General features: G+C 39.6%; 4 protein-coding genes and 1 long non-coding RNA gene across 5 annotated transcripts; 1 reads left to right on the top strand and 4 right to left on the bottom strand.

The window, feature by feature from the left end:
• Nucleotides 1-6,183: 6,183 nt before the first annotated feature.
• LOC132301684 (uncharacterized) lies at nucleotides 6,184-7,198 on the top strand. The gene is made up of 3 exons (XM_059798921.1): nucleotides 6,184-6,495; nucleotides 6,579-6,848; nucleotides 6,935-7,198. The coding sequence occupies exons 1-3, from the start codon at nucleotides 6,184-6,186 to the stop codon at nucleotides 7,196-7,198; spliced, it is 846 nt and encodes a 281-aa protein (XP_059654904.1).
• Nucleotides 7,199-41,254: 34,056 nt separating this feature from the next.
• On the bottom strand, nucleotides 41,255-44,378 carry LOC132300676 (uncharacterized). Its single transcript, XM_059797862.1, has 2 exons — nucleotides 42,356-44,378; nucleotides 41,255-42,253 (listed from the first exon to the last, which is right to left on the bottom strand). The coding sequence occupies exons 1-2, from the start codon at nucleotides 43,688-43,690 to the stop codon at nucleotides 41,438-41,440; spliced, it is 2,151 nt and encodes a 716-aa protein (XP_059653845.1). The 5' UTR covers nucleotides 43,691-44,378; the 3' UTR covers nucleotides 41,255-41,437.
• A 1,772-nt stretch (nucleotides 44,379-46,150) lies between these two features.
• Nucleotides 46,151-50,348, bottom strand: LOC132301683 (wall-associated receptor kinase-like 10). Its single transcript, XM_059798920.1, has 3 exons — nucleotides 49,508-50,348; nucleotides 47,815-47,982; nucleotides 46,151-47,238 (listed from the first exon to the last, which is right to left on the bottom strand). Exons 1-3 carry the CDS (start codon nucleotides 50,346-50,348, stop codon nucleotides 46,151-46,153), a joined length of 2,097 nt encoding a protein of 698 aa, XP_059654903.1.
• Nucleotides 50,349-55,672: 5,324 nt separating this feature from the next.
• On the bottom strand, nucleotides 55,673-56,757 carry LOC132298817 (uncharacterized). The gene is made up of 2 exons (XR_009479966.1): nucleotides 56,685-56,757; nucleotides 55,673-55,866 (listed from the first exon to the last, which is right to left on the bottom strand). It is a non-coding gene; the product is annotated as an uncharacterized LOC132298817 (long non-coding RNA).
• Nucleotides 56,758-64,232: 7,475 nt separating this feature from the next.
• LOC132301682 (uncharacterized) lies at nucleotides 64,233-64,778 on the bottom strand. The gene has a single exon (XM_059798919.1). It carries the CDS (start codon nucleotides 64,776-64,778, stop codon nucleotides 64,233-64,235), a length of 546 nt encoding a protein of 181 aa, XP_059654902.1.
• Nucleotides 64,779-72,089: the final 7,311 nt, after the last annotated feature.

The raw sequence follows: 72,089 nt of genomic DNA, 5'->3' as shown, positions 1-72,089 counted from the left end.
TTGGGCCTGACAATTGACATGGGCCCAAACTTGACATCCACAAAGCAGACCGGGTGTAGTGGATTAACTAAAAAAGGCCTTCAAAGAGGATTTAGGCCCATAACCATTTAACCTTGAGGATAGGCCCAGCGGCGGAAGTTAGTTAAGAATGCTCTAGAATAATGCAAATTGTCTATAAATTGAAAGGAGAAAAGAGGAATGAAGGATCGAAATTTTTGAAGTGTAATGAAACTCTGTCAATTTAGAGAGAGAAAATTCATGCATCTTCATACAGCAATGCATGATTGAAGCAATGAATGTTTACGGGGGAAATAATTACAAATTACCACATATGGGGAAAAATCAATTGGAGAGAGAGGGAAATCTTCCTTCTCAATTGTGCTCTGAACTTGATGTTGTTGAAAGAGCTCTCATTCATCTTCAACAGGGATGATACTTTTGTAAGCAAAGTGAGATGTTTTTATTTTTATTTTTATTTTTATTTTTTTTTTGTCCCTTTGATATGTTTATTATTTGAACTTTAATTTGACACAGCAATAAGTTTAAAATTAATTTGTTTTGATAGGTTTATATGTAGACAGTGAAGATCACTGCATGAAATCAGTTGAAAGCAAGGGAAATGGTGCTCTGTTCTCCAACTTTATTTTTGTACAGTATATGAATATTTTAGTGTTAATGAAGCTAAGATAGGTGTGGTTGTACTTTGAATTGATGTTAGTTTGATTCAGGTACAGAGAAGGCCTATCATTGGGTTTTTGTTTTTTTGGTTGTTCTAAGTTAATTTTGTTTTTTGCTAAACTGATGCTTTTCTCCATGCCATGGGTTTCATGGTGAATGAAAGCTTCTTTTGCAATTGTACATATGTAATGACAATGAATAACAATATATATTTTGTTCTTTTGTAATTGGATTTCTCTCTTAAATTATTTCATTTTATACGGTAACATTTAACCATTGGAGTATCAAACAAAGAAGAAAATGAACTCTGCTCTGTTTTTCATATTAACAGCTAAAATTTCCATATACTGAGTATGCATCTTTCTGTACTTAAAAAAAATAAAAATAAAAATCCTGGTGTTGACAGCAAAAGGTTTAGGCCAGAGTCTTTAATGAAGCCGGAGGATGGTCACCATGTTAATAAGTCCATCAATGTTAATGAAACAAGCAATGTTGAACCTATTGATTCAGATGCTAGGAAGGTAGATATTGTTAGCCATATGCCGAATCACAGTCCATTTATTTTGATGATAACAAATTGTGAAGTTTTATACTAATGCCTTAAATTAAGTTTTTATGCAAGGAATAATTCTAGAGCAGGACAAGCGCAAGGACAAGTTATGGCATGACTGATCACCATACTCAAAGGAACAAAAACCTCTAAATATCACAAGGAGCTCATGATCAATACATGCAGAGGGGTAGATAGGATGGTGAGGGGTTTAGGACAATCTGTCAAAGTATTGATGAATAAGCTTAAGTCATTCTATCATACATACACATATATATTCACTTACACATACACATACACATACTATCCTGCTTATCAAAGTCAAAACAGAGAAAAGAAAAATTGAAATGCAGAGTAATAGAACTTCACGTCAACATGTACAAAGGAGATGTCAACCGAATCACTCCAGTAGCCAAAATCAAGAAGCAGAGCTTTTTATGTCGACTAGATAAACAAGGTGTCAACCAGTTTTCACAAAGTGTCAACCAGTTTGAGAAAGTGTCAACCGAACCACTTAAAAACGTCGACCGGTTTAAGGCTAGATGTCGACTGGTTTTCAAGAAGATGTCGACCGGATTCAGAAGGTGTCAACCGATGGAAGCGCTGCACTTCATGTCGACTGAAAACATAAGGGGTCGACCGGTTTTGGGACGGAGGGCTATGTATTAATGTGATACTTTGAGATAAATAGGATTAAAAAAATAAGGGGGGTAAAGTTGTCTTTTTTTATATTTTTAACAAAACTTTTATGGAAAAATAGAAATGCACTTAAATGATAGTTACTTTCGAAAGATATTTGAGAGTGATATTTGACCAAATCTGAGGGGGTGTCAGTGAAATTAACCCATTAAATTATTACTGTATATTAGTATTGTTTTTTAGGCTGATATTATAATAATATATTTTTAATGAAATTAAATTGCACGTGTACCTTATTTTCTTTAATTTAATGGTTGAAAATAAAATCAATTTTGTCTTTGTAGAAATACAAGCTGTGATGTTCGGCAAACCTAAACTAAGTCAGAATTGTGATTAATTGTGGCTAAATTAATAATAATAATTAATAAACTTTCATTGTAAAGTGTGAATTTGGGCGATCAAAGTATATAAAACAAAATTATTGAAATTATCAAAATTCTTCTAGAATGTTTTATTACAAATGGGAAAAATATGAGAGATGAATCAGATGATGTTACCGGTATAAAAAGCTCATGAAATTAGGGGTAGAATCCTCATCATGGATGATAAAAATAGTATTTGATATCCAAGAACCGATGGCTAAAACGAAGTTTATTAAGTATATATACACGTGCTCCTAAGTAAACTCGAACCCTTAATTTTTTACTACGACATCATGAATGATATAAAAAGTATTTGATATAAAATAACCGATTGCTCGGATGAAGTTCAATAAGAAATACACCTATATGCTTTGACGTAAACATAAACTCCCAATCTTATATTTTGAAAGGCGAGAAACTACTACTAGACTATTATTTTTGATAAAGTTCAAGAAATAAGTACACAATCTGGTGTTTAAAGTCTCCATTGAGTATAATTTCTCACCAGAGTTTCTATAAATTATAAGAAAATCATTTCCCAATTTGTGAAAGGCTTGGAATGGATATCCCATTAGTTGGTGTGAGTTCGGCTTTCAATCATAATGCATTTCAAGGTGTTTGTTCGGTGATTCTAAAGAAAGTCCAGAATGGTCACAATACATTTATTGGTGTCAACAAATCTCAAAAACAACACTCGAGACCTGAAAACAAAAACAATTTTGAATCCTATTAGTTGACAACCATTGGACCAATCCATAGTTCATCAAACAAGGAAGACGAAACCTATAGTTCACAATCCCTGTTCCAACAACATTAGACAGATTATCTGGCTATTCTCAAATCTATGGTTGATACACTTCTGTTCACACTTCGGTGTTATCCACTGTCCATCACATATTTGACATCCAATATTGGAGACATGGAAGATGTTTGTTTGGAAAGCAATGTTGATTATTTGTGTTATTTTTTTCAATAGGAAAGATGTTTTATACAGTATCCTAGAAATTTGGTTACTATTTACATTTGGATAAAAAAATAGGATAGATTTATAGTCTGAATTTAAAAAATACTAATAATAATAAATAAATAAATTGTACGTAAGTTACATCCAATGGTCCTCACATAAATGGTAAGAAGTTATATCTAATTAATGAGACTGCAAAGGCCAAGAAAGAAAAAGGCTATATTACTTCCTTTCTAAAATAAATGTTTTTTGTTTTTTTAAATCCAATTTTTTTAAGAGAATAAATTTAAGTATTTTAGAACAATAAAAAATATAAAGGTGAATATTTATTTTGAAAGGGTAGGAGTATTACGAAGACTTTGGATGTTGGTCCGTCAAGGGATGAACTTACAACTGACTTTTTTAATTGAATGTGGTGAAAGAAACCACCAAACAATTGTTGTTTGGGGCCATCCCCATTTAGAGCGCAAACGGGTTGGTCGAAAAGTAAGAGATTGGATATTGATGTGAATAACATCTTTTACTTTAGAGTTATTTGGGGACAAATAAATTTTCGCCCCTTGATTTATGTTGTTAAATAATATGTGCTCAAAACCACCGGCGCAGGTTATCACTTACCAACGTTTATGCAAAAGAAGCGGACTCACTAATATCACATCTACAATCTACGTGTCTCATAACCATTTAATTTTACGAACCCACATGACCATTGACTGGGACAGTACATTGGGCTTCAATTTTGACTTAAAATCTCTCCAATAAAGATAAGTCCGAATATTCATTTAATAATAAAATATATTTCTGGTCACATGTCATTCTCATGTTATCAATTTTTTTTTGATAAATATTCAAATATCTTTTTTTAAAGATAATTTTTTTTTTTTTTTTTTTTTTTTTTTTTTTTTTTTTTTTATGTTTTCAAGTTTATTATGCCGTTTAGGAGGTCGACATTTATAAATTAGATTAGAATTAATTTCACTTACACCCCTTAAGTTTGATCAAATATTACCTTCAAATATTTTTCGAAAATAACTATCATTTACATTATAAACTTTTGTTTCATTTTTTACTTACACTCCTACAGTTATGACATAATATAAAATGATCAAAATACCCATTGACTTTGTCAAAACAATTCTTTAACCTAAGAATTAGATAAAAAGATTAAAATATTACTAAAACTATATATGCATACATATGTATATATACCCATTTTGTTTATATATATAAACCCATTTTGTGTGAACAAACTAATAGCAGACCATTCACGAAGAACCTAATTCTTCCTCCGTAGTCACTCAAAATATTAATTACTAGAGGATAAGATATGGAAGACTTTTAATCATTTGAACTATTTGAGTTCAGTTCCTTATTATTAAGATGGCAATTACCAAGCTATTGGAAGGAGGATTCATCATAATATAGAAAAGGACATCAAATATCAAACCAGTCCAGTGGGGTAAATAAATTCTAAAACAGAGGACCATGGTGATCCAGCTTGATTATTACAATGCCATCTTTACTCTTTAGGTCTACTTAAAGCATAAATATCTCAATTGTTGAAAACAATTCTCTTTGAAATGGAAAAAACCAATCAATATTGTTGATAGTAAAGTTCTGTGAACTAAAAAATAAAATAAAATCATTAGTCACAGCCTTCCTATATCATTACTGCCTGTTTGGTGAATATGCATTATCTTTGTGGTTTGGTCATACAAAATATTACAATCATTGTGTTTCAAAATGAAAGATAAAATGACCAACTACAGTGATTGACTGATCAAATGTGACAAGTTGTAGTAGTCTAATAGCATTGCTCAAATTCCACTTTCTTAGGAGACTGTTTGTTTATCATTTGGTTAACAAATCATATAGTTCTCATGTGAATATAACCTCGTTCGCAACGATTCAATCCACAAGGGCCAGAACATGGACTCCATTGAGGAAACTTTTCGTAGTTCTATTTGGAGTTGTTAATTCAATTCAGCCTAGGCTTACCACTCATCGCTCATTCATGCAGGCCAGCCCGATAGGCACCTCGACGCGCTGAAATACGACGCTTGCAACGTCAAAGCTCCACCCAACGCCGTCGACGGTGATGGTGGCTTCCTCCACGTCAGTGCTCCACCAAATTCCAAATTTCCAAGCCCATCAAAGGCGACAAGACCTCAGACGTCGCCGTCGACTCCAACCACAACCTCTGGTTCTGCATCTTCACTCCCTCCAAACCACCACTGTCCACAAGACCATGAATATCCACCACCACCCATCACCGACGACCACCGCCAATTTATTAATTACGCTGCAGTGTCTTGCCCTTAGCCGTAATTGCATAGAGATGTGGCCGCCTGGATCTATACCTGTCATTATAATATATATACTCCCTCAGTCCCGCAAAGAGTGTCGGCTTAAGGGGAATACAACTTTATAAGAGTTATTTTTTATGATTTTTTTTTTTATTTATTTTATTTATTTTTATAGTAGTATGAGATGAATTTTCAAATATGCCCTTGTAGTAATTTACCAGTACTGTACAAAAATTCGTCTTCACCCAGACCACTTAATGTAGTAAATTTTCATCAGAGTTTCTTAAATGTTGGCGCCAACATGCAATACAGAGTACTCCGTGTTTTAAACTAAATTCATCAAATGTGCGCTTATTTACAAATTCAAATTGAATAGATTAGATTGTTTTTCTTTAACACAATCCAACTAAATCTCATGCTTATCATTCCTCGGTTCTCTTTCTTTACTCTTTGCACTACTTAGGTTTCAAATTTAAGATGGAAATGTTATCAAGTTCAAATTTTGTTTAGCCCGACGCCAGAAAAAATTTAACTAATGAAGAACGCCAAGCAATTTTTGCAGTTCTGTTGAAGAAAAGTGAAAATGGAAAATTAAAAAAGGGCTCAATAAGTGCCACGGCAAAAATGTTTTCTGTTTGCGTAAGAACAGTTCAACGAATTTGGCTGCAAGCAATGACAAGTTTCTCAAATGGGGTTGTAGTTGATGTATCCAACAAGAAGCCGAAGAGAGTTGGTCGCAAGCGGGTACAAATTGATTGCAGTAAAGTCTCAGAAATTCCTCTTCGGCAACAAACAAACATTCGATCTTTATCGTTTGCTATGCAAGTTGCTAAATCAACACTCCATAGAAGAATCAAAGAGGGTTTTATTAGACCGCATTCAAATGCATTGACGCCGTATTTATTAGAAGAAAACAAAAGGCAAGGCTTATATACTGTTTGTCAATGCTTGAGCCATCTAGTCTTCACAATATGCCAATTTTCTGCAATATGTTTAACCATGTCCACATTGATGAAAAGTGGTTTTATATGTCTAAAGAATTAGAGAAATATTATCTTCTTCCGGAAGAAGCTGAACCCGTACGCACTTGTAAGAGCAAGCGATTCATTACAAAGGTCATGTTTTTAGCAGCTGTTGCTAGGCCACGATTTGATACATCTCGTAATGAAATGTTCTTGGGAAAGATTGGAATTTATCCATTTACATGCAAGGCTCATGCCAAACAAAGTAGCAAAAATCATGTGGCCGGTACGTTAAAGACGAAACCAATGTGGTCGGTGACTAAAGAGGTAATTCAGTCATGTTTAATTGAGAAAGTTTTACCAAATATTAATGGCCTTGTTGTAGTACAAAGGAAACAATTTTTATTCAACAGGATAATGCAAAACCACATGTAAATCCCTTGGATACGAAATTCTTAGAAGATGCAGCCAAAGATGGGTTTGATATACGCTTATCATTTCAACCTCCAAATAGTCCGGATTTGAATGTGCTTGATCTTGGGTTTTTTAGAGCGATCCAGTCACTTCAGTACCAACAAGCTCCCAAAACAGTCGATGAGCTGGTTGATGCTGTAGAAAAAGCTTTCAATGAATTACCAACGGAAGCTCTCAATCATATTTTCAGAACATTACAGTGAGGATGCCAAAGACGGCTCGGGCCAGATCCAGCTCGCATAACAAAGTTTGGGCCTAACAATTGACATGGGCCCAAACTTGACGTCCACAAAGTAGACCGAGTGTTGTGGATTGACTAAAAAAGGACTTCAAAGAGGATTCAAACCCATAACCATTTAACCTTGAGGATAGGCCCAGCGGCGGAAGTTAGTTAAGAATGCTCTAGAATAATGCAAATTGTCTATAAATAGAAAGGAGAAAGGAGGAATGGAGGATTGAAATTTTTGAAGTGTAATGAAACTCTGTCAATTTAGAGAGAGAAAATTCGTGCATCTTTAATGGCGCCGTCTGTGGGAAATGAAGAATATTGATGAGTGTTAGATTCAGCTTGATTCGATCTAGAATAGTTCATTAGGACGAAGCTAGATCGCTAAAGGCAGAGTCGTGATCGGTGAAATCACAGTTTGTGTTACCGAATCTCGATTCCGTTTGATTTGGAAAGCTCGATAGGTCACTTGCACAGCTCTGGTTTGCGTTTGTTCTGATGAGTTGTGTGGTTGAGATCAATAGAGATTACTGAGTTTGTTGAATTTGTCATTGGAGCAATCCAGATCCGGTCAATTACAGTCAGAATTCAACTGAGCTTGAGTCTGCATCTAGTGCGTTTGTATTAGCAAAGCTCCAATCTAACAGATAATTTTGCTTCGATCTGGCATGATGATTGGAGGAGAGAGCTCGAATCTATTGGATAATGGCCAGCAGTCGAAGCTCGATGAGTTGATGAATATGATTGATGCGTTACAAAAAGAGAACGCCGAACTACGAGCTGGGATGGAGCGTCGTGAGGCTCCTGCAGTTCCAAGGCCATTTCCGATAGTTGAAGCAGTTGCGCCGTCCAATGCTGCTCATCATGACGATCTAGAAGGGGAACGTCGCATGGATCCTCACCGCAACGAGATGGTGCAAGTTGATCTACTTCTTAACCTCCGACAGATGGAGGATAGGGAGGGATCTGTCCACCACGATCCGCACCGCGAGCGAGTCACGCGAGAAGGAGCCGCAGCGTTTGATCCAAATCATGGAGGATTGCGAGGTGATGAAGTAATAGAGGTCGATCAATACAGAACCTTGTCGCCATGGCAGAGAGGATTTGTGGAGGAGAGGTCGTTCGATCCGCCCTACCGTCCTTCAATGTTGACCTATGGTTATAAGAGTTCCGACGAGAGGTCGGCGGATCCGAGGGTTCCATCATGATTTTTAAGGGAGAATGAGGCGCTTCGTTCGTCTACAAGAACAGTTGCCTCTCCATTTACTAACAAGATCCTGAACGCTCCGAATCCGAGGAAGTTCTCTATGCCTGTGTTCATTCTTTTTGATGGAACAACCGATCCAATTGATCACATTTACCATATTCAGTTGAAAATGGCTTTGAACATGAACAACGATCTACTGATGTGCAAGTGCTTTCCAACGAGCTTAGCTGGCCCAGCCCTCAATTGGTTCAAGAACTTGGCTCAAGGTTCAATTGCTAGCTTTCAAAAGTTGTGTGATAAGTTCATAAGTCAGTATTATGGAAATAAACATCCGACAAAAGATGTGTTAAGTTTGTTTACAATGAAGCAACATGAGGATGAGCGGCTCCAGGCCTTTCTCACCAGGTTTAACCTCATTAAAAGTATGGTTATGGAATGTCATCCATCAACAGCCGTTCAAGTGTTCAAGCTAGCAATGACCTGAGGGACTCCGTTCCATACAAGTCTGGTGGTAAACACACCAAAGATGATGGACGAGCTGAACGAGAGAGCTGATGGTTTCATTCGTCTGGAAGAAGAGGAAGAAGTTAACGCTAGGAAGACATCTATCACCTCCATAGAGGAGAAGTCCAAAGCCAAGATTCGGCAAAAACAACCCCCACCACAGCGTCAGATCTCCTAGAAGGTAGAGAAAAGGCCCAGAAAGGATGAACTGATTACCCCACTCAAAGTTACATTGGTGAGGCTCTACCAAGAAAACAAAGATAAGTTTCGTCCTCCTTTACCAATCAGACAACCTCTCGAGCGGAGGGATCAAGCTAAACATTGTGCTTTTCATAGTGATTTTGGTCATCAAACTAACGAATGCAGGACTTTGAGGAGGCAAGTGGAAATGTTGATCGCCAGAGGCGAGTTTGCAGGGTATGTTCAAGGGCCGGCGCAAGAGCAAAATCGTCCAGCTGAGCAGGTCAAGAGAAACCAAAAACCAAACCACCATAACGCTCAGCCCTTATGAATTATCAACGCAATCCATGGCTGACCCGAGTAGACCACAGAATTCGAGGAATTGCTCCTAACACGCCTCCACCAAGCGTAAATGAAGAGGCGAGTAAGCAGTGTCAACACCCTGTACCAACAAAGTTCGGCCGTGCAGATAAGGTTCGATAAGATAGACCTGATGCAAGTTCAGATTCCGCATGAGGATCCCTTGGTTGTCAGTTTGACAGTAGCAGAATGCTTAGTATGAAGAGTGCTCGTCGATTCGGGTAGCAGTGCGAATATCATGCCTAGTGTAATACCCCTAAAATTAAAAAGGATAAAACTGGAATTTAAATTTCTTTCTATGTGCATTTTTGTCTATTGATTTTGTAATTGTTGTATTTTGTTTGTTTTATTTTAAATTGTATTTTAAATGCCTTATTTGGTTAATTATTTAATTGTCTTATTTTCTTTATTTGAATTATGGTTTGTTTAGTTATCTGAGTAATTGTATTGTTTGTTTTATTTTAAATTGTATTTTAAATGCCTTATTTGGTTAATTATTTAATTGTCTTCAATAAGTGCTTAAGTAGAAGTTGAATTAACAGTTTTCAGTTAGGGTTTCTTGGAGCCGTCATACAAGTATTTAACGTGTATGTGACTTAAGTTTATGGGCCGACTCTAGTTTAATTAGGGTTCTGCCTTAGCTCTAGTTTAATTAGGGTTTTCTAAAGGCCTATATATATACGTGTATGAGTTTCACTAAGGGTTTTGGAAGAACCCTATTCACGACACAGTAAAAATCGAACGTAACAGAGAGAGAGTTGAGAGAACAGAGGCAATGGTAAGAGCTACCAAGGACAAGAACAGAGAGGGTTAAAGGAGGGTTGTGGTGGATTAGATCACACCCATAGGAGGCTTGAAGGAAGTTAGTAGTTGCCGGAAACTTAGAGACGACGCAGGGATTTCATAACTGAAATCACAGGCAAGTTCTTCTCTTTCTCCTTCTCTTTGGCTCGTGTTCTGTGCACCTAGATAATCTCTAGGGTTTAATCAATCAATAACTGGAAGTTATATGTTTAATATATGTTATATGAATGATCTGTTTGTCGTAAATTCAAATCTGTTTACAGTTCATGTATTAACCGCTCCCAGTTTTGTTCTTAAAAGCATATTAAGTTCTGTTGTAATGTTTGTTACTGTACTTGCTTCCATCTTTTATAAACGAACCATGGGGATATTAATGGGGTGATAGAAGACCTTAGGTTCAGTATTATTGAGGAACAAAGGGGTTGGAATGGAGCTGTGGTTGCAAAATAGTTTCAGTGTTGTCCCTAAAGCATGTCTAGTTCGGTAGCAAATTTGATCTATGTAATTGATTTAAATGGTTAAAATCAAACCTTTGGGATGCTAGTGGATATTAATAAGACCCTTAGGATCAGTTTTTGAAACCAACTGAAGGGCAGAAACATGCCGGAGAAGAAGCAGAAAGTCAGAACGGAGCAGAACGGGGACAGAGGCTCTCAAAGGAGGTGAGAGCCGGCTCCATGGATGTGGGAGATGGCTCCCATACTCATTGAGCCGGCTCTACATTCTTAGAGTTGGCTCCAGGCTCAAAAAAGAGCCTGCTCTTGGAATTTAGAGCAGGCTCTTTCAAATAGTAGTTTTCTGAATTTTTTTTTCTACGAACTGTTTGGATACTGTTGGAGCATGGGAACGTTTCTGTTGACTCTGGGGTTTTATAGAGGGATTAGAGGGTTGGCTTTGAGAGTTATTAAGTCCTTAAATTGAGTAAGGTTGACCTCTAAGTGAATGAAATTAACAATACGCTAATTTAACAATTGTGCGTACGGTTAACGGCTGGAAGGAGATTTGTTGTCTAATTTTAATTTGACAACTTAGGGTGCTATATGATGATTCTAAATGAAGATTAAAAGCACAGTGAAGTCTTTTAGATTAATAAATTGGGCTTGGGGCATAGGGCATGCCTCTGTGCTAAAAGATAAGATAGAATACAAGTATACAACTTAGTACGCTATTACCGGATGGAAGGAATTAAATTACTTAAATTAATGTAGTGATTTATTGGACTATAATATGATTATAGAATTTATTTTAATGCTTGATAGAGTCATTGATATATTAGATTTGATCTATGTATGCTCTGGATGGTAGTTGCCGAATTATTAATTGTTTCCTGCAACTTTATGGTTTAACTCTTGGATTTAAATTGTTGAAATACTAAATACTCTTCTACAATTATTTAGGAGGGTTTTGGATTGTAAATTGCTAAACTGTTAATTATGTGTTGTAATTTACATGGTTTGGATGTTAATTGTGGACTCTTATATATTATTCTACAATTAATTAGATTATTGGTTTGAACTGTACATGTTGTAGTATCACATACACTATTCTGCAGTTATTTGGATATTTGGTTTTGGACTGTAAATTACTTGCTGATTATTTATATGTTGTAATTTACATGGATATGGAGGATTGTATGCACCAGTATGGGACAGTGACATACTAGGTATGGTTTAGCTCAAAACGTTAATTCATACCTTATGGATTTTAATTGGTGAACAGTTTTATCTGTTTAATCAATTATATGGATTTTGTGGATTGTATGCACCGGTATGGGACGGTGGCATACTAGGGACAGACTGATTCAAAATAACTCAGTCCTACCTATTTTGGATTAAGGGTTCAAATTATAAAAATATAATTCTCCTTATATTTAAGTTTGTGCAGCTGAATAAGCTGAACAACTTATTAGATTTCCTATGGATGGATATGAATGGATTTTAAATATATGTTTATGGTACCACGAGAGGAGCTTGAGTCTCAGACTCGATGGTTAGGGTGCGTATATGCAGTGGATGCGTAGCTGGCTATAGTAGATTGAGGTGTACCCTGTTAGGTCTAGGTACTCATGCCCACCTTTGGGTGCGTTTTCGCATGTTGCCTTCTATTCAGGTTGAGACCCCTACTATAGTCCAGTGAATGTCCCTTAGTGTGGATATATCTATATATATGGACTAGATAACTATTGTTGAGATATCTAGGGTGTATCTGCGTATCGAGTCACTGTTTGGATTGTAGTTAGAGTACAATTTGCATGTGGGCCTGACCCACTCTTATTTTTACAGGTGTTCATTAGTTCCAGACTTAGAGCTGGATCGTGCTGAGCAGATACAGTTATTCACTCCACCGATGACCAGGATTTTATTTCATATTTTAGACTTGGGATTCATTTCCAATCTTTTGAGTTCAGTGAGATATTTTAGGGGTCCACTAGATGGATTCCCGAGTTGTAATAGGAATGGAGAAGTAGGATGTATCAGAATCATTCTTTGTTAATTAAATTTTATTATGAGATTTTTGGATTATTATTCTAGTTTCTTTTCAGCAATTTATTTATTTATTTATATATATTTTTTTCTTATTTGTATTCTGTGTTCGATTATTGCTAATTGATTTGATATCCTCGGGTTATCGGGCGTGGGCCTGGCCAACCCGCATCCGGAAATTCGGGGGTATTACACCTAGAGTCACTTTTGATCGGCTTGAAATTAAGCCAAAGGAGCTCAAGTCTACTAGAAATCCGTTGTTGGGGTTTGATGGCAAACGAGTTGAACCGATCGGCACAGTTGAATTGGTGGTCCGAGCAGCTGAGAGGGACTTAGTCGAAAGTTTTGTGGTGGTGGAGATCTATCCCTTCTATAATTTGTTGATGGGGAGAGGATGGATCCATAGGGTACAAGGAGTCCCCTCAACCCTACACCAAGTGATGAGATGCCTATGCCCAGATGGGAACAAGGTGATTGATATCCATGGGGATCAGGTTGCAGCAAAAGAATGCTACTCAGTAACTCTGAAAGCCACAGGGAAGGGAAATGCTCCCATCCGATCTGTTACTGCGCAATAGCAATTACAGGAACCTCCCCTCGGCATGAGTAGGGAGGAGGAGCCCACGATGCTGACCGAAGTGCCTTTGGACGAAGTTCAAATTGATCATTTGAGGCCAGACCGAACCACAAAAGTAGGATCGCGACTCTCAGATGAGGAAAAACGTCAGTTAATTAATCTCTCTTCTCAAAATGCAGATGTGTTCGCTTGGAGCCATTCGGACATGCCAGGGATTGACCTTTCTGTTTCTTGTCATTCCCTTAATGTTGATCCGAACGTCAGGCCTGTAAGGCAGAAGCAGAGGAGGTTTGCCAGAATGCAACCAGATCATTGCTGAGGAGGTAAACCGACTGTTGAAAGCTGGGTTCATTTAAGAAGTACAATACCCGAGCTGGTTGTCAAATGTGGTTGTAGTGCAGAAGAATAATGGAAAATGGAGAGTTTGTATTGACTTCACCAATCTGAATAAGGCCTGCCTGAAGGATAGCTTTCCACTTCCGAAGATTGATCAAATGGTAGGCGCTACAACAGGGTATGAGCGGTTAACTTTTCTTGATGCTTATTCAGGCTATAATCAAATTCCTATGGATCCGAACGATGAAGAAAAGACTTCTTTTATCACTGAACGAGGGATCTATTGTTACAAGGTCATGCCATTTGGATTAAAAAATGCTGGAGCTACGTACCAAAGGTTGGTTAGCAAAATTTTTAAGGATCAAATGGGTAAAACAGTGGAGGCTTACATCGACGATATGGTGATAAAGAGCAAGCAGAAGGGACATCATTTGAAACATTTGCAAGAAGTGTTCAATGTATTAAGAAGGTATGGAATGAGATTAAATCCGACAAAGTGCTCGTTCGGCGTGGGATCAGGGCAGTTCCTTGGCCACGTAGTCAATAACAGAGGGATTGAGGTTAGCCCAACCCAAGCGGAAGCTCTACTTAAAAATGCAGAACCATACACTATTAAGGAAGTTCAGGCTCTTACCGGGCGCATAGGGGCATTGAGTCGGTTTATTTCCAAGTTATCTGATCAGTGTAAACCATTCTTTGATACAATTAGAGGTCACAGAAAGCAGTCCTGGGGGAATGAACAGAGGCAAGCACTGACCAATCTGAAAGAATATATGCGGAACTCACCAGTCTTGAATGCCCCAGAACTAGGTGAAAAACTTTTCTTATCCCTCGGAGTTTATAGCGTTGTAACCAGCGGAGTTCTGATCTGGTGTGCTGAGGGTAAGCAGTTCCCAGTCTTTTATGTAAGCAAAACATTGGCCGAGCCAGAGAGAAGATATTCAAAGGTCGAACGAGTGATATTGTCCTTGGTGAATGCAAAAAGAAAGCTCAGGCACTACTTTGAATCCCATCCAATAGTCGTTCTGATCACATTTCCCATAAGGGTGATCCTGCATAAGCCCGATTTGTTCGGACGAATGACAAAGTGGGCGATAGAGTTAAGCTCTTTTAATATCACGTATGAACCTCGAACGGCCATCAAAGGGCAAGCGGTGGCTGATTTCTTACTGGAGTGTGATGTGGAAGAGCTAGATGCATGTTTGGAAGAATCCTCATGGAAGCTCTTCGTTGATGGCTCCTCAAATCAAATGGGGGTAGGAATCGGGGTCAAACTGCAAACACCAGAGGGCATTATGCTGAGCCAAGCAATCAAACTTGAGTTTAGGGCAACCAACAATGAAGCAGAGTATGAATCGCTATTGGCTGGATTAAGTTTGGCTAAGGAACTAAAAGTCAAAAACTTAGTCGCTTTCAGTGACTCGTAGCTGATCATTCGACAAGTGACTGGGGAGTATGGTACCAAAGATGAAACTATGGAAGCATACTGTTCAGTTGTTATGCACGAGGCCAGCAATTTCGATCAAATCAAGTTCATTCAAGTGCCGCGGGAGCACAATGAAAATGCCGACCGTTTGGCCTACAGTGCATCGAGCTCGGGTGAGACATTGGAAAGGGTGATTCCAGTTGGTGTGTTGTGCCAGCCATCTATTTCGGAGGAGTCGTCAAGCTCGGACCCATGGTAGGTGAACGTCATACCATATGAGCCAAGCTGGATAGATCCAATTATGGCATATATCCGAGATGGTGTTTTGCCCGAACGAAGGGATGAGGCAAGGAGGATCAGATCGAATGCTGCGAAATATGCCGTGGTACACTATCAGTTGTACAGGATGTCTTATTTAGGACCTTATCTAAAATGTGTAACCCCTGCAGAAGCTCAGCAAATATTGCAGACCATTCATGAAGGTGTGTATGGCAATCATTCAGGGGGGAGATCCCTAGCACACAAAGCAATGACACAAGGGTACTTTTGGCCGAACATGTCATGGGACGCAGAGGAATTTTCGAGAAGATGCGATAAATGCCAACGATACGGACCCTTGATCCACTAACCACCAGAAGACTTGCTCGTAATGGCCAAACCATGGCCTTTCGCGCAATGGGTAATGGATGTGGTTGGCCCGTTACCTACTGCCAGGTCACAAAATAAGCACATTCTGCTTGCAACAGATTACTTCACCAAATGGGTAGAGGCAGAATCATACCCTAGTGTCACTCAAACTCTAATGAGACATTTCATTTGGAATAATATCATTTGTCGGTTTGGTGTACTGAGGTCGATTGTCATGGACAATGGGACTAATCTCGATAGCAAGCAGATGAGAGAGTTGCTAGAAGAATATGGAATCAATCAGAAGTTAGCAGCGGTTAGCCATCCACAGGCGAAAGGTCAGGCTGAGATCACAAATAGAATGATCTTCGCTTGCATAAAGAAGAAGCTTGAAGATGAGAAAGGGAAGTGGTTGGATGAACTCACAAACGTTTTGTGGGCATACAGAACGACACCGAGGCGACCAACCGGGGAAAGCCCGTTCGCTATGGCATATGGTACCAAGGCAGTAATACCGGTGGAGCATCAAGTTCCCATTGTTCGAAGCCTAGCATGGAATCAGGAGCAGAATGATCATATGTTGAGGTTTAACCTCAATTTGCTTGAGAAAAAGAGGAATGCTACGGCAGTAAGGTTTACGTCATATCAGCAAACACTTATGAGTAGCCATAACAGGAAGGTGAGGCATAGGGATTTTGTACTTGGTGATTTAGTTCTGAAAAGAAAAGTTGGAATTATCAAGAAAATGATGTCACCTTGGGAAGGACCGTATAGAATTGCGGAAGTTATAGGAAATGGGGCATATGTGTTGGAAACTATGGCTGGAAGGCTGGTAAATAAGCCTTGGAATGCCACATCTTTGAAAAGGTATTATCAATAAAAATAAATTTTTGTTTGAGCAATATTTACTTTCGAGTTTATAATTGTAAATTGACAAAACCTCAGGAAATTGGTAGAAGTATTGCCTTCATGAACAAAGGCACTTATGCAAAGTGAGTGGCAGCGGGCACTACGAGCTGAACGCCAAACACTTACCAAAAAATAAGAAGCCAAATGGTAAGTGGCATTCTAGCTGAGCGCCAGGCACTTATGCAAAGTGAGTGGCAGCTGGCACTATGAGCCAAACGCCAAATACTTGCCAAAAAACAAGAAGCTACGTGGCAAATTGATCGGTTGGTCAATTAACATCAACCTTCGCAATAGCACGAATCATTGTAAAATAGGGCTATTGGTCGGGTAAGTCGAACCACAGGGACTGCGCTAGTCTAATACAACCTAAATGTCTAGAATCATTCTTAGAATGATGAAGGGTGTATAGAGGTTTTGTTGGATGTCACTTAAGCTAGGAAATTAAAAGTGCATAAAACAATAAATTGCAAGAATTCAAGGGAGTGAAGTACAAGTAAAGAAGGCTAGGGAAATGAATCCACCTCAATCCCTATACACATCCTAGGTTAAGATTAATTTAAGGGGAAAACAACATATATGATAGTCATGATACATAACAATACTAGGTTGCTATAATATCCTTAAGAAGTTCATTTAAATAGAAAGGCAAGAATAAACCATCAAAGGTTCACATGATCAACTACCTAAACTAAAATGTAGCTTAGAACATGCTTACTAAGCCAAGGATTATCAAGCCCTAATTTAAATGGTGAATGCACATAAAGCTAAGAATCAAGTATAGCCCATCAAAGGGAAACCCTAAGCCATGAACTATCTAGGTTCTCCAACTCCATGCCATTAAAACCATTCCATGATTTAACTTCCATTGTCACCATGGAAGTGCAAGCAATATGATTAGGAAAAGCAACCATCCAAGACAAGATGAATAACTCACAATAATCATTTAAAACATTCAACATTCATTACAATAAAAATGAGGCTCTTGACCATGGAAAGACTATCAAAAATACATTGTAATCCCCAAAAATAAACTATACTAACACATGCTTACAAGGGAGGGGTTTCATCACCTCCCTAGATGAGGTTTAGTTGCCCATTGGTGAGCTAGAAGAAGGAAGAAGCATCATCCTCATCTCCATTTTCGAGCTCCTACTGTAGCACTCAAGAACACCCTTCTCCTTGCTCTCTTCTCTCCCCTCTCTCTTGCTAAAGATGAAGCTTAATGATATATGTGGCCTTTGGGTAGCCTTTTATGCTCCAACAATACCCTCTCTCCTCCAAAGAACACCTCCAACCACTTCATAAAGAAGGAAGATGGCATTGAGGAAACCAATGTGCAAGTGGGCTGAAATGAGCCATTTCCGAAGGGCATTCTGCCTGATTTTCGAGCACACGCTTGGTGATCTCGAGCACTCTAACTTAGTGCAATGTGCAACATGCTCCTCTTGCTTAGCGCTAACCTATTTTGGGAAAACTGCTATAACTTTGTGCCCCGAACTCGGAATGACGATCTGTTTGAAGATTTGGAGAGCTGATTCAGTGCTTTAAAAACTTCATGTTTTGATGAAGACCCAATTCTCAAGTCTGGTTGGTCAAAAATGGGGAGAAAGGCAGTACATCAGTGCTGCTAGGCAGTTCTGCGCACCTCTGTTGTGAAGATCATAACTCTCTGCTCCGAACTCCGAATGATGAACCACTTGAAGATTTGGAAAGCTGATTCAGAGCTATAAATCTTTCATGTTATGAGGGAAGTCCAGTTCTCGAGTTTGGAAGGTCAAAATGGCAAGCAAAGTCCAGGCTCTACTGCTGCCAGAATTCAGCATTGGCACCTTTTGTTGCTCAAGATTCCACAAGGCCTTATTCTTGTTCCATTTTGGCCAATGAACCTGAAAATGCATAAAAACATGCAAATGGAGTTAATCTACATAAAATAATTAATAACTGGACTTTGTTAATGTAATTTAGGGCGCTTGAATATACAATATTCGGCGCTTATCACACCCCCAAACTTACATTTTGCTAGTCCCTTAGCAAAACTACAATGAAAAACATAAAGAAAAGACAACCATGGGCATGCTACTACAAAAATATCATCCATGGTAAAATGAGATAGAAACATAGCTCAAATACAACTTGAAACAGACAAAAACTGGAGATGGGGTCATTGGGAAAACTACCTTGCATATATGAAGCATTGATACAAAAAATGGGAAAAACCATTTCAACATGCATGCATCAACATCATAGTCCATATAAATAATTCAATTGTCATCTCTTAAATGGAAATAACTCAAACTCCAGTGAAAGTGAATTGGATTCTCACATGCGGCTTTTACTTTCTTGTCCAATTCCAAGGCACAAGTTTTCAAATCAATGAATTCCCTTTTACATGAAGTCCCTAAGGCATGATTTTATTTTCAAGACAACTTTTGTTGCTTGTTAACAATTTATTTCAACACATAAGCGAAACATAGAATGGTTGTGCAATGCTGAAGTCCATTAAGCTTTCTAACCAACTTATGTAGCAAGCGTTAGGCCAACAACTCCCAAACCAGATGGCTTTAGGGTGCTAAGTGTAGAGACACTCCATAGGGCTTAATAGCTCAAGTTGGAAAGGCTACGAACTCCAACGAACCATGTTTATTACTAGTTTAATTTTTTTTGAATGACCGTGCAATGTTTAAGTCCCTTAAGCTTTCTAACCAACCCTTGTAGCAAGCGTTAGGCCAACAACTCCCAAACCAGATGGCTTTAGGGTGCTAAGTGTAGAGACACTCCTAGGGCTTAATAGCTCGAGTTGGAAAGGCTACGAACGTCAACTGGTCATTTTTTCTTTCTTTCTCAAATTTTTTTTTTTTTTTTTTTTTTTTTTTTTTAGATTCATGCCAAAAGTATTCATCCATTAGGTTCATCAAATCAGATTAACTAGGGCAAGGTAAAGGTCAATCAAGTTGCATGCCTCACAGTTAAGTTTCCAATGTGCATCTGTGCATTGTGAAGCTTAGAAGAGTGTAAATCCAGCAAGAATCTAATTGAAACATTTATACAGACTAGTTTGAATCTACATGATCCTTTCAACTCAAATTTTTCTTTATTTTCAAAAATTTCAATTGCTTCTATACACAAGGTATTAGACATATGTTTCATCTCCGACAAGTGTCAAGTTATACTATCATTGCTTAGCAAAAATTATGGAACCAAAAATATGCCAAGAATGCTTTGATGCACCCCCAAACTTAAACGACACAGTGTCCTCAATGTGGGACATGGATGCAAGTTAGAGACAAAAATGACAAAGAGCATAAAAGGAACAACAATACCCAGGGGGAGGGAATGGCATTTTGAGACAAAAACCCCCAAACTTGAACTGGACTGCGCAACCTGGAAAGCAACATGAAGAACCAAAAGAAACAACCACAAACAGCATTAATAGCACAAGCATAAAGACAGAAAATGAATGTATCGAAAGTTAACAGAACATAAAGAATTTGCATTGCAAAAAGAGTGTACATGATGACAAAAAGAGCGGTACAGGGAACATGTCGACCAGAGCAACCTATACATAGCAAATTCTTACAGTTGAAAAGGAAAACAAAATATACAAGAGAAATAGTTACAGATGAAACAAAAAGAGAAGGTCCACACTCGCAACAAGCTACTGGCCAGAAGGTAAACGGGCGAGGATGGAATGGAGGAGAGAGTGAGTCTTACGCCGTTCAGCGGAAGCCAAACGACGGTCCTCAGCAGCGACACGGCGGTCTTCAGCAGCAAGACGACGATCTTCTTCAGCACGTGAAGAAGACTCACACAGAGCCTGAGTGCACGCGGTCAAAGAATGCTCAAAACGATCTAGTCGCTCATGAATACCGGCAATGGAAGCCCGGATGAAAACCTGGTCCTGGGGAGAGTCGACCGAAGGTTCTACCCTCGCAGTGGCTGCGGCGGTGGAAACTGCCTCAGAAGGAGGAGGAGGTGGAGCGTGGATGAACAGGGGGGCAGGAGGCGGAGGGGCACTAGAATGGCTCAGAACATTGATCCACCGGCGCTGGGTAAAAATTTTAATTTTGTCGCCTTTTGGTTCATGGGGAGGAACAACGAAACCCTTGTGCTGAAGGAGCCGAGTGATGAAAAACGGCAAAGGCAATTTCCGATTTTCAACTCGCGGAGCCCGTGCATTATGAGCATCATGCCAAAACTTCATAAAGGTGGACCAAATGAGGTCGGGGATGGAGAACCATTGGCCTTGGTCCATGGCATATAAGGCTTGCAGAAAGAGGCCCCGACGCTCGGTGCTATGCACCAAAGGGCAAACATTGTGCTTGAAGACAGTGTCAATGAACCATAGGCGTTCCGGAAGATTGGTTTTGCGGATAAAAGACCGGGGCCGAGTAGGATCATCAATAGTGCAAATGGCAGCGGCAATCTGCGCCACAGTTAATGTATCCGGCTCCTCATATAAAGGGAGATTCTCACGATTGACAATGTCATCGGGGTACTCAATGGGGCAACCAGAAACCTGAATGATGTCGGTCATAGTGAAAGCATAGGCGGTGCCATCAATGGATGTAGTGAGAGAAATGGGTGGCTCTTCAGGGCACTGGAGATTCTAGTAGAAGAGGCGCACTACACGGGGGTAGGCAACCCTGGCAAGGGGTGCGCAAATGTGTTGCAGACGCCGGTTAGTCAATTCGGCTACAGCCCACGAAGTTGTGGGTAGAATGTCAAAGGCATCCGTGAGCGGAAATGAGAGTTCGTAGTTGAGTTGTTTGCGTTCCCAAGGATCACGTGGTCGCTCACGAGTGACAGCACGGGCACCTGAAGAGGGTCGAGGAGGGCGAGAAGGACCGGCACGAGACATTTAGAGAGGTGGACTTGGTTGAGGAATTTCAGCGAACACCTGGCGTGCACCACAAAAAGGAGAAGATGAAAGTGAGTGGGATGGAGGAGCAAACCCAAAAAATTTGGCAAGATAACAAGCTCTAGCATAGAGCAACATCAACAACAAGCAACCCAAGCATCAACAAAATCACCGACATGCAATCCCATCCTCCTTATGATGAAATAAAGACAAGGAAAGGAGAATAATAGGAAGCTCAAATACCTTGGGACAGAATATGAAATGGGAACTGCAGATATGTAGGGGTGGTGGCAATGTGGGTGGGCTGGGGGTGGATGAGAGTTGGATTGGGTGTTTTGGGTAGAGAGAGAAAGTGGTTGCATGCATGTGGTGCATGGATGGGTTGGTTGGAGGGTGCCGAGAGAAAGGTGGTGGGATGGGGTGAGGGTGTGGTAGTTTTGTGGGTTAAGAGGGAGATGGAGTGGGGAGGTTGGTTGGTTGGTTTGGGGAAGGTGAGGAGCCGAGAGAGAGAGAGGTGGTTGTGAGGTGGAAGAGGGGTTGGTGGTGTAAAAGAAAGAAAGGGAGGGAGCTGCGAGGGAGAGAAGGGGTTTTAAAAGAGAGAGAAGAGAGCTTGGTTCGAGCACTCGAAGTCCCACTTCGAGTGCTCGAAATTTTGGCAGAGAGTTGGGTTTGGCATAGGGTGTGGGCATGAGGAGTTCGAGCACTCGAAGCTTGGTCTTCGAGTGCTCGAAATTTGAGCAGTGGGTTGCAGGGAAGGGTGAGGGTTGCTGAGAGAAGCTGGGTGTGAGTTGGTTGAGGTGCATGGCATGGTGAGGGTTGATGGAGGTGGAGGGGGGGGTGAGGTTGGTTGTGAGGGTTGGTAGGAGGGTGGTGGGCTGGGTGGTGAGGGAGGTGGGTTTGGCATGCATGCATGGGCGTGCATGCATGTAAGCAGGGTGGTGATGGTGTTGCATGGAAGTTGGTTATGGTTGGTGTATGGAAGAGAGAGAAACCGAGAGTTGGGGTTGCATGGTTTGGGTTGGGTGGTTTGTTGTTGAGGTTGCCGAGAGATAGGAAGGTTGGATTGAGAGGGTTGGTAGGAGGGTGATGAGATGGGTGGTGAGGGAGTTGGGTTTGGCATGCATGCAGGAGGGTTGATGGAGGTGGAGGGGTGATGAGGTGAGAGGTGTGGCATGCATGCATGGGCGTGCATGCATGCATGCAGGGTGGTGATGTGTTGCATGGCCGAGAGGGTGGATGGTGTTAGAGAGGGTGATGGAGGTTGAGAGGTTTGCTGAGTGGTGAGAGAGAGAGGTGGAGTGGTGAGGGTCTTCGAGCACTCGCAAGGGGGAGGGCGAGTGCTCTGCATGGAGACAGCAGGCTCGGGTGGGTTGTATGGGGAGTTCGAGCACTCGGAAGAGGAAGCTCGAGTGCTCGAAATGAGAGCAGTGAGTTGGCCAAGCAAATGGTGAAGCTTCGAGCACTCGAAGCTTGGGCTACGAGTGCTCGATTCTGAGGCAGTAGCATGCAGCTGCGGAAGTTGGGCTAAAAAGTTTAGAGCACTCCAACTGGGAGCTAGAATGCTCTAAATGAAGGCAGCAGGCTCGTGATTTTTGGTGCTTGAACCTTGAATGGAGCTTGAATGCTGTTGCATGGCCATGCATGAGCTTGCATGGATGGTTCAAGGAAAGAGATTATTAAAATATGGAAGCATAAAGAATTTGAGCAGTGGGCTTGGATAGGAAGGAATGCATGCATCAGAGAAATGCATGCAACAATGCATGAAATATAGAAATGCATGCAAGCAAGGAACTTTGCGGAGCATGATAAAATTTTTGAGAAGCATGAAATTCCTATGCATGCAATGTTGATGGATTCAAGCCAATGTATGGGAAAAATTAAAGCGGTGCAACATCCTCGCAGTCAAACGGTGCAACAATCTCTCTCCCTTTTTTTTTTTTTTTTTTTTTTTTTTGCAACATCACCCAAAGCATGGGTGGATGTAAGAAAATTTTCAAACCTTGGCAACATCACCAAATGCATGAATGAAATTTCTGGAGAAATTTTTTTTAAAACTTGCAAATTCATTCCATTCCAATGCATGGGAAATTTTGAAGGTTTTGTTTTGAAACCTTGCAATTTGTCAATTGTTTAAACATCTCAAATGCATGAAGAATTTTGAGAAAAATTTCAAACTTTTTAGTACAAATGAGAAAATATGCACATGAGTCGCATTTGAAAAATCTAATGAAATTGCTAGAAAGCGATGGAGAATTCCGGGAATGAAAATGAGAGTTGAGAAGGTCTAAAAAAAATCAAATTTTGGGCTTTTCTAAACCGTTTCCCAGAAAATTTTTTTTTTTTTTTTTGTAAGGCACGAGCAATTTCAAAGAGAAGGAAGCTTGGAACATCAAAAAAATTTATTCCCTTGCTTTGCTAAATTTAATGTCGATAGCTAGACCAAGCTAGAGCAGGCACTACTCCTCATAAATGGGATCCGTCAAGGGGACTTCCTCAACTTTTCGGGTTAGAATTGTGCTGTCAATGCAAGGCTTAAGCCTTTGGCCATTTACCTTGAAGAGTGATCCACTTGCAGGATTATGAAGTTCGATTGCTCCATGAGGAAAGACGGTAGTGACAATGTATGGACCATCCCATCTTGACCGGAGTTTACCGGGAAAGAGTTTCAAGCGGGAATTGAAAAGCCAGACCTTTTGTCCCGGGGCAAAAGACTTTTTGACGATGTGTTTGTCATGAAAAGCTTTAGTCTTTGCCTTGTAAATTTTTGCATTTTCATACGCGTCATTACGCAATTCCTCAAGTTCATTTAATTGCAACGCACGATTAGAGCCGGCTTGTTTGAGATCAAAATTGAACCTTTTTACGGCCCAATAAGCACGATGCTCTAATTCTACCGGGAGATGACATGCTTTGCCAAAGACAAGTCGATATGGTGACATGCCAATGGGTGTCTTATAAGCTGTCCGGTAAGCCCAAAGTGCATCGTTTAGCCGTAATGACCAATCTTTGCGGTCCGGTCTAACCGTTTTTTCTAAAATGTGCTTAATCTCCCGGTTAGAAATCTCTACTTGACCACTCGTTTGAGGGTGGTAAGGTGTAGCAACCTTATGAATGACTGAATACTTAGCAAGGACGGATTTGAGATAACGATTTCGGAAATGAGATCCGCCATCACTAATGATTGCTCGGGGTGTACCAAAACGACTAAAGATGTGAGATTGAATGAAATGGATCATGACTTTATGATCATCGGTTTTGGTAGCCGCGGCTTCAACCCATTTAGACACATAATCCACCGCTACAAGGATGTACTCATAGCCATAAGAAGATGGAAATGGTCCCATGAAGTCAATCCCCCACACATCAAAAATTTCAACAATTAAAATGTTGGTGAGGGGCATCATGTCTCTTCGGGACATGGATCCAAGTTTTTGACATCGTTCACACGATTTGCAAAAATTGTATGCATCCCGGAACAAGGTAGGCCAAAAGAATCCGCTTTGAAGGATTTTGTTAGCGGTCTTTTTGGCACTGAAATGGCCTCCACAAGCAAGAGTATGGCAAAAATTTAAATTGCTCGTGGCCTAGGTTTCAGGAATACATCGCCGGATGATTTGGTCCGGGCAATACTTGAATAATTCCGGATCTTCCCAAAAGAAATGCTTGACTTGGGAGAAAAACCGGTCCCTCTCTTGTTTGGACCACTGAGCTGGAATTTTGCCAACCGCAAGATAATTGACAATATCCGCAAACCACAGAAGAGTAGAATGTGAAACTTGAAGAAGTTGCTCATCCGGAAAGGAATCACGGATGGCTGCAAATTCTGAAGATTTCTCAATAAGCAAGCGAGAGAGATGATCGGCGACAACATTGTCGGTCCCTTTTTTGTCCCGGATGTCAATGTCAAACTCTTGAAGTAAGAGGATCCATCGAATTAAGCGGGGTTTTGTCTCTTTTTTCGCTAACAAATGCCTAAGAGCAGCATGATCTGAAAAGACGATGACCTTGGAGCCAAGAAGATAGGAGCAAAATTTATCCAAGGCGTACACCATAGCTAGCAATTCTTTTTCAGTGGTGGTGTAGTTCAATTGGGCATCGCAGAGAGTTTTGCTAGCATAATAAATGACATGCGGAAGTTTATCCACACGTTGGCCCAACACCGCCCCTAATGCATAGTCGGATGCATCACACATGATCTCAAAGGGAAGAGACCAATTAGGGGGTTTCATGATCGGGGCAGAGGAGAGGAGAATGCGAAGTTTGATGAAAGCTTCCATGCAAGCGTCATCAAAATTGAACGGAACATCCTTGGCTAAGAGATTACACAAGGGCCGTGAGATTTTGCTAAAATCTTTGATGAAGCGACGATAGAATCCGGCATGGCCAAGAAAAGAACGGATTTGACGGACGGAATTCGGAGGAGGAAGATTAGAGATTAACTCAACTTTTGCCTTGTCTACCTCGATTCCCCGCTTAGAAATGACATGTCCTAAAACAATGCCTTCTTGGACCATAAAGTGGCTTTTCTCCCAACTTAGAATGAGATTCGTCTCTTTGCATCTTTGGAGCACAAGAGATAAATTTTTGAGACACGAGTCAAAGGAGGAGCCAAATACGGAAAAGTCATCCATGAAAACTTCCAAGAACCTTTCAACCATATCGGAGAATATGGACATCATGCACCTTTGGAACGTTGCCGGTGCATTGCATAGACCAAAAGGCATGCGTCGATAGGCAAAAGTACCAAAGGGACATGTGAATGTTATTTTCTCTTGATCTTGGGGGGCGATGGCCACTTGGTTATAGCCGGAATAACCATCAAGAAAACAATAGAAGCTTTGGCCGGCTAACCTTTCTAGGATTTGATCAATAAATGGGAGTGGGAAATGATCCTTCCTAGTTGATGAGTTGAGTTTACGATAGTCAATGCACACACGCCACCCGGTGGTGGTTCGTTGTGGCACGAGCTCGCCCACTGAATTTTCAACAACGGTGAGCCCGGATTTCTTGGGGACAACTTGTGTGGGGCTCACCCACTTGCTATCAGAGATAGGATGGATGATTCCCGCATCTAGCAATTTGATCACCTCTTTCATGACCACTTCCTTCATGTTTGGATTTAACCGGCGCTGGACCTCTCTAGTAGGCTTTGCGTCATCCTCCATATGAATGCGGTGCATACAAATGGAGGGGTCAATTCCTTTCAAATCTGCCACTGTCCAACCAATAGCTTCTTTATGCTCTTGGAGCACCGCTAAAAGGTTGGTCTCTTGGTCTTTTTGAAGGTCCGAGGCAATAATGACCGGAAGGGTTTGCTTTGGACCAAGGAACACATACTTGAGATGGGCCGGGAGCGGCTTAAGCTCAAGTTGTGGCGGAGATAACAATGATGGGACCGGAGGAGTGGTGGAAAGTTGGGGAAGTGGTTCTCTTGGAATTTTCCAAGGAGGTACATCCATGATAGCATTAATATCAAGCAAGGAATTGACTTCTTGAATGGCTTGATCAACATCAAAGTTTGGGAAGTCAAAATGAGACATGCAAGTTTCAAGGGGATCTTTGCTTAGGATGAAGGGGAGAGATTCTTCGACCACTTCATCAATGACATCCACAAGAAAACAATCATCCTCATTGGAGGGATGTTGAGTTGCATGAAAGATGTGGAGTTTGACTTGCATGTTGCCAAAAGCAATGTCCATCACCCCGGTTCGGCAATTAATTGATGCATTAGCCGTAGCTAAAAATGGCCTACCAAGGATCACGGGAATGTGCTTTTTTGGGTCATGGACTGGTTCCGTATCAAGAACCACAAAATCTACCGGGAAGTAGAATTTGTCCACTTTAATGATGACGTCCTCAAGAATACCTCGTGGATGCTTGACCGATCTATTGGCAAGTTGCAAAACCACGGAAGTCGGCTTAAGATCGCCCAAACCAAGTTGTAGGTAAACCGAGTATGGAATTAAATTCACACTAGCTCCTAAGTCAAGGAGGGCCCTCTCGATTTTGCTGTTTAATTACATTGCGACTTTGTTTTCCATACATCAACATATATATAACTAAGGTAAGAACATTGGTGCAATACATCACTTTAAACAAAAAATATAATTAAATCAAGTTTAGTAAAAAAACAAAAAAGTTAAAATCAGTACCAAGGATCTTCATAACATTACTTGATAACATCACAGTCCACAAAATAAGTCCAGCACAAACAATTTTTCATGTGCCTTTTTAAATGGGTGCGAATCCTCTAAAGTGAAATAATGAATAGAGCGACATCTATTTTTTTGTTTTTTTTCTTCCAAATATTAAAAAAAACATACACTTAGCTATAAATTATTTAACATATCTTTGAAAATTTTTGGGCAAAGTTTACTGTTAATTGTCACACTCACCACCTTCATCGTCACCGTCAAAAGAAAAAATTTGGCAAAATTTTTTATTAATTGCCACACTCAACACCTTCACCATCTAATTAAGGTATTCACATAGTGCTGAAAAACTAATAGTCACTCATAAATCTAAGTCAATTCAACATAATGATGTTATATATACATACTTATATACTAATATATATTCAGTACCTTAGTCTCAAAGCATTCTTGTATATATACATATATATATATATATATTGAGTTATTATATTTCTTTCTAATCAATATATATTCAGTACCTTAGTCTCAATATTTTCTTATTTTATTTCTTTCTAATCAAATTTTTGTATTAATCAAATCAATAACTTCAATAAAAAATATATGGAAACAACATAATTTATCATTACAAAAAGAAATTTTTTAAAATAATAACAGAATACATGAAATTTATAATAATTTGATCTCATTGTCATTCAGGGTTTTGAAAATATACCTAAATTTGAAGAAGCAAGGTCCATGATGGCTTACAGTTCGTCCCTTCTGCTTCAGTTTTGAACTTCCTACAGTGTTTTTCACACTCTCACTCTGTCTCGATTGAGAATTAACCTTTCTACGCTTTAAATGACCTCCACCTTCAATGTCATCGCTACTACTTGATGATTGAGATGGAGAACTGGCAGAAAGAGAGTATGAAGCATCATCACAATTACTTTCACTATCTACAGCAATTCTTTTTCCATCGCGTTTAGATGCCATATCTTTTTTTTTTTTGTTCATCTTCTTTGGCTTTTGTTGCAATTTTTCCCTTTTTTTCAGCGCGCCTGGCCACATGCTTAATCCTTCCCATTTGATGTTCCTAGATTATGAGTTCATAATGAGATGTTGCACTTATAAAAACAGAGATCATAATAAGGCTTTAAGTAAATTTAGAAGCATAAAAGTTAAAAGTTACAAGCTTAAAAGATCATATTATTTATATTTTATTTAAAGTTAAAAGTTAAATTTTATCATATAAAAAAAGCATCCAAAAAAACACAGTCACATGTTAATTTAAAGAGGATTTTGAAAGGGATTATGAGGTATTTAGTTGTCAACAATTTTCACTTTTATGTAATTGAATTTTTAACACAATCACGAACCTACTCCAAAATTGGAGAATGAATATTGTGTGGTTATAGACTAAATAATGAATTGGCAGACTTCACAAAATTTCGCATTCATCAATTTTTATTTAGTGCAATAAAAGAAGAAGAAGAAAAAGAAGAAGCATATTGAAGGGATTAGATGCCTAATGACTAAATAATGAAAGTCTGCAAGCTACTCTCTTGGCAGACTTCACAAAATTTCGCATTCATCAATTTTTATTTTGTGCAATGTAAATAAAAAAATGGAATTTCAATGTATTAGTAAATAAGAAATTATTGCAATTATTACAAAAAGCATACAGACTTTACAAACATATATATAATTTTACCTTTTGCAGTCCATATTGGATTATTTTAGTTCACAAAGTGATGTAGTGTAGAACTTATAAATAGTTTAGTTATTTTACACATAAATAGTAATTACTTGAGTTATATGTTAGTTTTTAGCGATTTCTGGTTCTATGACTTTAACATGGAGATCTCCACATTACTTAAGTAAGTTTATGCAATGCACATGTAAACTTAACTGCATAAAGTATGACGCTTGGAACAACTGTGGTCTTGATATGTAAGCAAGGAGAATACTTGGTTGTAGGCTATGTCACATTATTCTAACATAGGAGAGAGATTGGTCTTAATTTACAGCAAGTTTCAAAGTGATTTAGGGTACTTGAGAAACCAAGTACACTGATATTCTGTGATTGAATCTAATAAGGAGCTTTATTGACATACTAGAAACAATGAGCCCCCCAAGCTACTGGTGGAATGACCTAACAGACAGAATAAAATTAAAATTTGGAACTTGATGTGGAAAAGTAACACAAAAAAAACCAATACATGATACATAAACTGATCAGAATCATATTTTCCAAGTAAATTCTTAGTTCTCCTGATTAACTCGACTTGTTAAAGCTACTCAATTATGAACTACTCTTTTCTTTGTCACCAACTCATGACCTTGTCAGGGGCAATCCATCACTCATCCTATAGGTTTTCTCAACCACCACATTTACTTAGATTTTTCTGACACTTTAAATGGTGAACTTTTCATCACCATTATAAATTTAATCAATTTTGCCTCAGTAGTAAAAATATTAAAACTGAATTCAACAAGCAAGTTGTAAAGATTTAATTCTAACATAGGAGAGAGATTGGTCTTCATTTACAGCAAGTTTCAAAGTGATTTAGGGTACTTGAGAAACCAAGTACACTGATATTCTGTGATTGAATCTAATAAGGAGCTTTATTAACATACTAGAAACAATGAGCCCCCCAAGCTACTGGTGGAATGACCTAACAGACAGAATAAAATGTAAATTTGGAACTTGATGTGGAAGAGTAACACAAAAAAAACCAATACATGATACATAAACTGATCTGAATCATATTTTCCAAGTAAATTCTTAGTTCTCCTGATTAACTTGACTTGTTAAAGCTACTCAATTATGAACTACTCTTTTCTTTGTCACCAACTCATGACCTTGTCAGGGGCAATCCATCACTCATCCTAAAGGTTTTCTCAACCACCACATTTACTTAGATTTTTCTGACACTTTAAATGGTGAACTTTTCATCACCATTATAAATTTAATCAATTTTGCCTCACTAGTAAAAAAATTAAAACTGAATTCAACAAGCAAGTTGTAAAGATTTAATTAAATTTACAAATGCAGATAAAATTTAGACAATAAATCATATCAATGGTAATCACAACTGTGACCTTCTTATTCGTGAAAAATAGCAGCATCTAAGAGCATAAAAAAAAGAGTAAATTTGACTTAACTAAACAGAAACAAGGCCGGCGAAGATAGCGAAGCAAACCGTGGCCGGAATTTGACGGCAAGCAAACCAAGGCCGGCGAAGATAGCGAAGCAAACCGTGGCCAGAGAAGAACCCAGAATCAAGGTGCCGGAATTTGACGAACTAAGGCCAGCGAAGATAGCGAAGAAAACCGTGGCCAGAGAAGAACCTAGAATCACGGTGCCGGAATTTGACGGCAAGCAAACCAAGGCCAGCGAAGATCGCGACCAACAAACGCTGAATTTTGACTCTCCTTTCTTTGATCGAAACCCAAAGAATTTAGAGTTCTTTGCCGCCGTTTTCTTTTCTTTGCAGGGGTTCGTCTTTTCTCAGATTGTCAATAGGGTTAGCTTTTTGAGTATTTGTTTTTTCTTTTTATGTAATAAATTACCATATAAGTTAACGGAAGGCAGATTTAACGGAATAATGCATTTTGCACCATTTTCGTGGAGCCCACAGACATATTACAAACTGAAGCATACGTGGCTAAACTAAGGCCTTTCATCAGCTCACAGCAGGGGACTGTAGGGTAACTCACAGCAGGGGATTTGAGCCCGAAGATTTTACATTCACTAGAATGGTTATTGAAGATTATTGAAGAAAATCTTACAATTATCCAAGATTTCAAATACGCTAGAATGCTTAACCAATGTCAATTTCAAGTAAAAAAAAATCATAATTTACACTAACGGATGACAAATGAAAGAATTAAAAAATGTTAAATTTAGGTGTGATATTAGTTTTGCAAATGTGTGAAATTAGTTTAGTAGAACTGTGTAAATAGCTTATTTTGATGGTGAAGGTAATCAGTGTCCCTACTTATTAAACTTCATAATGTATTTTTTCTCATAGATGTCACATAATAACCTGTGAAATGTGTAATTGCCGCATACATGAGAAGAAAAAATATTTGGATAACAAATTGGTACCTAATGAAGCCAACTCAGTTAAAAAAAACAATTATGTAAGATTTTACATTCACTAGAGAAGATTATAGAAAAAAATCCTACAATTATCCAACATTTCAAATATGCTAGAATGCTTAACCAATGTCAATTTCAAGTAGAAAAATATCATAATTTACACTAACAGATGACAAATGAAAGAATTAAAAAATGTTAAATTTAGGTGTCAAATTAGTTTTACAGAGGTGTGAAATTAGTTTTACAGAACTGTGTCAATAGCTTATTTTGATGGTGAAGGTGATCAGAGTTCCTATTTGTTAAACTTCGCAATTTTTTTTCTCATAAATATCAAATATTAACCTCTGAAATGTCTAATAAATCACCTAGAGCAGGCTCCAATATTTATTGGAGCCTGCTCTAGGTGATTTAAAGCCTTCTCTAAATAGAGCAGGCTCAATTACAAAGTGGAGCAGGCTCTACTTTGTAGTAGAGCTGGCTTTACTTGGTAGTGGAGGCGGCTCCACTTTGGGTGGAGCCGGCTCCTTTATGCATTTTTTCATTTTTTCGTTTCCAGCCCGATTTGGTTGCCGCATGCATTTAATACCAATTTTTTTGATAACACATTCATACCTACTGAAGCCAATTCAGTTCTAAAAATCAATTATGTAAGATTTTACATTCATTACAATGACAGATCGATGACAAATGAAAGAATCATAAATTTTCTAAATCTACATTGTTCCGTTCAAAACAAAAATTTCACTATAAATGAACAATATATTAAATGCACAATATTAATAAGATAGCGAAGCAAACTGTGGCCAGAATTTGATGGCAAGCAAACTGTGGCCAGAATTTGATGGCAAGCAAACCGTGGCCAGAGAAGAACCCAGAATCAAGGCGCCGGAATTTGACGAACTAAGGCCGGCGAAGATAGCGAAGCAAACCGTGGCCAGAGAAGAACCTAGAATCACGGCGCCGGAATTTGACGGTAAGCAAACCAAGGCCAGCGAAGATCGCGACCAACAAACGCTGAATTTTAACTCTCCTTTCTTTGATCGAAACCCAAAGAATTTAGGGTTCTTTGCCGCCGTTTTCTTTTCCTTGCAGGGGTTTGTCTTTTCTTAGATTGTCAATAGGGTTAGCTTTTTGAGTATTTGTTTTTTCTTTTTATGTAATAAATTACCATATAAGTTAATGGAAGGCAGATTTAACGGAATAATGCGTTTTGCACCATTTTCGTGGAATCCACAGACATATTACAAACTGAAGCATACGTGGCCAAACTAAGGCCTTTCATCAGCTCACAGCAGGGGACTGTAGGGTAACTCACAGCAGGGGATTTGAGCCCCCTGATACATATAGGTTAGAAATAGCTTAGTTAATTGCAGTATATATATAGTTATTGTTCGGCAGAACTGGGTATTGCAAGGAAAGCCACAGAACAGAGAGCGGCGAAGAGAGAAAGAGAGAAAGAGGAAGGGAAAAAAAAAAAGAAAAACAGAGAGGAAGGAGGAGAGTGGTGAGGCCGGCTGTTGTGGGCGTTATTAGGAGTGCAAAGGCAGATAACGGCGACCCGAAAGCCGCCGGCGTCAAAGGGAAATTGGAGGAGAAAAGAGTTTCGATCCGAAATTCATAAAAAGACAAGTCTTTATTCTACTCATTCTGGTTGATTGCGCGTTCGATTCATCTGTAGAATGACTTTAGGGAGTTAATAATAGATTAAATTAAATATTTTCTGTTGAAACGGATTGAATAATAATAATAATAATAAAGTTATGTATATATAGATATTCATAAATTGAGTGGATGTTTATTGATTTTAACCACATCTTTTATTGTGTCAATTGCAACTTAGATATTGTCCTTAGGAACCAATTTGATTGAAGAAGCCAATTGGATTGATATTAATTTTGGGTTGCAAAATTCATGTAGCAGCGGAAGCGGGTTCGGCGAATTAAAGGCTTTCATGGTGTTATATATCTATAGCATGTGTATATGGGTTTTGCAAATCTGTAAAGATAATATAGAATTTGTAAATGTATGGCATTGTATGGTTTATATATATAACATAAAAGTGGGTTCTTGGGGTCTTTTGCAAATGGCAGTAACATCATAGGGGTGGGTTGGTTGGTGTTGGTCAAATCAAATGCTCTCATAGTTTCTATATATATATTTTGGCTGGGTGATGTTTTATTTAGAGCATGTGCATATTTTCGTTTATCTATTATGTTAAATTAGAAGCTATATAAGGTCTGTTAGTGTGATTTTATATAAGCTATATAAGGTGTATTAGAAGCTATATAAGGTCTGTTAGTGTGATTTTATATAAGTTATATAAGGTGTGTTAGTATTATTTTTTATAAGCTACACAAGGTCTGTGAGTATTGTTTTACTTGAGTAATACATGGGCTGTGAGTACTGTGTTATAAAAATAACATATGGGTATTTAATTAACATGCAACGATTTAATTTAGAACAGTCATAGCTTGGACTTAGATTCACTTTTACGTGGACTATTATAGCTTATGGGTTTAGTAATTGAGGAGGCCCTGGATGACATGGGCCAGGTCCGACTCGCAAAACACAACCTTCAGTCCGAACAGCTGGGTCAGCCCATAAAAAGACACTGCCATATGGGCCGAGCGGGAGTAAGCCCATCAAGAGTGACCAGGGCTTACTGAGGAATAGGCCCAGGTCCAGCAATTAGTAAATATCTTGTAAATATCTTGTAAATATCTATAAATAGGAGTTGGAATGAAGAGGAGGGGGATCTTGATTCGGGTTGAGGTGTAAGAATTCTAGAGAGAGAAAGAATAGAAGGAGTTTCTTGCATCTTCAATTGGCGCCGTCTGTGGGAAACGCATAAAAGTTTGGTTGATCAATGAGGAGGATCGAATGGATTCAAACCAATTCGGTTGATCGAGACTCGATCTTGCGGATTTGAATCCAGATCTGAGCGATTGTGACCTACTCTGGAGGAATTACGATTCTTGAAGCTTTGGCAGGAGTGACTTCAGATCTACGCAACCGCGAGTTGCTCGATTGTGACAGGACCTGACGGATTTAGAGTCCAGGCAATTCAGATCTTGTAAACAGTGAGCATAATTCGGAGAATTAGAAGCCAGATCTAAAAATTCCTACTCACGAAGCTTAGATCTACTCGCGAGCTTGAGATTAATGCCTTTACTCCGTTCGGGAATAATGATAGGTGAAAGCTCCAATCCGATGGAGGCTGTCCAGCAAACAAAGCTTGAAGAGTTGATGAATTTGATTGAAGCTCTCAGAAAAGAAAATGCAGAATTGAAAGCTGGATTGCAGCATCGGCAAATACCCGCAGTCTCGCATCCGCTTCCGGTCGGAGAAGGAGGTGTTCCATCTAGTATCGCGCATCAAGGCGATCAGAACGAGAACAATCAGTCAGCTCACCACCGTGATGAAAGGATGATGGACAATTCGCCGCCAAATGTTCGTCGAGTTGAAGATCACGAAGGCTCGACTCACGTTGATCCGCAGCGGGAAAGGTTTGACCGAGAGGAAGTGATGGAGGTAGATCGCCGTCGAGTAGCGTCGCCTTGGCAGAGAGAGTTCATAGAGGAACGGTCGTTCGATCCGTCTTACCGGCCCTCCATGGTTACTGTCACTCATCGCGGTTCGGAGGGCAGAACCGTAACTCACAGAGCTACCGCCGGACTCCAGAGAGAGAATGAAGCTCTCCGATCCGCAGCTCGGACGGTGGATTCACCATTCGCCGACGAGATCTTGAATGCGCCGCATCCAAGGAAGTTTGCTATGCCAGTCTTTATTCTGTTTGACGGAACAACCGATCCGATCGATCATGTGTATCATATCCAGTTGAAAATGGCCCTGAACACGGAAAACGACTCTTTAATGTGCAAATGCTTCCCTACAAGTTTGGCCGGACCGGCGCTCAGCTGGTTCAAAAACTTGCCTAGGGGCTCCATTGGCAGTTTCAGGGACCTGTGCGATCGGTTCATAAGCCAGTACTATGGGAACAAACGCCCGCCGAAGGACATCTCGAGCCTGTTCACGATGCGGCAACACAAGGATGAACGGCTCCAGGCCTTTCTTACCAGGTTTAATCTCACTAAGAGTATGGTAATCGAATGCCATCCTACTACGGCAGTTCAAGCCTTCAAGTTAGCCATGACACGCGGAACTCCGTTTCACACCAGTCTGGTAGTGAATACGCCAGCTACCATGGACGAACTCAATGAGAGAGCCGATGGCTTTGTGCGCCTCGAAGAAGAGGAGGCAGCTAATGCTCGGACAACGTCGCTTGTGTCGACCGAGGAAAAGTCCAAGGCAAAGATCAGGCAGAAGCAGGCTCAGCCGCAACGTCAGACCACTTGGAAGGCCGAAAAAAGGTCCAGGGAGGAAGAGTTGATTACTCCGCTGAAGGTCACTCTGGCGAGGTTATATCAGGAGAACAAGGACAAGTTTCATCCACCACTGCCAATTAGACAACCCCTCGAACAGAGGGATCAAACTAAACATTGTGCTTTTCATTCTGATTTCGGACATCAGACTAACGAATGCAGGAACCTGAGGAGGCAAGTGGAGATGTTGATAGCTAGAGGGGAGTTTGCGAGTTATGTTCAAGGCTCGGCGATGGAGCAGAATCGACCAGTGGAACAAATAAAAAGGAGTCATAAACAAAGCTCCCACAATTCGCAACCAGTTCGTATAATCAATGCTATCCATGGTCGACCCGAGCCTAGTGAAGAGCCAGATGAGCTGCTACGGGTGCGCCTGCGGCAGGCACAGATGAAGAAAAGGGTCGGCAATGTGACCACTCTACACCAACAGAGCCCGTCAATGCAGATAAAGTTCGACTGGACAGACCTGCAGCGTGTCCAACTGCCTCATGACGACCCGTTGGTAGTCAGTTTGACAGTGGCAGAGTGCTTGGTGCGCAGAGTTCTGATCGATCCTGGGAGCAGTGCGAATGTTATGCCAAGGGACACATTTGACAGGCTCGACATTAAACCAGAGAGGCTCAAGCCCACCGGAAATCCCTTGTTAGGGTTCGATGGGAAGAGGGTGGAACCCGTCGGGATGGTGGAAGTAGAAGTTCAAGCTGCAGAGCGAGCTCTTATGGAAACTTTTGTGGTTGTGGAAATTCACCCCTCGTATAATCTCCTGATGGGAAGAGGATGGATTCACAGAGTCCGAGGTGTACCCTCAACTCTGCATCAGGTCATGAGGTGCCTCGGGCCCGATGGAGATAAAGTGATAGACATTCGGGGGGATCAGGTCGCAGCCAAAGAGTGTTATTCCGTCACACTAAAGCATGCAGGGAAGGGAAAGGCGCCCGTCCGGTCGACAAGCCCCAGATAGCAATTACAGGAACCTCCACTCGAGCAGAATAGGGTGGAGGAGTCAGCCGACTTGACCGAGGAGCCCCTTCTGGATGTGCAGATCGATCAGTCCAGGCCAGAACGAACTACCAGAGTGGGTATAAGATTGACCAGAGAAGAGCAGCAAGAGCTAGTGGATTTCTTATCCCACAATGTCGACGTATTTGCATGGAGTCATCTCGACATGCCTGGAATTAGTCCTTCCGTCTCCTGTCATTCCCTGAATGTCAATCCTAATTTCAAACCAGTGAAACAGAAGCAGCGAAGATTTGCTCCAGAACGTAATCAGATCATAACGGAAGAAGTTGATAGGCTGCTTGATGCGGGATTTATCAGAGAGGTGCACTACCCTGAGTGGTTGTCCAACGTCGTTGTGGTGCAGAAGAAAAATGGGAAATGGCGCGTATGCATTGATTTCACCAATTTAAACAAAGCCTGCCCGAAGGACAGTTTCCCGTTGCCTAAGATTGATCAAATGGTGGATGCCACCACGGGGTATGAGCGTTTAACCTTTCTGGACGCATATTCAGGTTATAATCAGATTCCTATGGACCCCGCAGATGAAGAAAAAACTTCTTTTGTCACCGAGCGAGGAACGTACTGCTACAAGGTTATGCCTTTTGGATTAAAGAATGCGGGAGCAACTTATCAACGACTTGTCAGCAAAGTTTTTAAGAATCAAATGGGTAAGATTGTCGAAGCCTATATTGATGACATGGTGGTGAAAAGTAGGAAAAAGGATGATCATCTGAAGCATCTGCAAGAGGTATTTGATGTACTAAAGCGATATGGGATGAGGCTCAATCCGACCAAGTGCTCGTTCGGTGTGAGTTCCGGGCAGTTTCTGGGACACGTGGTCAACCGCAGGGGCATCGAAGTTAGCCCCGCTCAAGCAGAGGCTTTGATTAAGAATGCCGAGCCAAAGACGATCAGAGAGGTGCAAGCCCTAACAGGACGAATAGCTGCATTAAGTCGATTTATTTCAAAGTTGTCAGACCACTGCAAACCATTCTTTGACACGATTCGGAGCCATGGAAGGCAGGTCTGGGGGGATGAGCAACGACAGGCATTGACTCATTTGAAGCAATATATGCAGAATCCGCCAGTCCTGTCAGCCCCAGAACCGGAAGAAAAGTTATTTCTATATCTTGGAGTATCTGGTGTCGCGACGAGTGCCGTTCTGATTCGTTGCAAGGAAGGGGTGCAATACCCAGTATTTTATGTAAGCAAGACACTGATGGAGGCAGAAAAAAGATACTCAAAGGCCGAACGGGTGGTACTTGCACTTGTAAATGCAAAAAGAAAGTTAAGGCATTATTTTGAATCCCACCCCATAGCTGTTCTAACAACTTTCCCAATCAGAACGCTCATGCACAAGCCAGAGCTCTCGGGCAGAATGACAAAGTGGGCCATAGAGTTGAGTTCATTTGACATAACGTACGAGCCGAGAACAGCTATTAAAGGGCAAGCGGTGGCCGATTTCCTACTAGAATGTGATGCCGAAGATACGGAAGAGGACCTTAGAAGCGGCTCTTGGAAACTTTTTGTGGATGGCTCCTCTAACCCGACGGGGGCTGGGATTGGGATCAAACTGCAAACCCCAGAAGGTACTTCCTTGAGCCAAGCACTCAGACTTGAGTTCCGAGCCACCAATAATGAAGCGGAATACGAGGCGTTGCTAAATGGATTAAAGTTGGCCAAAGAGCTACAGATCAAAAGTTTGACAGTGTATAGTGACTCGCAGCTGATTGTTCGGCAGGTAAATGGTGAGTACGCAACCAAGGATGACATGATGGGGGCATACCGTTCTGCCGTTCTGCGTAGAGCCAAGGACTTTGCAAAGATTGAATTCATACAGTTGCCGAGGGAACAGAATGCAGATGCAGACCGTTTAGCATGCAGTGCTTCAAGTTGTGGTGAAACATTGGCGAGGGTGATTCCAGTGGGAATAGTGACCCAGCCGTCCATTTTCGAAGAACCGATGGTCTCGGACCCTTGGCAAGTCAACGTCATACCGTATGAACCGAGTTGGATTGACCCAATCATTACCTATATTCGAGATGGCGTTTTGCCTATGCAAAGGGATGAAGCTAGGAAACTCAAAAAGAATGCTGCCAAGTACGCCATCGTGCGGAACCAGCTGTACAGAAGGTCCTATTCTGGCCCATACTTGAAATGTGTCACCCCCGCGGAATCGCAGCAGGTATTGCGAGCTATTCATGAGGGTGTGTGTGGCAATCATTCTGGGGGAAGATCGTTAGCGCATAAAGCAATGACACAAGGGTATTTTTGGCCAAACATGTCAAGAGATGCGGAGGAGTTCTCTCGAAGGTGCGATAAGTGCCAACGATATGGACCAATGATCCACCAACCACCTGAAGAATTGCACGTAATGGCCTCGCCGTGGCCTTTCGCGCAATGGGGGATGGATGTGGTCGGTCCTCTGCCAACTGCAAGAGCTCAGAACAAGTATGTGTTACTGGCCACGGATTATTTCACTAAATGGGTGGAGGCAGAACCGTATCCTAGCGTGACTCAGACTCAGGTGAGACGATTTATCTGGAACAACATTATCTGCCGCTTCGGTGTTCCCAGAACAATAGTCATGGACAATGGCACAAACCTCGACAGCAGGCAAGTAAGAAAGCTGCTGGAGGAGTATGGAATCAACCAGAAGTTGGCTGCAGTAAGTCATCCTCAGGCTAACGGACAAGCAGAAATCACAAACAGAACCATTTTCGCCTGCATTAAGAAGAAGCTGGAAGATCATAAGGGGAAGTGGTTGGATGAACTCCCGAACGTTCTATGGGCTTACAGAACCACCCCAAGGCGGCCGACTGGGGAGAGCCCGTTCGCGATGGCGTATGGTACCGAAGCAGTTATACCGGTTGAGCATTTAGTCCCCACTATCAGAAGCTTAGCATGGAGTCGAGATCAGAACGACAAGATGTTAAGATTGAACCTCGACATGATAGACGAAAGGAGGGACGCAGCGGCTATAAGGCTAGCATCGTATCAGCAAGTGCTGGCGAATAGTCACAATAAGAGAGTAAGACACAGGGATTTTGCCCCGGGCGATCTGGTTCTGAAAAGAAAGGTGGGGATGGTCAAAAAAATGATGCCACCCTGGGAAGGCCCGTACAGAATTGCAGAAGTCATTGGCAAAGGGGCATATACGTTGGAAACCATGGCGGGAAAGTTGGTCAACAAGCCCTGGAACGCCACGTCTCTGAAGAGGTACTATCAATAGAAGCTAAGTTCTGGTTTTAATTGGATGTTATTTGTTGTTAATCAAATACATATGAATGAGCAAGTTACCGGAGTTTACAAAAAAAGAAGAGAAGAATTTTCTTTTCCAATGGTCTACTATAAAAATTGAAAGCCAAGTGGCAAGTGGCATTCTAGCCGAGCGCCAGGCACTTAAGCAAGATAAGTGGCAGCTGGCACTATAAGCCGAACGCCAGACACTTGCTAAAAATTGAAAGCCAAGTGGCAAGTGGCATTCTAGCCGAGCGCCAGGCACTTAAGCAAGATAAGTGGCAGCTGGCACTATAAGCCGAACGCCAGACACTTGCTAAAAATTGAAAGCCAAGTGGCAAGTGGCATTCTAGCCGAGCGCCAGGCACTTAAGCAAGATAAGTGGCAGCTGGCACTATAAGCCGAACGCCAGACACTTGCTAAAAATTGAAAGCCAAGTGGCAAGTGGCATTCTAGCCGAGCGCCAGGCACTTAAGCAAGATAAGTGGCAGCTGGCACTATAAGCCGAACGCCAGACACTTGCTAAAAATTGAAAGCCAAGTGGCAAGTGGCATTCTAGCCGAGCGCCAGGCACTTAAGCAAGATAAGTGGCAGCTGGCACTATAAGCCGAACGCCAGACACTTGCTAAAAATTGAAAGCCAAGTGGCAAGTGGCATTCTAGCCGAGCGCCAGGCACTTAAGCAAGATAAGTGGCAGCTGGCACTATAAGCCGAACGCCAGACACTTGCTAAAAATTGAAAGCCAAGTGGCAAGTGGCATTCTAGCCGAGCGCCAGGCACTTAAGCAAGATAAGTGGCAGCTGGCACTATAAGCCGAACGCCAGACACTTGCTAAAAATTTAAAGCCAAGTGGCAAGTGGCATTCTAGCCGAGCGCCAGGCACTTGCCGTACAAACACACAGCAAAACTAATATAAGAAGAAAAAGAGAGAAAAGATATATATGTACTGAAGATAAGTTGAACAGAGCACAACACATAGAGAAAAAGAGTTCGGCCATTTCATTAATATTGAACATTTAGTTTACAAAAGAGAGGTGTCCATCATTACAAGAAGATATGAACTGGAAGAATTCGAAGGAGCCCTAGCTAGACGCCTCAGTACCAACAGCATCCTGGTCCTGCCGACTCGCCTCCTCGGCCCCATCAGCCGCCTCACCTTCATGAGGTGGGGAATCCAGGTGAATAACTGAGTCGTTCGGCTGGGGTTCAGCGTCAGCAGTGGCTACAGAGGGAGCCACGGTCGACGATTGGGGAGCGGTCAGTGGCAGAGTGGCAGGAGGAGCTGTGATGATCCTTGAGGATGCGATGTCCTGGCACTCATCAAATATACGCTCCGCTTCGGTGGGTTCTGGGTCGACATAAACCCCCAGAGGCTCGATCCCCAGATCCTTGTCTACCTCATCCGGAGTGGAGCTGGTCTGTCCCTCATCCGGAACCCGGTCGGCGAAGCCTTCCCGGAATCCTTGAGCATACCGAAGAGCACCGACCCTGGAGAACCGAGCATGAAGGGCCAGCATCCCACCACCCACTCTGCTGATAACGTCGATCAGAGCGGTACGCTCGTCCAGAGCTCTTTTTTCAAAAGCCATCCGAGCAGACTGTTCATCAGCTAGAAGACGTTGGAGTTCTGCCTTCTCTTCTCTGAGTGATTCCTGCTCAGTCTGCCAGACGCTCTTCTCGAGCTGGAGGGCGTCCTTCTCATCCTGAAGGGAATCATTCTCCTTTTTCAGGACATCTCTCTCTTGCTCGGCTTTGTCAAGCCGAACCAGCGCCTCGGTATTCTTCATGGCAAGGAGGTCGTTCTCTTTATTAGCCACCTCCAGGCTGTCAGAATACTTTCGGGCCCTGGCGTTCCCCATTTCCACCTGCTTCTGCATGGCCATCATCCCAAACAATGTCTGCATAGGTACACAATAAGAACGGTTAAACCAATAGTCAGAACGGGAGAAGGCAAGACCAAGTAATATAAGAGAATTCATGAGTTAGAAAATAAAAGTCACCTCCATAGCAGATTGGGGAAAGCGACTGAACACGTCCTTCTGGGAAAGGCCCTTTGCCGCCTCAATGTCCTTCGGAGTCCACATGCTCCTGTAGTAGGCCATAGCGGTCTGGCCATCCTTCAGCATGGTCTCGTTCGGTTTCACGAACGTCCCATCCGTTCGAGTGTACCGAGGGGCCCATGGCGGCAAGCTGGGGATAGAAGGGGGGCCTGAAGCAGAAGCAGAGCCACCAGCTGCAGGAGGCCCAGAGTGAGAAGGAGCTCTGATCGCTCGGTGCAAGAGAGTACCCGGCCCAGAGACTCGGGTCCTTCTAATAAGAGGCTCCTCCTCAGGGTCGATTTCACTGTCAGGATGAGGCCTTTTGCCTCGCTCTTTGTCCCGACCGCCCCCCGCAGCAGCAGGAGCTATGGTAGCTGGGGAGGGCGCGTTCTGGTTGGCCGCAGGGGCGCTGGCAGCAGGGTTAGTAGCCACTGCGCTCGGGGCAGTGTCAGATATGGTGGCTGAAGAAGAAGCCGACGCTGGAGAGGAGGTCGCCCCAGCAGCAGGAATGACTGGGGGAGTATTTTTCCTCCTGCCAAAAGAGGGAATCTGCAGTCTGCTCATATTGTAGCCGAGTGATGAGAGCGCAAAGAGGTTGTCTGAAGTGAGGAGATCTGAGCAGGAAGGAATATCGTTCAGAACGTATCTCTTCAAGTAGTTGATCCTATCCCTGCAAACACTGTAGCTCAAGTCATCACAAGGTATTCCCAAGGAGCGGCATAAGTAAGTGCAAAAACGAGGAACGCATGTTTCACAGGGGCAGTCGTGTTTATGGGATTTGAATTTTTTATAGGAGGAGACAGAGCAGACACCAAAGGCGCTCGGGATAGGGTAATCCTCTGCAGCCGGCGAAGACCAAGCCCCACTAATACCCACTATGCTATCCCTCCAACCCTTTTCAGATTTTATTGTGTCAGTGCATATGGACATCTTCTCGAACGGGTAGAGGTGGTAGAAGGGCTCGTTAGTACGGATCTTACTGACCTTATAGCACAGAAGGAGGTCTATGAGGTCAAGGTCCAGATTTCTGTCACGCATCAATAAGAGCATAACAGATATGATCCTAAAGAAGTTGGGGTTGACCTGCAGAGGGGATATCCCCAATCTGTTGAAGACGTAACTAAAGAAAGGGTGCAGAGGGAACCTAACAACATTCAGTTGAAGGTTTGTGAATAAGACTTCGCCGGGCAGGAGGCCGGCGCCGGTCGTAATATTAACGTCTTGGGGGCAAACCCTAACTACGATGTTGTCAGGAAGCCTAAGTCTCATACGAAGGACACCCAGATCTACAACCATGGTGGAAGTGCAAGAAGAATCTAAAAGAGGGAAAATGGAAGCCTGCCGAAAGTAAAAAGAACGAAACTAACCTCGGAGGACTGCAAGATCGCTGGGAGAATGACTCTCGAAGGATTTCACCGGAAAAGGCTTAGCACAGTTCTAGAAAGAGGGAGATTTGGCTGATGATGGAGACGGTAAAGGGAAGTGAAGTGGAATTCGAGAGCATTATATAGGCAAGGGGGCCCGAGGGCCGAAGCGTCGGGAAGGCAAGAAATCCCTCGAACCCCGGAACATTGATTCTGGATCTGACCGTTCGCTCCCCCACGTGGTTATCTCGAGCCGTCAGCGTCATGATGAGACGCCATCAATAATTACCCCTTATTAAATAAGGGGCAATTATGGGGGCAGTTGAGGAGGCCCTGGATGACATGGGCCAGGTCCGACTCGCAAAACACAACCTTCAGTCCGAACAGCTGGGTCAGCCCATAAAAAGACACTGCCATATGGGCCGAGCGGGAGTAAGCCCATCAAGAGTGACCAGGGCTTACTGAGGAATAGGCCCAGGTCCAGCAATTAGTAAATATCTTGTAAATATCTTGTAAATATCTATAAATAGGAGTTGGAATGAAGAGGAGGGGGATCTTGATTCGGGTTGAGGTGTAAGAATTCTAGAGAGAGAAAGAATAGAAGGAGTTTCTTGCATCTTCAGTAATATTTTAGTGATAATAAGTTAATATAATGGGAACTTATTTGAATTACAAGTTATTAATTTAATGTTTAAAAAGGGCCTACCTTGTCATAATAATTATCGTAGAGGATATTATTATGGGACTTGTTCATGTATTAGTAAATGGTTTTTATTTGCATTATAAGTTAATTGCATGATAGGTATAGAAGCTTATGCCGTCATATAAAGTACTTAGGTAAATTCTAATAATAATGTATGTTAATTTTAAGTATACATACTTGTTTAGAAGTGTATGATGGAGGACTATTGTCAGGATATGGTCTTAGAAGCACCATTGTTAGGATATGGTTTGCTGAAACATTTATAGGCTAGTTAATATGTTAAGACTCATACGTTTTGTAATACCATTGTCAGGATATGGTCATGACCTTAGATTGTGCAATTGTCAGGATATGGCTATATTTACTTACATATGTATATTTTAATTGGGTACTATGATACGAGCTTGAGATCTCGGGATCAATGGTTAGGGTTGGCGTATATTGCCAGATGAGATGAATAGTTGGTTATAGAAATGTGTGTGTCCTGGTAAAAGAGGTACTCATGACCACCATGTGTGTACTTGCATGAGATCTACTATCCGGTTGAGGCAGTCTTATGATCCCGTGAAAGTCTATAGTGTGTATATTTATATATATTGACCTACGTAGTTATTGCATGAGTTGGACTAGGTTGTATCGTTTATCGGGTCTCTGTTTAGGATGTAGTAGAAAGGGCTTGTTCATAGGTTTTGATCCACCTTTGTTGTTATCTTTTCAGGTTCTCGACAGTTCCAGACATAAAGTTAGTTTGTGCAGAGCAGAGGCCAGACTTCATCACTCTTTCGGCGTCATAGATGTAGGACCTCCACTATGTTTTGGTGATTGTTTATTATTTTTGAGTTAAACATTTATTTATGTCATCTTTAGTTTGTAATTTTTATTAAGGGTCCACATTATTTGGATTCCCAAGTTGTACAATGGAGGATTTATTATTATTATGGGAATTTATTGGAGATTATGGTATTAGAGGATTTGTTATTTAATTATTAATTTAGAATTTCTTTTCAGCGTTATTTGTTTTATCTTTATTTCTTTTGTATTCTATGCTTGCTTATTATTGATTGGCTGATATCTCCTGATTTTGTGCACAGACTTGATCAACTCGTGTTCCGAAAGTAGGGGGTCTCACAATATCTTTGGACCATCTTCTTTGGGTGGTTGATATTGAACTAGTAGAATTTGGTGCATCTTGTGGTATTGTGTCGATTGTATTGGTCTATATAGGGATCTTGAAAAAGAGAATGCGTCAATTCTTATTGAGAATGGACAGTTCTCAATTACAGCACAAGAAAACAACAGAAGAGATGTATCATATTCAACCAATAAAAAAAGCATCGTATAAAATTCAAGTTTAGATACAAAATGATATCCATAAATACTTCAAAGAAAGATATGTTAAGCATATTTCTCATCATGACTAGCTTAAACAAGATGGAAAATAATATAGAGGACAGTAAAATTTTCTTTTCTTGCTGATTATGATTTCTTAAACACCAGAAGTAGGTACATCTTTCAGTGCTTATACACTATTATTCAAATAAGGACACGTAATTTATGGGAAAAAACAAACCCACAACCACCATATTTACTTTGATAATAGATATTAGACATCTAACGACGATAATACACTACTATCTTGATAAAAACTTGTCGAAGTTGAAGCAGCATCCAAAGACCCAGTAAGGTCAGCTATTTCAACCTCTTCATAGTTTTGTTGAATAGCGGCGATGCTCCATGTGGCATTCTAATCCATTCCAACTTTATTGCAACTTCTTTCATTGTAGGCCTTTTTCTCCCATTCAAGTTCAAGCATCGTTTTGCAAGATTAGCGACTCGCATGATCTCTTCTTTCCCACCTTCTTTCACTACTCGAACATCAAGAATATCAAACAGACGATTCTCCTTCATCGTCAATATGAAATATGCTGCTAAACTTCGCCATTCTTCAGATATGGCTGATGAGATCGCCTTTTGTCCTGTTAAGAGCTCAACAAGAACTACTCCAAAGCTATAAACATCACTTTTCTCAGTAAACTGGCTTGATCGGAAATACTCAGGATCCAAGTATCCAAAGGTCCCTTGTACTTTTGTGGTCAAGTGAGTTTGATCACCTACAATTGATCTTGAAGTCCCAAAGTCGGACACTTTTGCTCTGTATTTATCATCCAACAATATGTTTGTGGACTTGATGTCTCGATGATAAATGGGTACGGAAGCTGCTGAGTGTAGATAGGAAAGAGCTCCTGCAACTTCTATAGCAATCCGAACACGAATGTCCCAGGAAAGAGGGAAGTCTTCATTTTGGTCATGGATATATTGGAAAAGGGTTCCATTAGGGATGAATTCATAAACAAGCAAAGGTACTTCAGTCTCCAAACAACATCCATGTAGCTTGACTATATTTCTATGGATAATTTGTGATGAAATGACCACCTCATTAATAAATTGTTCAAGTCGGCTTTCATCCACCAGTTTGGACTTCTTAACCGCTACAATCGTACCATCTACTAACATCCCTTTGTAAACAGTACCTTGGCCTCCTTGCCCTAGTATTCGATTCTCATTAAAGTGGTCAGTGGCTTTTTCCAACTCCTTTGAAGAGAAGAGTTTGGTTTTCTCAACATTACCTTCACCTAAAGACAATTGTTGTTGTAATAATAGACCCCCATTTCGTTTAAAGAATTTTTCATGGAGCTTAATTTTCCTTCTTCTTTTCACTAGTTTAATTATCCACCATGTACCAAGTAGAAATAGTATTCCGAAACCTGTTCCAGTACCTGCAGAACTCAATAGGAAAGAATCACCTTTGCAGCCTAAAAAATTTATGCTTGAGTGAAAAATACTTGTATAGCTAATAGTCCAAATATTCAGTTATGAGGTTTTATTACAGTTATATAAAAACTCAAAGTTCAATGCGTATAAATGACAAGTTTTGTAAAGCATTTATAATCATATAAAATTATTGTTCACCATCTCACATATTTAATACTAATGCACACTACTTCTAGTACATAAAAGAACTACTTTGAATACATAAGTGTACCACTTTCAATATACATCCTAATGAACTATACTGTAAATATATTTTTGTATATTGAATTTTGAAATTTTCATATACCTATAGTGTAAATGGAAATTTTTATAGCTTCCCTACACTTGTTTACTGTATAGTGTGTTCCTATCTATAGTAGTTTTGTAGAGCTTAAAAAATCATGCTGACTCAAAATATAAAAAATCATTTTTATAGTAGTTTTATGTTTTTTTTCTTCTTCTTCATTTTGGCTCAAAATTTAGTTCTTTTTTATATGGGCTCAAACCGAATTGATCGCCTGGGCGTGGGGAGTTGTTTGTACCTGCAATAATGATCACATTTCTGTTGCCTTCCTCCAGTTTATAGCAATAACTTCCATCAGGTCCAAAAGGTGAGTACCCAGGTGGACAATTGCACTTGTAACTCCCTAGCGTATTCTCACAGTTCATCTGACAACGATTGGTATCATCCCTCGCACATTCATCGATATCTGACATGCAAAATCAAACAAAATATGTTATTAACATGTTTGTCTACACGCCTGCACAGGACTACATACAGAGTACTCAAGGCATACACGGAAGAGTAACAATAGATTATAACTTGTGTACATATTGTTAAAATTAGGGTAAATTACACTGTATCTTCTATGGTTTAACTTGTCAAATTACATGCTAATAGAGTATCTGGAGTTTATTAGTTTGATCTCTTTTGAAGTTTGGTATGTGTGCTTAACCACCCCTTTCATCAATTGACTGTTAGAATAGTTAAAAATATTTATATACTACCTATTATATTATGCAAGAAGACATTAATTACCTTACAATTCTATGTAATCTACATCAATGCATATATATATATATATATACTCATATACTGGAGTAATTATATGGACCTTACCAAAAAAATTATAGTTTTTTTGCTAATTAAATTGAATTAATTTAATATATATATATATATATATATATATATAATCGACAGACAAATTTATTATATTTAAATAAATTAATATTAATCTATTTCTCCCTTCAACTTGTTCTATTTTCCCCACTCAGCTCCTTTGCCAACTGTGCCGTCGGCTTCCTCTTCCTTTCCTAAACCCTAAAATCTAACATCATCTCCTTACCTATTTTTACCTCTCTAAAATCTCCTCTCATCCACTTCTTTCTCTCTCTAACATCCCTCATCATTCATCATCAGAATACCCACATTCATAAGAAACAGGACGGACCCAGAAATTCATGTTTGGGGGGTGGGGGGGTTTTTTACAATACTAATGAGAGAGAAGAGTGGCCAAGGGGGTGTACAGTAGAGAGAGTGAAAAAAGAGGTAAGATAAAGATAAAATCTTTTGGCCCCTATTAAATCTTTGTTAAGGATCTAATAATTGATACAAATAAATTTTTTAAGGAAGTTATAATATTAAAAAAAAAAAAAAAAAAAAATTTGGGTCTTTCTATTGAGTACAAATTTTGGGACCTTTATATTGGTTATTGGTTGGAGTGATAATAAGAGGGTAATAAAAATTTTAGGAAAGATATAATGTGTAAAAATAAAAATAAAAATAAAAATTAAGGCCCTCTTATTGGCTAGCCGCCTCTGGTCCACGCATGAGAAGAGGGGGCAACAAGGATTTTTTGTTTCAACTCCAAGGGGGCAAGTATATAGTTTTATAGCTAAATAATTTTATTTAATTTAAAAAATAAAAATTTAGTACTAAAAATAAATATTTCAGCAGGGCAATTGCCCCCCTGACTTCTACCTAAGTCCGTTCCCTGATCAGAATCATCACCAACATAATTTCCAGCACCATCTCGTGAAGAGTATCTGCTCTTGATTGCTAGCTGCATTTGAATTGTCTGTTGGTTCTCTCGAATTTCAGGAGAGGTTAGTGTAATTTATCCTAAAATTTAATACAGACAAGTGGCTAGGGTGTTTGCTGTTCTTGGTGATGAAGATAAACTCAAGTACTATTGGCATAACTAAACTGAAAATTTATTAATTGCTGTACTTTACCTTGACATCCATGAAGGAAATACGGGTTTCCTTCATAACCGGGGTCACAAAGGCATAGGTAAGTTTCATTGACACAGTAAGCATTAGTGCCGCATAATGAACTATCAGACACATTAGAATTGTCGGCATCCAATGTATGGCACATCTCATATACACCTGCCCAACTCAGCACAGCAGGGACCACCTTCATTTCCCGCACGGCATAGGGGTCGGTCAGGTCAGTGAACCATTCTTGGTCCACCATAAAGGCATATTTGCACTCTTTATCATCATTGTTTGAATCTATGCTTCTGAAAGACGCATTGATAAAGTCCAGTGTAGGAGGGATTGTGGTTTGGCAACAGTTGATGCCAAGGCATCTTTTATCTGTTGAAGTAAAATTGCAGTTGGACACGCACCCTATGGCCATTCCTTCCCAGTCGATCAAGGCGAGGTTGTCACAACCCATGGCCGTGAATCGGTTGTTTGTGTCTGAGAAGTAAAAAGGAGTATCGATCAAGTCCACAACTTGATTATTAACGCTGTCATCACAATTAGAAGTGATTACCGGGTTGTTGACACGAACAGTGCCTTCTGTTAACGAGATTTCAAGCACCTCAAGGTTCATGCTAGTGATGAATGGTTTGGGTGGGGTGAAAGATTTGTTGCAGATTATCTCAAACGAGTAAGAGTCATTCAAACAACAATTGGCTCCAATACCAAATGGGTATGGAATGCTAACATTTCCGCATCTGTCTGGACAACCAGGCTTTGCTAGTGATGCTTCAGCTAATGCTGATGATGCTTCTGTTAGTGTTGGCCACAACAATAGTGCGATTTGCAGCACCAATTGAATAATCATTCTCTCTCTCCTCTCTCTCTGTTTTTGGAAGAATGAATGGAAAGAAAGAAGAAGACGACTACTAACTATTAGTCATTGTCTCATTAGTTAATGCCATATTCATTAAACGGTGGTTCCAAAGTTGTAGCCTACCATTAGTCAATGCCAAATACATTTAGACAAAATTGTGTTGTGTTTAACGTTGTATGACCTATTTATTAAACTTGTTTCATAGGTTGTATCATGTTATTCATTCAATTAAGGGTCATATTCTTGTCAACATAACCATTCAATACAGGTGCGAGATATTGTAATGTAGCAGGGGAATTTGCCGTTTCGGCTACCACAATAGTGGATTCCATCACCTCCTTCCTGGAAGTTAGTCACTATCTGAACCACCGAAGATGCTTTTTGACCAATAACGAGTATCTGTCTTCACATGAATCAATATAACACAGTATATTTATTTCTTCTCATTAATATCAAATTCTTACTTCTCAAATAAAAATCAAAAGTTCAAGCCTTCATAAAAATATGTATGTGTAAGTATCATCTATAAATAAATAAATAAATAAAAATACCACATCATTAATACAAGGAAAGTAATTAAAATCTTCTTGCAGTAGAGTACTGAAGTTTTTTGCTGTATGTATCATTTACGTCAAAATTTACTTTTCGACCAACCTGTTTGCGCTTTAAATGGGGATGCCCCAAACAATTGTTGTTTGGTGGTTTCTTTCACCACATCCAATTAAAAAAAAAGTCAGTTGAAGACCTTCCGTTGACTGACCAACATCCAAAGTCTTCATAACACTCCTACCCTCTCAAAATAAATATTCACCTTTATATTTTTAATTGTATTAAAATACTTAAATTTATTCTCTTAAAAAATTTGGATTTAAAAAAACAAAAAACATTTATTTTAGAAAGGAAGTAATATAGCATTTTTCTTTCTTGGCCTTTGCAGTCTCATTAATTAGATATAACTTCTTACCATTTATGTGAGGGCCATTGGATGTAACTTACGTACAATTTATTTATTTATTATTATTAGTATATTTTAAATTCAGACTATAAATCTATCCTATTTTTTATCCAAATGTAAATAGTAACTAAATTTCTAGGATACTGTATAAAAACATCTTTCCTATTGAAAAAAATAACACAAATAATCAACATTGCTTTCCAAACAAACATCTTCCATGTCTACAATATTGGATGTACCATCTTTTTCCATTTTAATATAGTCAAAGCTACCACTAGAATGTGAATAATTTATTATGTGAAGTAATATGGAATGAAATAAAGTTGGTGAAGTTATAACTTTTTACACTACATTTTATATGTGATGGACTTAATAACATATTTATAGTACTCGCGAGTCATATTTTCTAAAACCAACATTTAAAATGGGACGGAAGGAATATATACAATATTATGTACGAGTTCGTAGTGAATAACTGTTGAATCAATAGACAATTACTTCTGCGGAGAGTCCATTGAGCTCCACACGTGTCTCAGTCCCATCACACCGAAGTGTGATCAAGACTCCCCATCTCAAACTTCCTCGTCTCCGAGGCCGCATCTCTGCATTATGAATGAAAGCCAAACTCACGCCAACTAATGGGATATCCATTCCAAGCCTTTCACAAATTGGGAAATGTTTTTCTTATAATTTAAAGAAAGTCTGGTGAGAAATTATACTCAATGGAGACTTTAAACACCAGATTGTGTACTTATTTTTTGAACTTTATCAAAAATAATAGTCTAGTAGTAGTTTCTCGCCTTTCAAAGTATAAGATTGGGAGTTTACGTTTACGTAAAAGCATATAGGTGTATTTCTTATTGAACTTCATCCGAGCAATTAGTTATTTTATATCAAATACTTTTTATATCATTCATGATGCCATAGTAAAAAATTGAGGGTTCAAGTTTACTTAGGAGCACGTGTATATATACTTAATAAACTTCGTTTTAGCCATCGGTTCCTGGATATCAGATACTCATTTTATCATCCATGATGAAGATTCTACCCCTAATTTCATGAGCTTTTTATACCAGTAACATCATCTGATTCATCTCTCATATTTTTCCCATTTGTAATAAAACATTCTGGAAGAATTTTGATAATTTCAATAATTTTGTTTTATATACTTTGATCGCCCAAATTCACACTTTACAATGAAAGTTTATTAATTTAGCCACAATTAATCACAATTCTGACTTAGTTTAGGTATGCCGAACATCACAGCTTGTATTTCTACAAAGACAAAATTGATTTTATTTTCAACAATTAAATTAAAGAAAATAAGGTACATGATTTTATTAAAAATATATTATTATAATATCAGCCTAAAAAACAATACTAATATACAGTAATAATTTAATGGGTTAATTTCACTGACACCCCCTCAGATTTGGCCAAATATCACTTTCAAACATCTTTCGAAAATAACTGTCACTTAAGTCCATTTCTATTTTTCCATAAAAGTTTCGTTAAAAATATAAAAAAAGACAACTTTACCCCTCCTTTTTTTTTAATCCTATTTATCTCAAAGTATCACATTAATATATACTTCATTCGTTTCAAAATAAGTACCCTACATTCTTTTTTTGGCTGTCCCAAAATAAGTGTCATACTTCAAAATCCAATACACTATTTTTTTTAATATTCCTAATACGCCCTTTGTATTGAAATTATAAAAGTAATCAAACCTTCTTAAAAAGCAAAGCTCTTGTGGACCCCACAATTAAAGTTGAAAGAGAAGTCAACGTGAACCCATAAAAATAAACTCAAACTGGACATAGGCACACCATTGCATAAACAAACTTTTTTTTTTTTTTTCCTGTGAACTAAAAATGCTTGGCAAATCCACCTTGGAAAAATTATACCCTCCTAATTCCTTGAAGCTTGAGAGAGTTTGAAGAAGAAAGTTTGAAAGAAGAGAAGTTGTTGGACTTTATGCAGCAAAGACAAACTCTGCAACCATTGATAACATCTAAATGTTACAGTATAAGAAAAAACATGCTTGAATGAATGAGTTTAAATTTGAATTCCAAGAGTAAACCAGCCGATGTCTCCTCAAACCAGTCAACCTATTCCCACAAACCGGTTGACATCTTGATGAACCGGTCAACGGTTTTTAAACAAACCGGTCGACGCCTTATGTTTTCGATCGACATGAAGTGCAGCGCTTCAATCGGTTGACACCTTCTGAATCCGGTCGACATTTTCTTGAAAACCAGTCGACTTCTAGCCTTAAACCGGTCGACGTTTTTAAGTGGTTCGGTTGACACTTTCTCAAACCGGTTGACACTTGTGAAAACCGGTTGACACCTTGTTTATCCAGTCAATATAAAAAGCTCAGCTTCTTGATTTTGGCTACTGGAGTGATTCGGTTGACATCTCCTTTGTACATGTCGACGTGAAGTTCTATTACTCTGCATTTTAATTTTTCTTTTCTCTGTTTTGACTTTGATAAGCAGGATGGTATGTGTATGTGTATGTGTAAGTGAATATATGTATGATAGAATGACTTAAGCTTATTCATCAATACTTTGACAGATTGTCCTAAACCCCTCACCATCCTATCTACCCCTCTGCATGTATTGATCATGAGGTCCTTGTGATATTTAGAGGTTTTTGTTCCTTTGAGTATGATGATCAGTCATGCCATAACTTGTCCTGGCGCTTGTCCTGCTCTAGAATTAAACCTTGCATAAAAACTTAATTTAAGGCATTAGTATAAAACTTCACAATTTGTTATCATCAAAATAAATGGACTGTGATTTGGCATATGGCTAACAATATCTACCTTCCTAGCATCCGAATCAACAGGTTCGACATTGCTTGTTTCATTAACATTGATGGACTTATTAGCATGGTGACCATCCTCCGGCTTCATTAAAGACTATGGCCAAAACCTTTTGCTGTCAACACCAGGATTTTTATTTTTATTTTTATTTTTATTTTAAGTACAGAAAGATGCATACTCAGTATATGGAAATTTTAGCTGTCAATATGAAAAACGGAGTAGAGTTCATTTTCTTCTTCGTTTGATACTCCAATGGTTAAATGCTACCGTATAAAATGAAATAATTGAAGAGAGAAATTTACAAAAGAACAAAATATATATGGTTTTTCATTGTCATTACATATGTACAATTGCAGAAGAAGCTTTCATTCACCATGAAACCCATGGCATGGAGAAAAGCATCAGTTTAGCAAAAACCAAAATTAACCTAGAACAACCAAAATAACAAAAACCCAGTGATAGGCCTTCTCTGTACCTGAATCAAACTAACATCAATTCAAAGCACAACCACACCTATCTTAGCTTCATTAACACTAAAATATTCATATACTGTACAAAAATAAAGTTGGAGAACAGAGCACCATTTCCCTTGCTTTCAACTGACTTCATGCAGTGATCTTCACTGTCTACACATAAACCTATCAAAAAAAATTAATTTTAAACTTATTGCTGTATCAAATTAAAGTCCAAATAATAAACATATCAGAGGGGGGGGAACTCGCTTTGCTTACAAAAGTATCATCCCTGTTGAAGATGAATGAGAGCTCTTTCAGCAACATCAAGTTCACAGCACAATTGAGAAGGAAGATTTTCCTCTCTCCAATTGATTTTTCCCCATATGTGGTAATTTGTAATTCTTTCCCCCATAAACCTTCATTGCTTCAATCATGCATTGCTGTAATGTTATGGAAATATGATTGAGAGCTTCCGTTGGTAATTCATTGAAAGTTTTTTCTACAGCATCAACCAGCTCATCGACTGTTTTGGGAGCTTGTTGGTATTGAAGTGACTGGATCGCTCTAAAAAACCCAAGATCAAGCACATTCAAATCCGGACTATTTGGAGGTTGAAATGATAAGCGTATATCAAACCCATCTTTGGCTGCATCTTCTAAGAATTCCGCATCCAAGGGATTTACATGTGGTTTTGCATTATCCTGTTGAATAAAAATTGTTTCCTTTGTACTACAACAAGGCCATTTAGCTCGAATATTTGGTAAAACTTTCTCAATTAAACATGACCGAATTACCTCTTTAGTCACCGATGACATTGGTTTCGTCTTTAACGTACCAGCCACACAATTTTTGCTACTTTGTTTGGCATGTAACGACTCAAAACTAATACTTTATAAACAAAAAAAATTCGGCATGACCTCCCCTAAAAATAAGCCTATCACAACCTGTTTAATTGCATTTTTAACCTGTCATGACTCAAATTCCGAATTCACGGCAACAAAAGATAATGATACAACCAACTAATCTAGACAATGCTTCAAACTAGGATTATCCATCCATTCATCAACAAGTTGCATACTATCAAATCCCCATCCAAAACATCATCAATACTTTAGTTATATTACATGACAAAGTTCCACAAAATAATTATACATCTTTGCACTTCTAGTGTTTTACAAAATAATGGGGAATATACAAAGATACAAAAGTGGACTTCTAACGCCGTTCAAGCTTGAGGTGGGTTGTCATCCACCAGTTCCTTTCCAAGACCTGAAAAAAATATATATAGATATAGGGGTGAGCATATAGCTCAACAGGTGACACTTAAGACACAATTCTTGTGTCCTAGTGAATCCAAATAAAGCATAGGCCAATGGGAGATTGGGGACATGCATTGAAGGGGAAAAATAAATACAAGTACAAGTCAAATTCAATCACACACAAATGCAAATGGAGTGAGATGCAATGCATGCTAAAGTCACTCCCCGTTTTCATTCTCAAAACCATCACGTTCAAAGTTAATGTAACCCCCTTTGGTAACCCCGTCGCGACGAGAGGAGGATTGGCTACCGTCCCTAGGCCCTTGGTGACCCCGTGGCACCGTCGAGGGGCCCGAATAGCTCAACCACGTTAGGGTACTCTCCCTAGTCCTCCCTAGGCTACATTAACCTCTGACCCGTTGGTAACCCCGCAGCGACCGGGTTTGTCAAAACCAATTTTTTTCCAAAACATTCATTCCCAAATCCCCATTTTCATTTCAAGACAACCACTTCCCTTTTTCATGCAACCCAATGAGATGTAGGCTCATGTCATGATCTCAATATAATGACAAATGGGAACTTAGCACAATAATAAATAAGCATGTTCTCATGGCATCATTATAGCATGTTAGTAACCTCAAAAAAAAATGTAAACAACCATCACATAGACATACTTTTCATTCAACCATGTTATACACATTTACATAACTAGCATGTTGTCAATTAAATCATTTTAATCAAAATCAACAACAATTAAACATGCTATAACACACATAGAGGAGCATGATTCATTATAGAGCAAGATTCCATGGCTTAAGATGTCCCTACCTCACAATCCAAGCCGAAATCCCTAGAATAGGTCCTCCAAATTCGAGCTCCAAGGAAGACTCAAATATGGAAATTGATAGTATGGATGCGTAAAGCTCGCTACAAGTTTCGTTTCGCCTCAAACGGTTTCTAAATCCGATGAAAGATGATTGAGTAATCAAACCTCAAAGTTTTTGTCTCCAAAATGAAAGAAAAAGAGAAGGAACCGAGAGGGAGAGAGAGCATACGGGAAAGAGAAAGAAAATGAGAAAGAAAAGAAGATTTCTTGGCCAAATAAGTTAGTGGTGGGCGCCACTTGAAATTATTTTCCTTTTCTCTTTATTTATTTTTTTTTGTCTCTAATTACACCACAAATATACAATTGCACCATACAAATGCTACATCACCACATAAATTAAAATGTAGGAAATGTAACTGGACCCAACCATAAACCCGGATGGTAAAGTGAAAAGACGAAAATGCCCTTGCATTAACGAATTTTCATAAAATTCTAAAATGCTAAAAATTAGAATTATCACAATCTCCCCAACTTATAAGGATTTCGTCCCCGAAATCAAGATATACCTGAGGAAGAAAACAACGCTGGGTACTTGGACCGAACCTCCTGTTCGAGCTCCCAAGTAGCCTCCTCGACTCCGTGGTATCTCCAAAGGACTTTCACCATTGGTATCGTCTTGTTCCTCAACACCTTCTGCTGAGTGTCAAGGATCTGAACTGGTCCTTCCTCGTAGGAAACATCCTCATCAATATCCACATCAACCCAACTCAAAATGTGAGATGGATCCGGCTCGTACTTTCGTAACATCGATACATGAAAGACATTGTGAACTCTGTCCATCTGTGATGGTAAAGCAAGTCTGTAGGCAACCTCTCCTACCCGATCCAAAATCTTGAATGGTCCAATAAATCGTGGCGATAACTTGCCACTCTTCCCAAATCTCATCAACCTCTTCCGTGGAGAAACCTGTAGAAAAACGTGGTCTCCCACCTCAAAGGATAATGGTTGTCTCCGCTTATCCGCATAACTCTTCTGTCGGCTCTGAGCTGTAAGTAACCTCTGTCTTATCAACTTAATCTTCTCAGTAGTCTCGAGTACAATGTCAGGTCCTAAGGCGGCTGTCTCGCCTACCTCAGTCCAACAAATAGGAGACCTACAAGGTCTACCATACAACCCCTCAAATGCAGCCATCTGGATGCTCGCCTGATAACTGTTGTTGTAGACAAACTCAATAAGTGGAAGGTGATCCTCCCAACTACCTCCCAAATCAAGTACACATGCCCGAAGCATATCCTCCAAAATCTGGATAGCACGCTCTGACTGACCGTCTGTCTGTGGATGGAATGCCGTACTAAGATGCAACGCTGAACCAAACGCTGCTTGAAGTCCTTCCCAGAACTTCGAAGTGAACTTAGCATCCCTATCTGACACAATGGTTACAGGGACTCCATGTAACCTTACAATCTCTTTCACATAAAATACACCAAGCTTCTCTGCATCATCTGTTGCCTTAATAGGTAAAAAGTGAGCCGTCTTGGTTAATCTGTCAATGATGACCCATACGGACTCATTACCCCTTCGTGACCTTGGAAAACCTGTCACAAAATCCATAGCAATATGCTCCCATTTCCATTGCGCTACAGGTAATGGTTGCAACAAACCTGCTAGCCTCTGATGCTCGGCCTTCACCTGCTGACAAGTAAGGCATCTAGCCACAAACTGTACAACATCATTCTTCATCCCGCTCCACCAATACTGACGTCTCAAATTGTGATACATTTTAGTACCACCTGGATGAACTGCAAAACGAGAAGTGTGAAACTCCCGTAGGACATCCTCACGACATACTGTGGGAACCACCAACAAACCCCTGAACCGTAGACCCCCATCTGCATGCAAGGCCCAATCTTTCACTGTCTCACCACTAGAGATCAAAGCGTGGATGGCATCTAAGTCCGGGTCCTGTCTCTGTGACTCAATCACTCGTACAACAAGAGTAGGCTGAGCCACAAGACTAAATAAGAATGCCGACTCACTGTAACCATCATCATCAAAACACTGTAATCCCATCTCTGCCAGATCTTCAAGCATCTTCCACTTCCGAATAGCTAAACTGGCCAAAGTTCCATGAGATTTTCGGCTTAAGGCATCAGCTACAACATTCGCCTTGCCCGGATGATACTGCAAATCAAAGTTGTAATCTTCCAAGTACTCAACCCATCGTCTCTGTCTGTTGTTCAAGTCCTTTTGGGAAAAAAAGGTACTTGAGACTTTTGTGATCTGAAAATACCTCGAATCTTTCACCATACAAGTAATGTCTCCAACACTTCAAGGCAAATACAACTGCCGCTAACTCCAGGTCATGAGTAGGGTAGTTGTACTCGCGAGTCTTCAACTGTCGAGACCCATAAGCCACTACTCTACCATCCTGCATCAACACACATCCCAACCCGTCACGTGAAGCATCACAATAGATCACATAACCCAAGCCACGCTCAGGTATCACCAACACTGGGGCTGTAGTCAATCTCGTCTTCAACTCCTGAAAAGATGAATCACTGGCCTCATTCCAGACAAACTTGACCCCTTTCCGGGTCAAACGGGTCATAGGAGCTGCCAAACGGGAGAAATCCTTCACAAATCTCTGATAGTAACCCGCTAAACCAAGAACACTACGGATCTCAAACATATTCTTGGGTCGCTCCCAAGTCAAAACTGCTTCAACCTTTGATGGATCAACTGATACTCCACCTTCTGAAACAACATGCCCCAAAAACTTCACCTCCTGTAGCCAAAACTCACATTTCTCGTATTTGGCATACAATCGGTGCTCCCGCAAAATCTGTAAAACAATACTCAAATGGACCTCATGATCTTCCCGAGTCCGTGAGTATACAAAAATGTCATCCACGAAAACTACCACAAACTAGTCCAAGTAATCGTGAAAGACGCGGTTCATCAAGTCCATGAATGCCGCTGGCGCATTAGTCAAGCCAAAAGGCATAACAACGAACTCATAGTGTCCATACCATGTACGGAATGCTGTCTTCGGGATATCTTCATCCCTAACCCGCAACTGATAATAGCCAGACCTCAAGTCAATCTTTGAGAAATAACTGGCTCCCCTCAACTGATCAAATAAATCATCTATCCTTGGCAATGGATACTTGTTCTTGATGGTGGCATGATTCAACTTCTGGTAATCAATGCACAACCTCAAAGATCCATCTTTCTTCTTAGCAAATAAGACCGGTGCGCCCCACGGTGACACACTCGGTCGGATGAAACCTTTCATCCTCAAATCATCAAGCTGCCTCTTCAATTCTTCCAATTCAACTGGGGCCATTCGATATGGTGCCATAGAAATCAGCGCGGTACCTGGCATCAAATCAATAGAGAACTCCACTCCTCGGTGTGGAGGCAACTCTGTTAAATCCTCCGGAAACACGTCCAGAAAATCACAAACAACCGCAGGATAATCCTCTTTCCCAACATCATCTTCTTCGGCTATAAGGCTAGCCAAGAAGTAATCACCATAACTTCGTCCACGAACTCCATAAAACGATGAAATGTGGGAATCACTCCGATCTCCCACGAAAAAGAAACAGTCTCCCTCGGGAGTGCAAACTGTAACCTTTCCTCTGTAACAGTTGATCGTGGCATGAAATGAAGCCAACCAATCCATCCTGAGAATGACATCAAAGCTAGTCATCTCCAGGAGGATAAGGTCAAACACGAAAGTCCGCCTGACTATCATAATGGGACACTCCCGCACAATTCGGCTCAACAACACTGAAACCCCAACTAGCGTATCAACACTCAACACCCGTTCCAAGAAACTAACTTCCAACCCCGATGCAAGTGCAAATGATGATGAAATGAAAGAATGAGATACACCAGAGTCAAACAAAACACGGGCCCAACAACCAAACACTGGAAATATACCTCGAAGAACTGACGGTCCAGAAGATGCATCGGTCTGTGCCAATGCAAAAACACGTCCCTGTGGTACCTGTGCCTGAGGACTGCCAACCTGAACACCTGACTGCTGCACTAACATAGTAGGAGTATCCCTCCTAACTGACCGTGAACCCTGTGAAGACATGGCAGGCTGTGGTGGTGGCGGTCTGAAACCTGACTGAACTGTAGCCGACCGAGACGGCCTCTGTCGTGACCCCCTGCCATTACCTGTGCCTGCTCCCTGGCCTGGACAATCACGAATCAAGTGACCCTGCTGGCCACACCCATAACAAGCCTTCGGAGCTGACGAAATTGAAGACGATCTCATCGGACAACTGGACTTGTAATGCCTAGGCTGCTGACATTGATAACAAACAACTGCACTCCTGTCAGATCCAGCTGGCATAGGAGTGGTAGGAGCAGATCTTGTAGACTGTTGTCCCTGAAACTGAGATGAACCACCCTTGTTCTTCTTCCAAGAAGATCCCTATGAAGATAGCCCTGCACCCCTCTTTTGCTTCCATTGTTCTCTTCTTGCATCTTTCTCTTTATTATCAGCCTCCAACATCAAAGCCCTTTCCACTGCTTCAGAATAAACCTTAATGAACTGTGCCATGATCAACAGCCTCATCCGATCATTAAGACCGGAAACAAACTTCCGAGTCTTATTAGCTTCATCTCTCACCACTTCTGGAGCAAAACGGGAGAGTGAGGTGAACTTGTTCTCATACTCCGCGACTGACATGTTCCCTTGAATAAGATTATGAAACTGGTCTTGTAACTCCCATCTTTTGGAAAGCGGAAAATACTTCTCATAAAATAGCTCCTTGAACCTGTCCCAACTCATCTCTTCAATCTTGTACTGGTTGGTGATCGACTTCCACCAAACCTTGGCATCCATAGCAAACTTGTAAGTTGCTAGGATGATCTTCAAGTGATCCTCTGTCACATCCATTGAGGTTAGTTGGGTTTCAACTTGATCCAAGTAGTCATCTGCTACCATTGGATCCGCACTGCCCTCAAACACTACCGGCATCAACTGAGAAAACCCTTTTATGATCTTGAGACGCTTCTGAGCTGGCGTCTCCTTAACTTGAACTGTAAGTTGTGGTGTCGACTGCGACTGAGCAGTAATCGTTGCCCTCACGACATTTTACAACAAACGATTAAACTCCAGTACCACAGAACCTTCACCCACTTCTACGGGTACGGGTGTTTCAACATTCTCTCTTCTTGGGGGAACAGCTCTTGGGGGAATCAAGTCCCTAAGAAGCATGTTCTCATCATTTAGCTCCTCCGGATTGGAGCTGGAGATCTCACCAACATCACCCCTTGTTGGCCTAGGGCCAACTTCTCTAGGTTCCTCACGCCGTGACATTGTGCTATAAAACGAGAAAACGATTCAGAAACATGACACTAAGACTGTGGACGACTCAACAAGAATTGATACCGTACAACACTTAGCATACAAGACTATGCAAGAAACATTTTAACATAAACAAGTAAGCAGTAAGCACATAGGCAGTTAAGCATGCTCATTTAAGTAAAATATCACGTAGCAAGTAGTCAAGTAAGCAACACAAACAACATTCCATGTGACCCTAAGTAGGCCTCTACCCGTCGTCCTAAAGGTTTTCGAACCTTTGCTCTGATACCAAATTTGTAACGACTCAAAACTAATACTTTATAAACAAAAAAAAATCGGCATGACCTCCCCTAAAAATAGGCCTATCACAACCTGTTTAATTGCATTTTTAACCTGTCATGGCTCAAATTCCGAATTCACAGCAACAAAAGATAATGATACAACCAACTAATCTAGACAATGCTTCAAACTAGGATTATCCATCCATTCATCAACAAGTTGCATACTATCAAATCCCTATCCAAAATATCATCAATACTTTAGTTATATTACATGACAAAGTTCCACAAAATAATTATACATCTTTGCACTTCTAGTGTTTTACAAAATAATGGGGAATATACAAAGATACAAAAGTGGACTTCTAACGCCGTTCAAGCTTGAGGTGGGTTGTCATCCACCAGTTCCTTTCCAAGACCTGAAAAAAATATATATAGATATAGGGGTGAGCATATAGCTCAGCAGGTGACACTTAAGACACAATTCTTGTGTCCTAGTGAATCCAAATAAAGCATAGGCCAATGGGAGATTGGGGACATGCATTGAAGGGGAAAAATAAATACAAGTACAAGTCAAATTCAATCACACACAAATGCAAATGGAGTGAGATGCAATGCATGCTAAAGTCACTCCCCGTTTTCATTCTCAAAACCATCACGTTCAAAGTTAATGTAACCTCCTTTGGTAACCCCGCCGCGACAAGAGGAGGATTGGCTACCGTCCCTAGGCCCTTGGTGATCCCGTGGCGCCGTCGAGGGGCCCGAATAGCTCAACCACGCTAGGGTACTCTCCCTAGTCCTCCCTAGGCTACATTAACCTCTGGCCCGTTGGTAACCCCGCAGCGACCGGGTTTGTCAAAACCAATTTTTTTCCAAAACATTCATTCCCAAATCCCCATTTTCATTTCAAGACAACCACTTCCCTTTTTCATGCAACCCAATGAGATGTAGGCTCATGTCATGATCTCAATATAATGACAAATGGGAACTTAGCACAATAATAAATAAGCATGTTCTCATGGCATCATTATAGCATGTTAGTAACCTCAAAAAAAAATGTAAACAACCATCACATGGACATACTTTTCATTCAACCATGTTATACACATTTACATAACTAGCATGTTGTCAATTAAATCATTTTAATGAAAATCAACAACAATTAAACATGCTATAACACACATAGAGGAGCATGATTCATTATAGAGCAAGATTCCATGGCTTAAGATGTCCCTACCTCACAATCCAAGCCGAAATCCCTAGAATAGGTCCTCCAAATTCGAGCTCCAAGGAAGACTCAAATATGGAAATTGATAGTATGGATGCGTAGAGCTCGCTACAAGTTTCGTTTCGCCTCAAACGGTTCCTAAATCCGATGAAAGATGATTGAGTAATCAAACCTCAAAGTTTTTGTCTCCAAAATGAAAGAAAAAGAGAAGGAACCGAGAGGGAGAGAGAGCATACGGGAAAGAGAAAGAAAATGAGAAAGAAAAGAAGATTTCTTGGCCAAATAAGTTAGTGGTGGGCCCCACTTGAAATTATTTTCCTTTTCTCTTTAAATTTTTTTTTTTTTTTGTCTCTAATTACACCACAAATACACAATTGCACCATACAAATGCTACATCACCACATAAATTAAAATGTAGAAAATGTAACTGGACCCAACCACAAACCCGGATGGTAAAGTGAAAAGACGAAAATGCCCTTGCATTAAAAATTCTAAAATGCTGAAAATTAGAATTATCACATGGCAGGAGCCTTGCATGTAAATGGATAAATTCCAATCTTTCCCGAGAACACTTCATTACCAGATGTATCAAATCGTGCCTAGCAACAGCTGCTAAAAACATGACCTTTGTAATGAATCGCTTGCTCTTACAAGTGCGTACGGGTTTAGCTTCTTCCGGAAGAAGATAATATTTATCTGCTTCTTTAGACATATAAAATCACTTTTCATCAATGTGGACATGGTTAAACATATTGCAGAAAATTGGCATATTGTGAAGACTAGATGGCTCAAGCATTGACAAACAGTGCATAAGCCTTGCCTTTTTGTTTTCTTCTGATAAATACGGCTTCAATACATTTGAATGCGGTCTAATAAAACCCTCTTTGATTCTTCTATGGAGTGTTGATTTAGCAACTTGCATAGCAAACGATAAAGATCGAATGTTTGTTCGTTGCCGAAGAGGAATTTCTGAGACTTTACTGCAATCAATTTGTACCCGCTTGCGACCAACTCTCTTCGGCTTCTTGTCGGATACATCAACTACAAACCCATTTGAAAAACTTGTCATTGCTTGCTGCCAAATTCGTTGAACTGTTCTTACGCAAACAGAAAACATTTTTGCTGTGGCACTTATTGAGCCCTTTTTTAATTTTCCATTTTCACTTTTCTTTAACAGAACTGCAAAAATTGCTTGGCGTTCTTCATTAGTTAAATTTTTTCTGGCGTTGGGCTGAACAAAATTTGAACTTGATAATATTTCCATCTTAAATTTGAAACCTAAGTAGTGCAAAGAGTAAAGAAAGAGAACCGAGGAATGATAAGCATGAGAGAGATAACAAAAGATAAAAGTTTGGATAAAGATGAACTACTTTTAAAGATGGTAATAAGTTAGAACTCCTTACATGAAAAAGATGAACTCCTTTGGATAAGAGCAACAGAGTCTTTGTGGGTTGAACTCCTTACATGAAAAAAATGAACTTGATCCTTTTGTAACATCAACAGAGTATATGGATTATGAGTGTAACAGCAATAGAGTATGTGGGTTATGAGTTTTTTGAATAAGGGTAACAGAGTATGTGATTTAGCTGGATTGTGTTAAAGAAAAATAATCTAATCTATTCAATTTGAATTTGTAAATAAGCGCGCATTTGATGAATTTAGTTTAAAACATGGAGTACTCTGTATTGCATATTGGCGCCAACATTTAAGAAACTCTGGTAAAAGTTTACTGCATTAAGTGGTATGGGTGAAGACAAATTTTTGTACAGTACTGGTAAATTACTACAGGGGCATATTTGAAAATTCATCTCATACTACTATAAAAAAAAAATCATAAAAAATAACACTCTTAAAAAGTTGTCTTCCTACACCCTTTGCGGGACGGAGGGAGATCCTGGCGGCCACATCTCTATGCAATCACGGCGAAGGGCTAGACACTGCAGTGTAATTAATAAATTGGTGGTGGTCGTTGGTGATGGGTGGTGGTGGATATTCATGGTCTTGTGGACGGTGGTGGTTTGGAGGGAGGGAAGATGCAGAACCAGAGATTGTGGGTGGAGTCGACGGCGACCTCCGAGGTCTTGTCGCCTTTGATGGGCTTCAAAATTTGGAATTGGGTGGAGCTCTGTCGCGAAGGAAGCAACCACCGTCGACGGCGTTGGGTGGAGCTTTGACGTTGCAAGCGTCGTATTTCAGCGCGTCGAGGTGCCTTTCAGGCTGGCCGGCATGAATGAGCGATGAGTGGTAAGCCTAGGCTGAATTGAGTTAACAACTACAAATAGAACTACGAAAAGTTTCCTCAATGGAGTCCAAATTCTGGCCTTTGTGGATTGAATCGTTATGAACGAGGTTATATTCACATGATCGAGAACTGTATGATTTGTTAACCAAATGATAAACAAACAGTCTCCTAAGAAAGTGGAATTTGAGCAATGCTATTAGACTACTACTACTTGCCATATTTGATCAGTCAATCACTGTAGTTGGTCATTTTATCTTTCATTTTGAAACACAATGATTGTAATATTTTGCATGACCAAACCACAAAGATAATGTAAATTCACCAAACAGGCAGTAATAGTATAGGAAGGCTGTGACTAATGATTTTATTTTATTTTTTAGTTCACAGAACTTTACTATCAACAATATTGATCGGTTTTTTCCATTTCAAAGAGAATTGTTTTCAACAATTGAGATATTTATGCTTTAAGTAGACCTAAAGATGGCATTGTAATAAATTAATAATCAAGTCGGATCACCATGGTCTCTGTTTTAGAATTTATTTACCCCACTGGACTGGTTTGATATTTGCTGTCCTTTTCTATATTATGATGAATCCTCCTTCCAATAGCTTGGTAATTGCCATCTTAAGAATAAGGAACTGAACTCAAATAGTTCAAATGATTAAAAGTCTTCCATCTCTTATCCTCTAGTAATTAATATTTTTAGTGACTAGGGGGAAAGAATGAGGTTCTTCGTGAATGGTTTGCTATTAGTTTTCACACAAAATGGGTTTATATATATATATATATATATATATAATATGTTCAAACAAAATGGGTAAGCGTATATATGTATGTATATATAGTTTTAGGGATATTTTAGTCTTTGGGTAAAGTACAGCCACACCCCCTCAGGTTTGGTAAAAGGACACTCAGATGAAACTTACCTATTTTTTGGATAAAGCCTGAATGTTCAAAAATGGACAAAAACATCCCTTTACATAAAAAATTGACCAAATTACCCTTTGACCGTTTAGGAGACTTTTTTTTAACTTTATAATTTAATAAATTGGACCAATTTACCCTCATAAATAATTTATACATAAAAAAAAAGTAAAAAAAAAAAAACTTTATATAGTTCACTTTTTTTTTTTTTTTTGGCTATTTACTTTATAAATGTCCCAACTTCATAAAAATGTAGACGTCTAAAATGATTTTTTGATTCAATACATATATTTCAAATAAATTATATTTTATTATTACTTCTTTTCTTATTCTTTTTTATTTTTAAATTAAGATATTTAATTATTACATCTAAAAAAATTAAACCAATCTCTTTTCCTTAAAAATAAAAAATATAGTACCAGTATAACTTTATACATCTTAAATTATATATCAAATATTATGCATTTCCCAATATAAAAGAAAATAGATACCAGTATAACTTTATGCATTTTAACTTTGTGCATGCCTTTGTTTATTTTTTTTCCCTTTGTTTTATAATTTTTTTTCCCTTTGTTTTACTGTTTTTTTTCCCTTTTATATTGGGAAATGCATAATATTTGTTATATAATTTAAGATACATAAAGTTATACTGGTACCATATTTTTTTTATTTTTAAGGAAAAGAGATTGGTTTAATTTTTTTAGATGAAAGAATTAAGCATCTTGATTTAAAAAAAAAAAAGAAAAAGAAAAGAAGTAATAACAAAATATAATTTATTTGAAATTTATGTATTGGATTCAAAAAATCATTTAGACGTCTACATTTTTAAGAAGTTGGGACATTTAAAAATAATAAAAAAAGGTGAACAATATAAAGTTTTTTTTTTTTTTTTTTTACATAAATTATTCATGAGAGTGGATTGGTCCAATTTATTAAATTGTAAAGTTAAAAAAGTCTCCTAAATAGTCAAATGGTAATTTGGTCAATGTCTCATGTAAAGGGGTGTCTTTGTCCATTTTTTAACCTTCAGGGGGTGTCTTTGTCCAAAAAAATAGGTAAGTTTCCTCTAAGTGTCCTTTTGCCAAACCTCAAAGGGTGTGGCTGTACTTTATCCTTAGTCTTTTTATCTAATTCTTAGGTTAACGAGTTGTTTTAACAAAGTCAAGGGGTATTTAGGTCATTTTATATTGTGTCATAATTGTGCAAGTAATGATTGAGGTGTGAGTGAAAAACGGAGTAAAAGTTTGTAATGTAAATGATAGTTATTTTCGAAAGATATTTGAGGGTAATATTTAATCAAACTTCAAGGGGTGTAAGTGAAATTAACCCTAATTTAATTCATAGATGTCGACGTCCTGAACATATATAAAGAGAGTAATATAAAGAGATGGAGAGAGAGAGAGAACGGAAGAGAGACAGAGAGAATGAAAATTTGTTATTCCAAAAACACACACCAGTAGTACATATGTATGGACATATATATAGGCGCAGGAATTGGCTTCCCTAAGAAGCCACTACTAAAATCTTCCTCTGTAAGCTTTAAATTGTGATGTCATGGATGACATACTTCATTGTGGGCCCTACTTCCATTTTATATATATACATAACACTCCCCCTTGGGGTCCATAATACTACATTAAGAATATGCCTCGTTAAAAACCTTGCTAAGGAAAACCCGGTGGGACAAAACCCTAGCGAAGGAAAAAGAGTACAGTATTCTTATGTATCTGAAAATGATATTGCATAGATTAAAACTACCTCATTAAAACCTTGTCAACAAACCCAGTGGGATAAAACCTGGACGAAGGAAAAAGAGTACAGTATGCTAATACCTCTTCGATCAATTACTCCCCCTCATTAGATCAATCCTGAATATCATTTAGTTGACGCATTCCAATGTTGTGCACCAGTTTCTTGAATGTTGTAGTTGGAAGCGTTTTAGTGACTAGATCTACTAGATTTTCACATGAACGTATCTTATGAATATCAATATCACCCTTTTTCTGGAGTCATATTCAAAAAAGAATTTTGGTAAGATGTGCTTGGTCCTGTCACTTTTAATATACCCTTCTTTCATCTGTGCAATGAATGCCGCATTATCTTCATATAATATTGTTGGGCTATCTTTTATTGATGAGAGACCACATGTTGTTCGAATATGTTGGATCATTGATCTCAACCAAATGAATTCCCTGTTTGCCTCATGAATTGCGAGTATCTTAGAATGATTTGAAGAAGTTGCAATCATTGTCTGTTTCATTGATCGCCATGATATAGCAGTGCCGCCACAGGTAAACACATATCCTGTTTGTGAATAGGCTTTATGTGGGTCAGAGAGATAGCCGGCATCAGCATATCCAACTAATTGAGAATTTGATGCTTTTGAATAAAATAATCCCATATCAGTTGTACCACGAAGATATCGCAATATGTGTTTGATTCTATTCCAATGTCTGCGAGTTGGTGCAGACCTGTACCTTGCTAATAAATTGACTGGAAAAATTATGTCAGGTCTTGTGCAATTTGCAAGATACAAAAGAGCACCAATCGCACTAAGATAAGGCACTTCAGGACTAAGGGGTTCTTCATCATCCTCTCGAGGACGAAAAAGATCTTTCTTGATGTCAAGTGATCGGACAATCATTGGGAAGCTCAATGGATAGGCTTTATCCATATGAAAATGTTTCAGAATCTTTTCTGTATATGTTAATTGATGGATGAGAAAACCGCTTGAAAAATATTCAACCTGCAACCCAAGGCAGAATTTTGTCTTTCCGAGATCTTTCATTTCGAATTCTTTCTTTAAATAAATGGCCGTCTTTTCGATCTCACCCAATGTTCCCACAAGATTCAGATCATCAACATATACTGCAACAATAACAAAACCAGATTCTGATTTGTTAATAAAAATGCATGGACAAATATGACTGTTCACATACCCTTCCTTGAGTAAGTAATCGCTAAGGCAATTGTACCATATTCGTCCAGATTGCTTCAATCCATACAAGGATCGTTGTAATTTTATCGAGTGCATATTACGTGGTTTTGTTTCAAGCATTTTAAATCCTTTTAGAATTTTCATATAAATATCACTATCTAGTGATCCATATAAATATGCTGTAACCACGTCCATTAGATGCATATGCAATCTTTCTGTGACTGCCAAATGTATTATGAATCTAAAAGTAGGTGCATCAATCATAGGGGAGTATGTTTCCTCATAATCAACACCAGGTCTCTGTGAGAAACCTTGAGCTATTAGTCGAGCTTTGTATCTCACAATTTCATTTTTCTCATTACGTTTTCGTACAAACACCCATTTGTATCCAACAGGGTTAACACCCTCAGGTGTCTAGACTATTGGTCCAAATACTTCACGTTTAGCTAATGAATTTAGCTTTACTTGTATCGCTTCTTTCCATTTTGGCCAATCATTTCTTCGTCGACATTCTTCGACGTTTTGAGATTCCGGATCCTCATTTTCAATATCAAGAGCAACGAGATATGAGAATATGTTGTCGATAACAATTTCATTTCTATTTCATCTCGTTTCATAATTTACTGAGATCTCATCATTTTCAGATACCTTTGCCTCATCAAGGGCATGTGCCTCATCAAGGGCCATATCATCATCTGTTGCTTTTGCCTCATCAATATTTATTATTTCATCATTTTTAGGTACCTGAGATTCATCAAGAGCCTCTGTCTTATCAAAGGCTATTATCTCAGATTGATCAATAATATCTGTTGCTCCTTTTGTGGCCTCTTCAGGTGTGCCCGCTTTTCTTTGTGATTTCCTTTTACGAGGAGCGGTATCTTTTGTGCCAATTGGTCTGCCACGCTTTAGGCATGTTTTATATGCATTTGCTGCATTACTGACAGAAGGTCCCTCAGGGACAGTAATTCGTTCTGGCACATTTGCAGCTGGGATATGTGATTTTATCACTTTCTTTGTATCAGTAAATGCATCAGGTAATTGATTTGCAACATTTTGCAAGTCAATGATTCTCTGAACTTATCGTTCACATTGGTTTGTACGAGGATCAAAATGAGACAATTCCAGGGAATTCCAAGTAAGATCACGTTACTGCTGTGCCTTTTCTCCCCCTAATGGTGGGAAAACAGTCTCATCAAAATGACAGTCAGCAAATCATGCTTTAAAGATATCATCTGTCAGGGGTTCAAGATATCTAATAATAGATAGAGAATCAAAACCAACATAAATTCCAAGTCTATGTTGAGGACCCATTTTAGTGCGTTGGGGTGGTGCAATTGGAACATATACAGCATAACCAAAAACTCATATGTGGGAGATATTTGGTTGTTGACCAAAAACAAGTTGTAATGGTGAGTACTTATGATAAGCAGTTGGTCGTATACGAACTAGTGATGCAGCATGCAATATGGCATGACCTCAGGCAGAAATAAGTAATTTTGTTCGCATAAGTAAAGGACGACCAATTAACTGAAATCTTTTAATAAAAGATTCAACCATACCATTTTGAGTATGAGTGTGTGCAACAGGGTGTTCAACATTAATTCCAACTGACACGCAATAATCATCAAAAGCTTGAGAAGAAAATTCAGCGGCATTATCAAGACGGATTGTCTTAATTGGGTAATCAGGAAAGTGTGTCCGTAATTTGATGATTTGAGCAAGGAGTCTAGCAAATGCAACATTACGGGTAGAAAGCAGACAAACATGCGACCATCTTGTTGAGGCATCAATTAAGACCATAAAATAGCGAAATGGTCCACAGGGTGGATGAATTGGCTCACATATATCCCCGTGAATTCGTTGTAAAAATGGGGAAGACTAAAAAATGACTTTTGAAGGGGATGGTCTGATAATCAACTTACCTTGTAAGCAGGCGGTGCATAAATGATTATTTGGTAAGATGATTTTTTGATCCTTCAGTGGGTGTCCATGTGAATTTTCAATAATTCGATGCATCATTGTACTCCCTAGGTGACCAAGTCAATTATGGATCACAGCATTTGACTCAATTGTTCTAATGGTTGTATAGTATAACCCAGAAGAGAAAACAATGAGTTTTTCTAATATCAGCTTCTTGCCTGAGGTAATAGAAGTAATGTAGAGATATTCCATATTTCTTTCATTTGCAGTCTCAATATGATACCCATTATGACGCAAGTTTTTAAAACTTAACAGATTTCTCCGAGATCTTGTAGAATATAAGGCATTATTGATTTGTAATCTTGTTCTATGTGGTAAAATGATGCTGGCTTGTCCGGAGCCTTCAATCAAGTCGGTGGGACCTGATATGGTACTGACACTGGCGTCTGTCAGAGTTAAGTGGGAAAATTTTTTTTGATTGCGAAAGATTGTATGTGTTGTTCCACTATCTGCAAGACATATGTCTTCACCATTTATTTTGGAACTAGTC

The sequence above is a fragment of the Cornus florida genome, unplaced genomic scaffold (genome assembly GCF_030987335.1).
Source record: "Cornus florida cultivar Cherokee Brave unplaced genomic scaffold, ASM3098733v1 CherokeeBrave_3.0.0_Hap2_Chr03, whole genome shotgun sequence".
Classification (NCBI taxonomy): Eukaryota; Viridiplantae; Streptophyta; class Magnoliopsida; order Cornales; family Cornaceae; genus Cornus; species Cornus florida.
The sequence above is the reverse complement of the archived record's forward strand: the minus strand, read 5'-3'. Positions and strand labels throughout refer to the sequence as shown.

Bases quoted from the DNA above. Each gene is read 5' to 3' on its own strand.
- LOC132301684 (XM_059798921.1), top strand. From the start codon at position 6,184: ATGTTTTCTGTTTGCGTAAGAACAGTTCAACGAATTTGGCTGCAAGCA. The intron at 6,496-6,578 runs GTTTGTCAATGC...ATTGATGAAAAG, and splicing joins AAAGGCAAGGCTTATATACT to TGGTTTTATATGTCTAAAGA. The intron at 6,849-6,934 runs GTAATTCAGTCA...TTTATTCAACAG, and splicing joins TGTGGTCGGTGACTAAAGAG to GATAATGCAAAACCACATGT.
- LOC132300676 (XM_059797862.1), bottom strand. From the start codon at position 43,690: ATGGTTGTAGATCTGGGTGTCCTTCGTATGAGACTTAGGCTTCCTGAC. The intron at 42,254-42,355 runs GTGACTTTTATT...GTACCTATGCAG, and splicing joins TTCCCCAATCTGCTATGGAG to ACATTGTTTGGGATGATGGC.
- LOC132301683 (XM_059798920.1), bottom strand. From the start codon at position 50,348: ATGATTATTCAATTGGTGCTGCAAATCGCACTATTGTTGTGGCCAACA. The intron at 47,983-49,507 runs GTAAAGTACAGC...TTTGCATGTCAG, and splicing joins TTTCCTTCATGGATGTCAAG to ATATCGATGAATGTGCGAGG. The intron at 47,239-47,814 runs GTACAAACAACT...TGAGTTCTGCAG, and splicing joins AAATGTGATCATTATTGCAG to GTACTGGAACAGGTTTCGGA.
- LOC132301682 (XM_059798919.1), bottom strand. From the start codon at position 64,778: ATGGAAATATTATCAAGTTCAAATTTTGTTCAGCCCAACGCCAGAAAA.